We start from the raw sequence: 51,906 nt of genomic DNA, 5'->3' as shown, positions 1-51,906 counted from the left end.
CTATATTGTGTCGATACGGAGCCAATTTGGCATACCATTGGTGCATACCGTGCATCAGTACTTAACCGGTATAGTATGCCACATACCGTCTAGTTCAGTACGGTACGGCAAACCTTGCTTGCAAACATATGTTATGCTTCTTCTTTGTTCCTTATGGACAGCACTCTCTTGCTTTTGAATTTTCATTCTACTATTTTGCCCTGCAGGTTTCTTATTATCACTGAGATGCAGCTAACTGAAAATGGAGCAATCATAATTTTAAAATCAAAAGCATAAGAAACAATATCTTTCTATACCTGACAAATAAAAATCGCGATAATTGATAAGATACATGGGTCAACTCTTAATGATTAACCCCAGACAATAGATTTCTGTTGCAAGCAACATAGGAATTTCTAACCTTACGCAGCTTGTCTAGAGCTCCACTGGTATCAAATGTTTCATTACCCTGCTCATCCATGGTAACAGCAGCAAGTTTTGATAGAGTGATCCCCGAACAAAAAGGATGTCCTGGATTGCTGAAAAAAATAAAATACAGGCTTGTTAAAGAAGATTATATTAAGGATATAACTACAGCATTGAAAATAAAATACTATGAATGATATCAGTGTATTGAAGACCAGTTGTTCAAAACCTGAAAGTGTCTTCATATCTGATATGAATGTTGCTGAGAGTAACTTTAAGATTGCCGATTATAGTCGCAATAAGAGAGCCCAACCATGAATTTCCACTAGGCGTCTGCAAAACAATCAGCATAGTATTCAGCCAACAATCATGCAACATAGAAAAACACATGACAAGTCATTCCAGCATTTAAAATAATTGGTTTCTTTGGAGAGAAGGCTTGCAAAAAATAGGCAATGTCCCCAAGTATAATAGAAACATCATTCACACCTCATATAACTCCAATATTTTTCTGTGCAAATGTGCCCCAGAAGGCCAAAACTACTAACACTACAAAAATCTCAATCTGGTTCCAATCTTTTAAGACAATATCAAATTATAGAACTACTTGCAAATGTAATTTTACTGATCAAAATTCAGTACTCACAGAAACTCTCAGAGTTTACTAAAAATCATAATGATTCTTAAGAACCAACTAAACCTCAAAGACTGGACGTAAATATAAATTTTAAAATATTGCTGGTTACATGTGCTGGTAAGACAAGAGTCAGCAAATGTCGAAACAATAGACTATATTTCCTTCTGTATTCATATCGTTAACCATGATTCATGACAACCATACAAATTTTAACCCAATAATGTGTACACTATAGTTTGTTAAGACAAAAATATCAGCAATATCACTATTTAAAAAGGAAAAGGTAAATAACAAAATTCATACGGCTTCATCTTTTGATCTCCTAGTAGTCGCTTCAAGGGTTGCCAATTCTACCTCCTGTGCACATAAATAGCAACCATAAATCAAGTTAAAAGGCATTCGAAGCACATGCAGTTAAATCCTTTTAGAAAAAATCTAGCCTAATGGAGTGTATTAAAAACTCAGGGTCTCAGACCATATTCTAAGGGCTCGAAGAACCTCAACATTGTTCAAACTTCCATACAGTAATTCTAATAACAAAAAACATCAAAGAAGAAAACGAAAATAAGGAATTCCATTTAAGAAGGACCTTCAATAAAAAATACTATGTCAAAAGAAACATGCAATTTGAAAGAGCCCAGCTAATGGAGGTGAAGTTAGTTTTGAAGAAACTAATGAACTGTTCATTAATATAAGAGTGTGAACGATGTAATATTACTCAAAAGAGTGGCCTAAGAGAGAATAATTCAATGTATATCCTATCAACACAACCGTAAATACAAGGACTCAACATATCACCATTAAAGCAAAATAAAAATGGAAACAACCCTAGTAACCATGCATCAAAGAGGTTTAATACAGAATACATTACATTCCATTGGCTGAGTGGTTCATAATCCCACTTATATACTGAGGTGGTCTGATTGATAAATTTATGTGACGCAAGATAGAGGACTAATACACTACTACTACATTTAGCAAACATAGCAGAATAACTTAATAAGATGACAAAAAATATGACTGCAATAATACTGTTTTGCTCTAATACTAACAAACTTGCGAGCAAGAGTTTATGGAAATAATGCAATAATATATTATTTAAGAGCAACAATAGCACACTTAAAATACTATCATATAACAATATACATACTATGCTACATATATCTCGACAATATCAATTAGTAGAGAAAAATAAAACTGCCTATATGATATTCGAGTTTGAGCTAATAGTAAGAAATCAAGTTACCCAAAATCTCATATGTTTTAGGAACAATGATGATCCTCCCAAAGATGGAGTCCAGCTAAGAAATTTTAAGACTACATGATTTTCTTGCAAGATATCCACAAACTGATCAATCATATCAAGCAATTTCTCATATTCTCAAGCATTTACCTTTACCTACAGATGCGTAGGTTCACTCTTTTTCCCTTCCTTCTAGTAGCATTATTAAGGAAAATTTCAGCTCTTGTTTCAGTGTCACTTGGACAATGCATTGCTGACAATTTTCCTAACATAGGGAGGATATTTTGGAAAGAATAATTATAACTGTTTCACTTTGTTCCCCCTTTTAGTACGTCTGTTCAGGAACATTTGAGCTATTGCTTCAGTTTACTTGGAAAATATACAAAATGCTGACATTTCTCCTACCATGTGAAGGATAGTTTGAACTTAGTTACCAATTACCATAATCTGGGGTAGGTGAGGGAGAGGTTTTGGGTGCAGGTTCGGGAAAGTGGGTCTCTCAAGAAAAAGAAAAATATAGAATAAGGAAACATTTGCAAAGCCACCAAATAACTGAGAGAGGAGCTACAAACTAAATTACAATAACCAAGGAAGTGGCTTATGGGCTTTGCTTCACTAACAAAAACAAACCAAATGATCAACCCAAGCAGCACTTTGTAAGGTTCTATTCATAATAATAATAGTCATTATAAAATATTGTCACTATTAGCCCAAAAAAAAAATTCCACAAGCATAACCACTGCATGTGACTAAAGAAGTGTTCAAGCATTAAAATTTCCATATATCAATGGACAAAAGTAAAGATATGAATTAAAAAGAAAAAAAACATAGAGCTTTTCAAGTACCAAAACCTTACAGGTGGGACCAGCTGAACCATACCAATCCAGAGGCTATCAGTATTGACAAGGGGGCTCGTGTACACCCTGTGCTGACACATCGTACAAGTGTTGTCCCAACTCCAACAATGTACGATGTGTCAATATGAGGGTACACTGACTATAGCATATCATACCTAAAAGGTAACAGCACAAGGCCCAGTTATTGAAAATTGAGACATTGGAATTTGGAAACATCTGCCTTGACATATAAGAAACTGCTCTCTAGGTCACTAAGAACATGATCAGACAGTCACAAAAATAAAGGAAAAAATCCATAATCAGATATTATTTGGCTGACATTATTACAGATATTCGAAATTGGCTCCATCCCTCCTTAGAAATTTGACCATTCCTTATTTTATTATTAAAATCATGAAGCCACCCTCCAAACCCAATGATTGTTGTCCAAAGCAATATCCAAAGAACCCAGATCTCTCTTCCTTAATAAATTATTATATCACGATTACAAGTTTATAACCTAAAATTAAATAACAAAAAAAAAATGCTATTCAATACAAATCCTTTAAATATATTAAATATGTCATATGGTCATCATGAGTAGCAAAGAATCAGGAGCATGACAAATAAAAAAAAACCCACTGAACTTGGAAACATACACCCGTAGTACCTAAGGAACTACTAAATTAACATAAATTCTTGGAAAAAGCCATAGGCACATGACCAAATAGGACAAACATAGTTTTCTAAAAAACAAGGATAAATACAGGACGACTTTTCTTGATGACACAAAATTGAATGCATTAGGCAGCAAAAAGATGATACAAATAAGATATCCATGAGCAAGGATTTAAAGAACTGAAGCATATCAGTCTGCACCGAGATGTCAGTACAGTACCACACCATCTGATCCGTCCACACGGTACCAGCAAGATGCTGATACTGGTACTGCTACCAGTACTTTAAACCTTGTCAATAAAAGAATACTACATACCTCGATTTGTTGGAGTTTGGCTTCAAAGAGTTTTTCTATGTCTTCCTCCTAGAAAAAGATAATAACTTAAGTTCATATATTGTAATATATGGCTAGTATGTAACAGATCAAGATAAATATATTTCATCTTATATCAGATAAAAGACTTCAGAAGTCCTGCCTTGAGACTTTGTCCATCAGGAGCAGGGTGAGCAAGAACAAAAACACGGTCAATAAGAACCACCACGGGTTCTTTGCCAAGGCTTTTCCAGGGAACCTACATCCAAAATTTTAGAATTGAAATCAGGTAAGCTGAAATAAACTGAATATTTTCAGGCATGCAAAGATAACTATTTGAGCGCATAAAAGCAAATAACATTAGCATCAGATCTCAAAAAGACCAAGGAAAAAATTGCAAATGTAATAATGTGTGCACTCAAACCAAAAACATTATTTAATCAATTAAATGATGCTATTTTCAAACAATTAGAGATCCATCATAACAGGGAACAAGAAGATATGGCAATCGAGATACAATTGAAAAATGGATATCACTAATTGACTGACTTACTATAAAAATAATAGCACAAAAAATGACTGCCTTTAAGAAGCTACAAAGTTCAGTGACATTTGGCAATGTGGAACAATGTTACAGGACTAAAAATCATGATCACTCCAGGCAAACCCTGCTGGGATAACCACTGTGCAGAACCTCTAAAACCAATGCTCAAGGGGATTGAAGAGACCATAGATTACTTTGTGTAAGGGGCAGACAAGACAAGAGAAAGAGCGGAATGTCGTCTATGGGGAGGCTGCATGTACACCTCATGAAGATCACCATGGTGCATAAGCCATAAGGCATATGGCGTAGTGCTGAAAGTAAAAAACAGCAAATAGACAGCAAAACAGGGGCTAAAGTTCAGCAACATTGAAACAAGAACAATTAGAGTTTGTAATGTAAACCACTGACTTCTGAAACAAGAATAAGATGGCTGCTTAATTTGAGTCTAAAAGACTATTTATACCATGGTTATAGCAGCTCTCTAAGCCCAACCCTTGATAGCTATCTAATGATAGCCATCAAAACTCATTAAAAGTCACATGTTAGACACGACTAAATATAACTGTAGACATAATTACTAACCATAATCTAAACTAATCAAAAGAACAAATTAAAAGTAGCTAATTTAGCAAACTCCTTGGATGCTTCTGCATCAATATCCTCAGGTTGGAAAAAAGGAATTTGACTTTGATACAAAAACTTTGAATTTGACAGCTTCAACACATATGTTCGGATCAACCTTCTTCAACTCATCTTCTGCAATCCAGATACTTTCAGTAACTGGCTCACCCAACCATTTCACCAAAAATCATCTACACTGGTTGCCTCTCCTTGACATCCAACACATGTTCAATAACTTCTGGTTGCATTGTTGGTAGCTGATGAACCTGATCTGCTGCTGTAGCCTCTTTCCCATCAAATTTCTCAAAAGAATATAAATTAGAAATATTAGAGATCAGGCTGATTTGTAAATTGGGTGGCAGCCCTATCAAATAAGCATTTGAGTTGATTTTCTTTAACACTTTACATGGGACAAATTTTCTTGATGTAAGTTTGTGATAAGCAAGGACCACCGAACCAAAACTAGACCCCGTGCCTGCCGGCTGGCCGGCGGTACAGTTCAGTACGAGTCCCTACCGGTCTGTGCCGAGCCGAAACGACAAGACAGAGAAGGGGAGAGAGAAGAAAGAGAGAAAGAGATGGGGGATAGAAGGAGAGAGAGAGGAAGAAAAGGCCTCCAACGGCCGTCAGAGGCCATCCAAGCTCTTTTCGAGCTCGATAAAGGCGGAGTAAGGGAAGAAAAGAGAGGGGGAGACGCTTACCAGGTCAACGGAGGCCCTCAGAGGCCTCCAGACGGACGGCGATACCGCCGCAACCTCTTCGACGGCCGACGAGCCAGTGTCGAGGGAGGCTGAAGGCAAGCGAGGTTGGAGGAGGGCATCTACCCTCTGGTTTGAAATAGGGGTTCACTCCTGTTTCTTTTTTTTTTTGCTTTATACCAAGCGAACATTGCCGACTTCAACCAAAATTATAAGAAAAAAAAAGAAAATATGGTGAAGTTTGCAGCTGCATTGCCGACTTCATCCAATAAAAAGCAAAAAAAAATATGAAACAGAGATGAACCTCTGTTTCGAACTAGAGGAGGACGGAGGCCCTCCTCTGGCCTCGATCGCCCTCAGCCTCCCTCAGCGCTAGCTCGCCGGCGGTCAAAGAGGTCGTGGCAGCATTGTCGTCCATCCGGAGGCCTCTGAGGGCCTCCGATGACTCGGTAAGCATCTCCCCCTCTCTCTCCTTCCCTCCCTCCGCCCTTATCGAGCTTGGCAAGAGCCGCCGAAGGCCCTCTCTTCCTCTCCCTCTTCTTCGCTCCCCCCTCTCTCTTCTTCTCTTTCTTCTTCCTCTCTTCGAGATGGCTGCTGCACCGTTTTGCATGCCGGAGCTGGACCGATATCCTGTCAGTATAGTTTGGCATAGTCTAAACCGTCCGATTCGAGATGGATCGGTAAACACTAGTGATAAGTAGCTTTTGGAAACTTTTCTGACCTCACATGCACAAGTACCAAAGCACCCTCTTCAAAGTCATTGACCTATCGATATTGATTGGCACCAAAGTTTGTTGTACCGATCAGTACCATATGATACTAAATGTACCGTACGATACCAGTATCAAATAGGTACGTAATCTCATACCATACCGATACTCAGTATGCCTCACCATCTCGTATCACACTACATATTGATATTGTAATAAGATGGTACTGATATGAGGTCCATTACTGAGATAACGAACCTTGATTGGTAGTAGCAACATAAGCTTCATTGATGGATTTTAAGGCTACTCTTACTTTTTCATGGATCAGCCAAATATATTCTACAAAAGCCTCTCCATCATCACTTGATCTTCTTGTGGCAATGGCACTAAATCAAGCACATGTTGCGGTCTAAGCCCATATGCTGTGGTTCTATTAACTGAATTGTTGTAAGCAAATTCAGCATGAGGCATAACAAAATCCTAGGTCTTCACATTATTTCTCATAAGACATCTCAACATGTTACCCCAACTCCAACTAATTGCTTCTATTTGACCATCTATTTGTGGAAGGAAAGTGCTCAAATAATTTAACTAAGTCCCAGATTTCCTCAAAGTTCTCCAAAAGTGCCCCATGAACTTGACATCCCTATCAAACACAATGAAAGTTGGAACACCATCTAGCCTCACCACTTTCCTAAAAAATAACTCAGCAACATGTGGAGCATCACCAATTTTAGAACATGGAACAAAATATGCCAATTTTGAATGTTAGTCCACCGCAACAAAAAAGGAGTCAATTCCCCAAGACAAAATCCATCGGGCTTCTGGTTCAAGTAAAGGAGTATAAAACCCCGTATTCAAAGATCTTCCCTTGCCAAATTGGCAAGCTAAACACCTCTGCACCAATCTATCCACGTCTTTATACATTTTCAGCCCATAACAAGAATCAGCCACCATTGCCAATGTCTTATCTCTACCAAAATGTCCCTCAAACCCATTAACGTGAAGTTTTCTAATTATCTGCTTGCAAAAAGACCCCTCTAGAATGCATGACCGATTGTCCTTGAACAAATAACCATCATGCAACCTATACGGCAATTTTTTCAAATTTTCTAGGTGTTGTACTTCATCTACAATCTAGCAAAAATATTGATTAGTTTAATAGTGATGTTCACCTCTTCAAAGACTGTAATTTGCGCACCCATCACTGTTAGAAGATCATCTGCTCAAAGCATCCACCACTAAATTCGTCGCTCCAGTTTTATATTTTAATGAAAAATGGAACTCATCAAGAAAGGAGCACCTCACATGACATTCATTAAGCTTCTTCTTTGAATTCAAATACCGCAATGTCTGATGATCCAAATAAACCACAAACATCCAATAAGGAAAATAATGCTGCCAATGATGAATAGCCTGCACCAAAGCATAAAACTCCAAGTTAATGTTAGAATACCATCATCTAGAATCGGATAACTTCTCGCTAAAAGATTCCACTGGCCTTCCATATGGACCAAGAACAGCACCAACGAACAACTTCACAAAATCTGGCAGTGCAAAAACTGGTGCTTTCATCATCAAAGTTTTGATCTGTTCAAAAGTTCTTTGTGCAGAATTTGACACTCAAAACTGTTCTTCTTCAAGCATTCAGTTATGGGACTCATAATGAAGCTGAAATTTTTTATGAACCTCCTATAAAATGAGGCTAACCCATTGGAAACTTCGAATTTCTTTGATTGATTGAGTTGGCTACTTCATAACGACACACACTGTACTAGGGTCTGGTTTCAATCCATCTGCTGAACCAATTAATCATAGAAATAAAACTTCATTGCACAAGAAAGTGCATTTCTTCAAATTCATAAAGAGCTTCTCCCTACGGAGCAACCCTAAAACTTGGCATAGTCGGTTTGACTATAAATTAAAATGCCATCAAAATAAACTACAACAAATGATTTCAAGAAACATTTTAGTACCTCAGTCATAACCCTTGTAAATGTGCTCGATGCATTAGGAAGGTCAAACGGCATCACTACCCCTCATAAAGCCCATCTAGGGTTTCGAATGCAGTCTTCTATTCATCACTGCTTCTCAATCTGATTAGATGATAACCATTTTTTAAATCAATCTTAGAAAATATTCTCGAACCACCCAACTAATTAAGCATATCTTCTAGGCGAGCAAAGAAAAATCGGTATTGGACAATGATTTTGTTAATAGCATGGCTGTCCAAACCAAGGTTTTACATCCCAATGAGAAAGGAAGCGTCCCAATCATCCCATCCCGTTCTTGTGAGAAAACGGGACCGAGACAGGCTCAGAACACCAAAACCCATCCTGATATCCATCGGAACGCATGATCGAGACTACCGTCGGGATAAGACAAGACAGCGGGACATCCCGTTCCATGAAGAAATTGGGACACCTTTATCCCACGAGATTTAAAATCTGGGTCCACACACATCCTCCAAGAACCATCTTTTTTAGCAGCAAGACTGGACAAACACATAGGTTTTTGCTATCACACACCAACCCTTTACCAAGCAACTCCTCAACCTATCCTTGCATCTCAACTCGTTGCGTAGACGACATTCATCAAGCTAATAGATTTGGTAAAGATGTTCCTAGAACCAAATAAATGGCATGTTTTATGCTCCTCATGGGCAGTAAACCCTATGGCAAATCATCACCATCCAGCTTCTCAAAGTCTTTTAACAATTGCAAAATTTCACCAAGGATGTTTGTGTGATTCTCCAATTTGGTCACCCTTTACCAGTTTGCTAACCAAAGCATGCATAACTTCTAGTTCTCTGCTTTCAGCTTCAAAGTTTCTGCAGATAAAAATCCATTAACCTTGTTGCTCGTGGTAGAACTAGCAGCTTCTTCTTTAACTTCTTCCTTAGGATGCAAGGTATACTTCTTAGTACCTCCATAAAATGAACAAGTATTAGGCTTAGTACGATGATCCATGTCATAATCATATAACCATGATCTGCCCAAAAGAATATGACCAGAATCCATTGGCACAATATCACACCAAGCTTCATCATCCAGTTCACAACTCACAGTAAATTTGATCAAGCATCGAGATGTAACTGGTATCTCGTTTCCTTTTTAAGCCACCTAATTTTGTAGGGACGAGGATGCTTCTCCATAGGCAATTTCAGTTTTTCTGCTTCTATCTTTTGAAATAATATTCTCCATGCTCCTCCCATCGATAATTAGATTGCACACTTTGCCACCACAAAGAACACATCCTGAAAATGCTGTGTTGCAACCAATCTTCTCCTCCTTTGACCGTCATTGTCATCACCCTTCAAATCACGAAAGACTCCCCTTGAACTAGACAGACATCAACTTCTTCACTCTCATCAATATACTCATCTTAAATAAGTTCTGGAGTCTCCTTTACTACTTCAAACTCAACTAGGTTCACCCTCCCCTGCGGACAAGCATAAAGTTATGTCCCCTTTCACCACAAGCAAAACACCGAATTTTGTGACCCACTGCCCACCCTAAAAGTATGAGGTCCAAAATTGTTTTGCGCTCCATACCACAGTACATTCTTTTCCCTATCATTCCTATCAATATTTTCTATGCTTCCCCCACTAGCTTTGCTGGTTGTGACAACCCATAATCACTCTACTGGGTTGTTTGATCATTGTGAGAGCCTCTGAGTAACATTAGTATTACTTTGTAAGCTGCCACCAACCTTTAAAGCATGTTGTCGAGCATCTTCAAGATTAAATAAAGTAACGGACCACTCTCATCTCATCTCTAATAGATTGATTCAAACCAGCAAGGTAACAAGAAGTCATTTTTCATTCATCTCATTTAAACCAACCCGAGTAGAAAGGTTATTAAACTCTGAAGTATATTCCTATACTAACATAATATTTTGCTTTAGAAAGTGAAATTTCTCATACAATTCAATCGCATAATCAGCTGGCAAAAATTGCTTTCGTATCTTCGCTGTCATACATTCCCAAGTGCACAGTTTTGGTTTGCCTCGTCTTTCACATTGCTCTTCAACTCTCTTCCACCATTGAAGTGCAATGCCCTTCAATTTAAGCTTAACAAACTGCAACTTCCTATTTTCTACCATTGGTTTCCGTTCAAAATAATTCTCCAGACTAGCTTCCCAATCAAAACTAATCTTCTGCATGCATTTTCCCAAAAACTCAACAACTTCGATCTTGATTCCACCACTATTTAAATCAAGGGAATGTACTACCCTCTCTTCTAATCCACCTCATACTGCATGACTTAGGGTCCAGCATCATGAAAACGCTTTTCGTCTTCTTCATAATTAGTTTCATCCTCAAGACCACCTTCCGGCATATCTAAGGGATCGTGGTCACCTTCCGGATTCTCTATACGGGCTCCCACATGTTCCTACCACTATAGAACTTATATAGCCCATCATAGATATCTTCAATCATATGCTGCATCTCAGCCAATTCTGCTTGCTAGGCTTAATTTTCCCTTCCACAGCCTCTACCTCATGCATCCTTAGGATCGTTTTGCTCTGATACCGCTTTAACGTAGTGCTGGAAGCAAAAAACAGCGAATAGGCAGGAAAACAGGGGCTAAAATTCAGCAAGATTGAAACAGGAACAAGAACAATGGATTTTAAGGTTAGTAAACCACTAACTTATGAAGCAAAAAAAAAGATGGCTGCTTAATTTGAGTCTAAAAGAGTATTTATACCAGGGTTACAGCAGCTCCCTGATCCCAGCCCTTGATGATAAATAACCCTATGTAATCTTAGCCATCGAAACTCATTAAAAGTCACATGCTAGTCACATGACTACTTAATATAACTATAAACATAATTACTGATAATAATGTAAACTCATCAAAAGAACATATTAAAAATAAATAATTAAGCAAACTCCTTGGATGCTCCTGCATCAGCATATTTTTGATCATAAGGCTTTGTTTGTTTCCTCGATAATTTGAACCAGCATGTTTGAAAAACTTTATTTGAATGTGTACTTACTCCTTTTTAATCAGCTAAAACTATTTGGTCCCCTCCCTCCCAACAAGTTTAACCTAGTTAAAACTAGATAACTACCAAAAAGGTGATTTTCAGATTTTTTGAAATCCCAAAAGTGCCATTTATTATTGGGGCTTTATTCAAGAGCCAAAAAAGTTACCTGGCTCAATAAAACTGAATAAAGCTAAAAAATTGGACTAAAGTGGACCAAAAAAGTTGCTTGGCTCATTATTGGGGCTTTATTCAAGTTTATTTGTGTTTGTTCAGGCACCAAAGACCCTAAAGAAGTAAGATGAGCAAAAATAGTAAGGGTAAGACAATCAATAATGAACCAACAATTGGTAAAGCAATAGCCGAAGTTACAGAAATCCAATGGCACTAAAATGATATATTATGAAGTTTCCACTTTTCCTTATCCCACCATTAGATAGGATTAGCTATTTGTACCATCACTTAACTACATTCACATTTATATGCACATGCATACATAAAGAGAGGGTAAAAAAGGTATTGTTGTGGTGATCAAAGGCTTGATTTGGAATATATCACGCAAAGATTGCTATGAATAACAGTTAATTATCTCTCTTTTTTTGCCTTCTGTACTATATTGGACCAAAATAAAAGTTTATTTCCAGCTAGGCCAGTTCTAGGGTATCAACTAAGCAAATACCCGTAACTAAGACGGCCAAACATAAACTAAATGATACCCAGTTTGGTCACTTTTCAGCTGCACTATGGATAGATTCAGATGTTAAAGAAACCAAATGTTACAAACAAGATCTGCAATCTTGGTACGAGTTACCATATCTATCGGTACCTTATAATATGGTCAGTACAGTAGGGTGCGCACCCTATTCCGAAATAGCTCTTTAATCAGTTTCTCAATTTTTATCTCGGTACGTGGTCGATACAAGTCAGCACACTTTAGTACAGATCAGAACACACCTCGATACACCTCGGTACAGCTCAATACAGGTTGGTACAGCTTGATATGGGGCTTGTATCGACTCAAAGTTAAGTTTTAAACCGGTTTCCTCCTAGTACAATATGATACATCCCATACCAAGCAATACGGGACAGTATGGCAGAAGATGATTACCAAACTTGTTACACATATATTGCACATTCCATCCATCTCTTTTTTCCACTTCTTCCATTTTATGATATTTCTTTTTTTTTTTGCAGTCATTTAAAACCTCATGAAAGTTTATGAATAAAACAAAAACAAGAGACCACAATCCTTTATATGTTAAAACAAATGGTTATTATTAGCACATAAATTTATAACTATTTTGTATCTTTAAGACATCATGATACTAAATTTCTAGTGATCATAGGAACACCCTTGCATAATTACTTCTGTTATTGCTATCCTGAACAAAAGGACAAGGGCTTTGCTACAAGAAACATTCATATACTGTAGCACATCCTCACCAACAAAATGCTATATTTTCTTTGCCTTCCTAGGATTTTGTTTCAACACAAACATAGAAACACCAACATTGGCTTGTGAACTCAATGTTTTCATGAATGCATAATGGCAACATCATGTCAGTTGACTACCCCACCATTTATTAAATTTGAATGCACAAAAGAACAATAGTTTGCTACATGGATCGGCCCAGTTGGTGCCAATCTATACTAATCATCCATCAGACCATTGACCAGTTGGGTCCCTATATGCCCCTAGGATGCCATTCCTTTAAAAGGGAGTCCAACCCAATTGGTACTGTCCAACCAAGACAACAGGCGCTAGCCAACCACACCAGATACCAACCACGATGTGGTCAAAATGGCCCAACTTCCTATTCTTTTCTTCCTTTTATTGTTGTTGACATTCAAACAAGGAGGTTGAACAGAAAAAAGATAGAGAAAAGAAGACCTAACAAGGAACATCTAAAACATTTATAAAAAAATACATAAAATTGGTGCTAAAGGGAATAACAGCACCATAAACCCACCCGCAGGTCCTTAAAAACTCTCCTAATAATATAGTTACTGAAAAAAACCCTAAATAAGGCCCACCAAGATGCCATTGCACATTGCATTTCAATACAATGGCCGCCAGGTACCATTCTGACCCACTACACAGATGGGACCAGATTTATAAGCCTAGGTTGCAGTTTCCTTCCTCTTTTCCTTTGAGAAAAGTCTAATATAACCAGTAAATTGACCATATCAAAAAAAATTTGGTATAATATAGAAGAACAATGTAAGACAAGTAGAGAAATCAAACTCCCTAACACTTATAGGAACTTAGGAAGTTTAACTTTATATTGGTGCTTTTGTTAGCAATAAGCACATGTCACAATACCTTTTTTGCTTCTCCATATTGAGTAATTTCAAGACAAGCTTTTGCTGATAAGAGATTGAACCACATAAAGAGGGCTCAAGAAAATAAAATGAACTTGCAAAAAATTGAGAATAAAGATGAAATTTATAGTAATACTAAGAATCAAGATTTGCCGCACCAATCGGTACCATATCATACCGGATGTACCATACTATACCGACACTCGATACACTAAGCTCTATCGTATCAAACTACATACCGACATTATAACAGGATGGTACCTGTGTGGGGTTCAGTACTGGGATGACAAAACTTGCTAAGAAGGTTTGTAAGGAGTACTCGGAAAAAAATACGGTAGTCCAATGCACCAGGCACCTGCCACTGCAGGTTCTAGAGAAAGTCAACGTATGCAAACTTAGAAAGTCAATGTATGCAAACTTACAGCCACCCATGTGCGGAGAGGTTGTTTCTGTGTTTCAAATCCATTACACCCATATCACAATGGAGCAAGCTTACCATCGCGCCAAGACTCAACCTCAGTATTAAGAAAAAATGATGAACTTAATTAGACATTATGGTCATGCATGCGTGAGATGCTTAAATTTATGTAAACAGGCTGGGAAAGAAGAGGGGAAGACCAGAAGTTACATAGGTTTAAATTGTGAAAAAAGACGTTGGAAAAGCTTACAATTACATCAATTAGGTTTCAAGGATGGATGATGATGATTATAGTCAATGTTCTAAAAGCTTATAGGGAGTAGATGACCAGCCAAGAGCCAATTAGAGCCTAGCCACTAGATTGGCACCTAGGTAAGTGCCCAGAGTTTTAAGGCAACCCTACCAACAACAAAAATAAAATAAAAAATCTAGCAAGGATTTCTTGGAACATGTTCAAAACTTCAAATCCTTGTTTGTTTTTTCACCATGCATACAGTGCATATAATGCAGCAAAAGCAAGTGGCGTTAGTGCTGCCACTACCATGGTTAGTAACATGCCACCAGTGGATGTAGCAACAATGATAATTAAATGGCTAGCATATTAGGGCACATTGCTCTGCCCTCATACAGTAAAGAGAATTAAAAATGCAGATAACAAACATGTTTCAAAATTTACAGTATGAAAACCCTCCTAAGTCCTGATTACCGCCACTATAAGACAACCTTGAGCCCATATCTGGAAGCATGAGACCAGCCACAGCAGCAACTTCAATAACAGCATATGCCACCCATAATGGGGGCTGAAGCAACATCTCTGCTCACACTATTAATTGCCAATAAAGAGGGAAGAAAAAACCCAAAAAATTAAGAACTTCCTGATCCAGGCCTGGCTGCCCTCCACTGCCACAACTGATGTCCTTGAATCATGCTATTGCCAGCACCCTAGGTCCTACCACCACAGCTGCCACATGACCCTATTCTTCTCTATATCACCTTTGCATTAAAATTCAACGAGTCTTAATGAGCTTCTGGTTTAGGGCATTCAGGAGAAAAATTAATGGATATTCAACCTGATTGGTCACACCTAATCATGCCCAATCCACTAAGTCACAATGTCCCTAGGAAGTTGTTTTAGGCCTAGTAGGCTAGGTGGTGTTCATGTAGTGTTTAGAGACAACTTAAAAAAGCCACTAGACCTAGGTGAGACACTTGTAATGTCGCCTTGCTTAAGGCAGATAGCTACACAAAACTTCTAGAGCATTGGTTACAATGGAAGTTAGCTACCATAGCAACTTATATCGCAATATGCTAGTCACAATAATATGTTGACAAAATGGAAAGGATATTACATCCATATATGAACTAAATGCCAAAGTGCATATTTGATGACAACAGCCAAAAAGAACACCAAGTGGCATAGAGAAATCAAGACTATATTGAAAACTAGCAGTTTTAAATTGGAGAAATACTCTCTTTTAATTCCACCTATCAACCTTTATCACCAAAAGAACCTTGTTTTAAACCAAGGTTGGCTGCGCCAACACTAGAGCCCATACCTGTCGGCCGGTAGCACAAGTCGGTACGCCCCCGTGCCATTCTGTACCAAGTCCGAACTGATACAGCAGAGAGAGCAAGGGACAGAAAGAACTGGAGAGAGACACAGAGAGAGAGAGGGAGGGGAGGGGAGGGAGAGGGAGAGGGCAAGGAGGCCAGCAATGGCCACTGGAGGGGAGGGAGAAGGAGAGGGAGGGAAGAAGAGGGAGAGGGCAAGCAGGCCAGCAATGGACGCTAGAGGGCCGTGGAGGCCCTTGGATGATCGGAGGAGCAGGGGAGAGGGAGAATGGGAGAGAGGAAAAGAGAGAGCAAGGGGGAGGGAAGGAGATGAAGAAGGCAGGGAGGCCGGCGGTAGCCACTGGAGGTCTATGGAGGCCCCTAGATAATCGGAGGAGTAGCACCGCCCTCCTTCAGATTGAAACAAGGGCGAGATTTTTTATTTTTGCCAACTTATAGTGAAGTCGGCAACCCTATTCCATTAAAAAAAAAAGATTGAAATAGGGGCGACAAGCCCCTGTTTCCATCTAGAGAAGGGTGGACCTGCTCCTCATGTCATCCAAGGGCCTCTATGGCCCTCCAACGGCCACCACTAGCAACCCCCCCGCCCCTTCTTGGGTTGTCATCTTGGGCAACAATATAGGCAAGGATTCTATCACCATATCTTTCTTTATCTTTAAATCTTATATTTAAGCATTAAAAAAGTAAACTATTCATTGGCATTCCCTCTAGCTTTCTTACTTATCTGCATCTCACCACTTTCTTGCTCAACCTCACCCCACTCCCAGGTGCCCCTCCACCACTCTCTTACCCAACTTCCACCCCACCTCCACATCCCACCTCACTCTGTCGCCCACCCTCATCCCCCTCTCTCCCTCTCAACCAACTGTTCAATGTTTTATTTGTGCTACAACCTATTTTGGTTGATATGTGTTGTTTTTTTAAATTTTTATAGATTATTTTATTTATTTTCATGTACTATGGATTGTATTTTTATTTTAATCCTTTTTTTGACATATCTTTATTTATTGTTCCTTCATATTTAATTTTCTATCATGGATTGTTTATATTTTCAGCTAATTTCCTATATTCCTCTCAAACTTTATTTTCTATATTTTTAGTTGCTTTATTTCAAATTTGTCTCTCCTACAATATACATTTTACATTTTATTTCTATTTAGTATATAAGTTTTTTAGTTTCTTTACTAATTTGTAATTTTCACTTATATTATATATTTGATTGACACATTTTAGTCTCCTTTCTATTTTCACTTGGATATTTCACATATTAGCTCAGATATTTCATACACATCCTTTTTAAACTTTTAGCTATCTTGTCCTAATTTACTACACTTGTACATTTTACTTTTTCCATGTCATATTATATGTTTTCATTTATTGTTTTTAATTGATTTTCTTTGTTTTATTCTTACCATCCCTATTTTGTTTCAATTTGGTATGTTATACTTTTATTTTCATTTCTAGTTTATACTTTATATTATTACATTATGAAACTTTCTGTTTATACTTCCCCATTTCTGTTTCGATTTTAATTCATTTTTGTCTTAATTGAATATATTCTTATATTTCTATTTTACTATTTTGTTGCTTTCATCTGATCAGTTATTACAGTTATACTTTCTACTGCTACTTTAATCTATATTTTATGTTTCTATTTGTTGGTTTAGTCTATTTTCTTTTTAATATTTTCTAGTCTTTTTCTATATTTAGTATAATCTACTGATGAATAGTTCTATTATGTTTATTAAGTTTTTTCTCCAACATGCATTGCATTGCTAGATTATTAACATATTAGTAGAAAAAAATAAGTATAACAGAAATTGCTTGTCACTTTTAGGTTGCTGAAGGGATCACTGTCGGTTCTTAAAACCAGAAAAAATAACTTGTTTCTTTTTTCCTTCCTAAATTTCTGATATCAGAAATCTGTTTCATAGTTTCTTTGTTGTTTCCGTTCACATAACTAAAAGATAGAAAAGCATTTGCCAACCAGAAAAATAAAATCTTGTAAGGAAATGTGCTTTCTTAACCATTTTATTGAACTTGTTCATCTACTAAACCTTTTCATTCCTAAATTTCTGATATCAGAAATCTGTTTCATAGTTTTTGTTCTTTTTGTTTACATAATTAAAAAATAGAAAACATATTGGACAACCAGAAAAATAAAAACTCGCATGGGAATGTTTTTTCTTAACCATTGACCTTATTCACCAGCTAAACCCATAGTTTACATGTTATGCACATAAATTTCATACATATGCATGGTTTATAAAAACAATGATGCACTGAAAATGTGATAAAAATGTAACAATGTTCTAATAATGCATGTCATATAAACATGTCATTCAGCAAAGGGGTTGGGAAAAAAGAAGTTCAGAGGGGGAAAGAGGAATGGATGGAGGTGGGAAAGAGGAGAGGGGCATTGAATGAACCAATCTAGCATGAGCCCCAATCGGACTAGAAAAGAGAGACCTTTTGCAGGTTTCTCTTTCCCAAAAACAAAAAAAAGTCAAATCTCTTTGAAAAGCTATTAGCAAACTTTCACTTTTTTAAAAAACAAAACTAGGACTGTATGACCTCAGTTTTCTATATTTATTAAAAAACTGAAAAATAGAATCAGACAGGATGCCAAACAGACCCTTAACTTTCTAACTTTAGCTGATAGATTAATGCAATTTACTTAGAACTGCTATTATGTAAACTTTCATAAACAAACAGCCATCTCATAAACAAAGTTGCAAAATAAAAATATATTTCATGTATGCGGGCTATGAATTTCAGAGCATGAATAAGATAGAAAGAACATGCAACTATTAAAATACCTTTAAGGTTATAGTCCCAACAAAGCCGGCTTTGACTGTGACAGGAAGCTTCAAAGAATTCAGTGCTTCAGCTTTCAACTTCAAGTCTTTTAGAACAACATCACCTTTTTTATGAGAAAAAGTTTAATAAGAAAATTATAACATGAAAAGAAATGACCAAATAAAGAGCAAACTGCTTTAATTTTTTCCGAAAAAAGTGGTTATATGCACTAGAATAACATTTTTATATTTTAACCTATCAACAGCCACTAAGATGAAAGATAGTATAAATCAAGGTGCAGTCCAATCATGTTCTAGTTCGGCGTTAAAAGTAGCAATAAGAAACATGATAGGTGCATCATATAATACTTTAGTACATATGAGCATATAGCAGGGTCCATCCAGTGTACACCATAGCTCAAATAGGTTTCTCCAACTTTCATTCAATTAAGCAAGCAAAAATCACCACACAATAAGTCTTAAAATTGATCATGAAAAGCATAAGCATTCAAGTACATGAACATTGCAATAGCATTCCAATGAAACCAAAATACTCACCTCCTTAATTATGCAGCATCTAAGACAGAAAAATGAATATGGATTACAAGGATAAAGAGGTGAAGGAATAAACAAAGTTCGAGATGGATGACAGTGCGATATACTAAACAATCACCGAATCACAATTTTCATAAATTACTTTGGAGAATCTGGATTGACATCCTTATGAGAGGATCATCCTATGAGAGGAAAAGGATCATCCCATCAAGTTGTCAAGAATCATATCAATTTGTTTTCCCCAAGGTTTATGGTGCTGGTACCTTACCAGGATGTAAGGAACGGCATGGTACAATACTGACACATGGCATGCCTCCAAGGCAGCAACACAAAATGAGGACACTCTACATGTCAGTACAATACCATATGGGGGGCATAAAAATACTGTAGTCCTGTTTAGTCAATACACTCGTATTTAAACCCTTATTGCTAATACGTGAAGCTGTCATGTTTTCACCAATCCAATAAAACAAAGCTTTTTGCTTATCTAATGGACTCTGTATCTTATGTAAAACTATTCAGTGCGTTCTACATTGATAGTGTTCTGATTTAGCATACGATAATATACAAACTCTTGAAAAAATTTATTCTCTTCAAAATAAAAAATAAAGCCTAGTAGCTGTGAGTGTAAAGATATAGAGCTATGTATGGTAACTCGTAGTCATGAACTGCAAATGAAATCACCATTATTACCATCATGTTCTTGCTCTCTTTCTATAAAGTATGGATCAAATTCAAATGATCTTATGAAACTATGTTTCAGAAAACAAATCTAATCCTTTAGAAAAAAGACAAAAAGGAATTAAACAAGTAAACAACTACAAGAAGAAAAAAAACCTCAATTACAGTTTATAGTGAAGGAAGAGTCTCGCACATGGTTTGTGGTACTGCCCTGAACTGCACGACTCGGGGCATACCAAACCGTATCAAGGAGAAACCGGGATGGTTCCCCCCTTCCGATCGATATAGGGGTTGAACTGCTCAAACTGGGCGGTTCAAAGCGGTAGCGAGGCAAACCAGGCAGTATGCCTCGAGTCGGCCTAGTTTAGCCCAAAAATGCACCCCCTGCCCCCTGCGCCTTCATAAAAGAGGTGTGATGCATTTAAAGAGACACTGTAACACGATACTGAAGCATGCTACTGTAACAATGCAGCATAGGAGAGAAAAGAAGAAAAGAGAAAAAGAAAAAAGAACGAATGCAATATGTTGTAAACTAAATACTATACGATCTATTCAAATGAACTCTTAAAGGCCAATGCTGGAACTAAATAGAAATCAGCAACATGTTCAAAATTTATTAAATAATAATGATAAAAGTTCCATGACGGAGACAAACTTCCCAAGACCAATTATATATACTAGTTTCAACATAAAACACTAAGAAATAGGTTCATTCCAGGCTTAAAACTGAGTTCAAATGGCTAGATTTTAATGATGGGATAAGAGGCAGCATGAGGTGAGGTTATGGGTGGATCTGTTACCTTGAGTGCGGGAATATTTTGAAGAAGTTCAAGTCTCAACCTGTTCACGGGATGCAGGATTTCCACAACCACCAAGGAGAGCAGCACCACAATGATAGGCTTCAAGATGGGGAAGAGAGAACTAAGTCACAAGAGGAAAAAAGCCGAAGACGGATCCGTCCGCGAGGAAGAGGCAACGCTATCCAGGATCTATCGGGGGGTGAGGCCTTAAAGGTGGCCGAGGAGAATGAATTGCTTGGAAGATGGCGTGAGTGTAGGTAGAGGTCTTTGGAGCGACGTAGCGGCTCGAGTTGCTTGCAATCCCTGGGACGGAGCTTGGTTGCATCCCGTTTGAACCGTGAGTCCTAAAGGCGAACACCTTCATTAAGGGGGCGTACTTTAGTATAGAACCTCGGCTGTCGGATCCGTCTGCGTGGAAGAGGCAACGACGATCCCAAAAGGAGGAAGAGAAATTCAAGATAAAAGTATAGGTTAAACCTTCCAAAGTTTTCTCCTCCCTTTTTTTCTTCCCATGTCATATTTATACATAACGCCACCAGGCTGGATATGGTTGTTGGTTTGTTTTGAGTGATTGTAGGATAAGGATATATTTGAATTGGTTTGTTGGGATATGGTTGTAGGTTTGTTTTGAGTGGTTGTAGAATAAGAATGTATTTGAATTGGTTTGTTGGGATATGATTGTAGGTTTGTTTTGAGTGGTTGTAGGATAAAAATATATTTGTAGTAGTATGTTGGGGTATGGTTATTGGTTTGTTTTGATTTAGGATAACCTAGCTATCCGATCTCAATAAATTAAACTAGGATAGAATACACTCAAAATAAAATAAAATAAAATAAAATAAAAGTAGTGATTCGATGCACTGCATCAGTTCTCCCTAGGTGGGCGAATTCTCGACCCTGTCGAGAAAGCCTCCATATAGCTATGAAATAGGTCCTCCCGAAGTCGACGTAGCTCGATCTCAGAAATCCAGCTGCTATCAGTAATTGGACGCCCAAGCCATCATACTAAGTACCAGCGATGTGAACTCCGTCATGTCTCTGTCTCACGTACATCCAAAATCTCTTCTATGCCCTCTGATGTGATCTCTGTGACTGCGTGGAAGGGTAGGGTCTCGACATCGGTAGAAGGGGATGACTCACCATGATATTGGAATAGATCACTCACATTGAAAATCGGAAAAGTAGGCAATCCTGGAGGTAAGTCAATGAGATAGCCATTCTTCTCCAGCTTCTTAAGGATCTTGAATGGCCCAAATTTCTTCCTGCTTAGCTTGTTGTAACCTCCAACTGGAAATCGCTCCTTCCTGAAATAGACCAGAACACTATTCCCCTCATTAAAATCCATATCCCGACGACGTTGGTCCACGGCTGTCTTGTATTTGGTTGTGGAATCCTGCAGCTTTTTGTGAACTTGTTGTTGCACGTCTTGAACCTGTTTCAAGTAGGTTTCGGCATCTGCACTAACTCTACCAGGGTATGCAATGGGTACTCGATCAAGAAAGTGGGGTATAGGACGGCCATAGAGGGCCTCAAATGGGGATTTTCCTGTGGTTCTATTGATGGAACTATTATATGCAAACTCAACCTGTGGTAAAATTAAGTCCCATTGTGTCGGTCTCTCACCTACCAAGCATCTTAAAAGGTTGCCCAAAGATCGATTTACCACCTCAGTTTGTCCGTCAATTTGGGGGTGGTATGGACTGCTGAAATTTAATTTACTTCCAACTTTGGCCGTTAGAGTTCTCCAAAAATGACTTATAAATTTGGTATCTCTATCAGATGTGATAGACTTAAGAATGCCATGCAGACGCACAATTTCATTGAAAAATAGTTTTGCAATATGCAATGCATCAGAAGTCTTTTTGCAAGGAATGAAATGAGCCATTTTAGTGAATCGATCAACAACCACAAATATTGAGTCAACATGTCGTGCAGTTTTGGGTAGGCCAAGAATAAAATCCATAGAAATATCTTTCCAAGGGGTGAAGGAAATGGGGAGAGGAGTATATAAGCCTGTGTTTTGTGAGTGACCCTTAAAGGTTTGGCAGGTTCTACAGCGTCGTACAAATCGCTCTACATCTCTTTGCATATTCGGCCAATAGTAGCGCTCTTGAACTAACCCCAAGGTCTTATCCCGTCCGAAATGTCCCCCTAATCCGCTACTATGTGGGTCTTGAATCAAAAACTCTCTCAGTGAACCTTCGGGAATGCATAACTTGGATCACTTAAAAAGGTACTCAGACTCAACGTAGAAATCGGAGAATTGGCTAGTGCTACAAGATAAATATTTTTCTATGAGAGGTTCGAAGTAAGGATCGTCCTTGTACTGTTCTTTAATCGCCTCAAGACCCACAATTTGTAAGGAGGCAGCGACGAGAGATGGGTCCTACGGCTAAGTGTATCAGCAACCCAATTGGTTACTCCCTTTTTATGTCTCAAATGGAAGATGTATTCTTGCAGAAATGTAGTCCATTTGGCGTGTCTTTTATTGAGATTCTTTTGGAAATTCAAATAACGTAATGCTTCATGGTCCGAGTTAAGTACAAATTCCCTATGAATCAGATAGGGTCGCCAATGCTTCAAGGCTTGCACAATCGCATGGAATTCGACATCGTATGTAGAATAATATGATCGAGCATCGTTCAATTTCTCATTGAAGAAGGCCATGGGGCATTTTTCTTGGGACAACACGGCTCCTATTCCCACATGTGAGGCATCAAAATCAACTTCGAACACCTTATTAAAATCAGGTAGGGCAAGTACGGGTGCACTTGTAAGCTTGTCTTTGACCACTTTGAAGCTTTGTTCAGCCTCGGGAGTCCAGCGAAACTTACCTCCTTTCAGACAATCAATGATCGAGATAATCAAAGAACTGAAATTTCGAATGAAGCGCCTGTAAAAGGATGCAAGTCCGTGAAAGCTCCGAATCTCCGTTAAGTTCTTCGGGGTTAGCTAGTTTCGAAAACACGTCAATCTTAGCCGGATCTACCTTAATTCCCTCAGCAGATACAATGTAGCCTAGGAAGATGAGGCTATCGAATAAAAAGTGCACTTCTTGATATTTAAATATAAATGATTCTGTCTCAAGATTTGGAGCACCTATCGTAGATGGTTCAAATGGAGTTCAGAGTTTGTGCTATATATCAAAATATCATCGAAGTAAACCACTACAAATTTTCCAATAAACGGCCACAACACATGATTCATGGTGCGCATAAAGGTGCTTGGGTCGTTGGACAGCCCAAAAGGCATAACCAGCCATTCATATAACCCCTCCTTGGTTTTGAATGCTGTTTTCCACTCATCTCCAGATCGGATACGGATCTGATGACATCCGCTCTTTAGATCAACCTTGAAGAATACCTTTGCACCTTCCAACATATCTAGCATGTCATCAAGCCTAGGTATGGGAAACCTATACTTTACAGTGATCTTGTTGATGGCTCGACTATCAACGCACATTCACCATGTCCCATCTTTTTTTGGAGCAAGAAGGGCAGGCACAGCCACAGGACTCATACTCTCCCGAATGTAGCCCCTTCTTAACAAGTCAAGGACCTGTTGACGCAATTCTTCATGTTCTGCTGGGCTCATCCTATAATGGGCTAGGTGTGGGAGACTTGTTTTCGGCACCAAGTCAATGCAATGCTGGATGTCTCTCAAAGGGGGTAGACCATCAGGGAGTTCTTCTGGCATGATGTCAAAAAACTCGTCCAATAATGATTGAACAACCGACGGAATTCCAGGGGCTTCAATGGTTTCTTTTGCCATAAAGCATAAACCACAGGAGACTTTGGTAGGGTTTTGGCAAATTGGGTCTTATTCAAAATCATCACAAATTGTCTCTCAATGGGTGACAATTTTAGGGTTGAATTAGGCTTAGATATCAGTTTGGGTGTACTATTAAGTGGAATCAATCTAACTTTTTTATTGTCTTTAGTGACTACATAGGTGTTCTCCTTTCCATCATATATAGTGCTATGGTCAAATTGCCAAGGTCTACCTAAAAGCATGTGACACAATCCATGGGTGCTACATCGCACCAAACCTCGTCAGTATAGGTCTTTCCGATGGAAAACTTAACTAGACATCGTCGCGTGATAGGAACCTCATCCCCATTTTTAAACCAAGCAATCCGATAAGGTTGTACAAGCATCTCAGTTTTCAGTTGAAGCTTATCAACCATCTCTTGAGAGATGAAATTCTCCATACTTCCGCTATCAATTATAACAGAGCAGAATTTTCCCCCCATATTGCAGATAGTTCGAAAAAGACTGCATCGTCTCCAATCATCCTTGGTAGATTTAGGTGCTACAGGGACTCAATTGATTACAAGATTTGGCTCAGTAGTTTCGACAGCCTCATCTAAGACCTCACTATCCTCAACAATGTCTTCCTCTTGCACTTCTACTCCTTCATCCTGATCACTTTCATTAGCATTTTCTATCAAGTTGATCCTAGGCTGAAATTGTCTCAAAGGGCATTCAGATGATTTATGGCCTAGTTGCCTACACTTGTAACAAGTGATACTGGTTCCCGAGGGTTTGAAACCTAAAATTCCTTTGCTTTTAGTATCACCAATAGGTTTCGAAGGGAGTTGGATGTCATTTTTCAGGGCTGATTTAGTTCCTATAGCAAACTTTCCATTAGTGTTATCCTGTCGAAATGTCTGTCTCTTCAACTTAGACTCGACCTTAAGCGCGTGACTTTAGACCGCATCTATTCGCTGAAAATTGCAAAAAATCAATTCATCCTGAATTTGAGGGCGAAGTCTAGCAAGATAGCGAGCTATCCGCTGTTCTTCATCCTCCTTAAGGTCATTACGGGCCTGAAGGTTATAGAATTCCTCGGTATACTCTTGCACCGTTTTAGACCCTTGCCTAAGGTTGTGAAGCTTTTGAAATAAAATTTGTCGGTAATCGGCTGGAAAAAATTTACTCCTAAGCTTCTCTTTCATTCGTTCCCAAGTAGCAATCTTCTCTTTACCCTTTCAAATCTTATCATTTTGTACTTGCTTCCACCAAACTGGGGCATGGTCTTTCAACTTAAGAGTGACAAATTTGACTCTTTTATCCTCAGGTAGTTCTTTCCATTCAAAAAATTGTTCTATCTTGTCAATCCAATCTAACAACTCATCAGGTTCTAACCTACCTTCGAACTTACTGACATCTACTTTGATACCCTGATCCCAATGTGCAGTGTTCGTTTGACGTTGGTTCGGACGGTTTCTCCTAAGAAGACGGTTGGCTTCTATCTCAGGGTCACTCTCTGATTCAATTAATCCCCCTCCACTAGTCTGATGTTGGGTATTCAAAGACTCTAACATTTGTTGTATTTGGTTTAGTTGGGTTTGCGTGTTTCTAATGGACTCTTGTTGTCGTTCATAGGCCTCTCTCCAATCTCTAGGGTTTTCGAGGTGGTTGTTTGCCATTCTAATGTACTAACAGCTCTGTGATGGAAAGATGGGGTTTAAGAAGTCGTGGACAGCAAACAAAGGTGCCAATTAGAGGGTTCTAATTTCAGGACAGCAACAGAATTTTCTATGAATTTTCTAGACAGTAAACAAAGGCTTACAAGAAAATAAATTTTAACAACAAATATGCAATGATGATTGAATAATATGCAACCTAATAAAAGCTAAATGTAAGCTAAAGTCAATCTCTAAGATCAGAACTTGCTCTAATACCACTTGATGCATTTAAAGAGACACTATAACACAGTACTAAAGCGTGCTACTGTAACAATGCAGCATAGGAGAGAAAAAAAGAAAAGAAAAAAAGAAAAAAGAACGAATGCAATATGTTGTAAATCTAAATACTATGCGATCTATTCAAATGAACTCTTAAAAATCAATACTGGAACTAAATAGAAATCAACAACATGTTCAAAATTTATTAAATAATAATGATGAAAGTTCCATGACTGAGACAAACTTTCCAAGACCAATTATATATACTAGTTCCAACATAAAACACTAAGGAATAGGTTCATTCCAGACTTAAAACTGAGTTCAGATGGCTAGATTTTAATGATGGGGTAAGAGGCAGCATGAGGTAAGGTTATGGGTAAATTTGTTACCTTGAGTGCGGGAATATTTTGAAGAAGTTCAAGTCTTAACCTGGTTCACGGGATGTAGGATTTCCACAACCACCAAAGAGAGCAGCACCACGATGATAGGCTTCAAGATGGGAAGAGGAAACTGAGTCACAGGAGGAAAGAAGCCGAAGACGGATCCGTCCGCGAGGAAGAGGCAACGACGATCCCAAAAGGAGGAGGAGGAATTCAAGTAGAAGTATAGGTTAAACCTTCCAAAATTTTCTTCTCCCTTTCTTTCTTCTTTCCATGTCATATTTATCCATGACGCCACCAGGTTGGATATGGTTATTGGTTTGTTTTGAGTGATTGTAAGATAAAGATATATTTGAATTAATTTGTTGCGATATGGTTGTAGGTTTATTTTGAGTGGTTGTAGAATAAGGATGTATTTGAATTGGTTTGTTGGGATATGGTTGTAAGTTTGTTTTGAGTGGTTGTAGGATAAGGATATATTTGAAGTAGTTTGTTGGGGTATGGTTGTTGGTTTGTTTTGATTTAGGATAACCTAGCCATCCGATCTCAATAAATTAAACCAGGATAGAACACACTCAAAATAAAATAAAATAAAAGTAGTGATTCGATGCACTGCATCAAGTGGAAGGCTGAGAAGGCCTCCCATGCCTTCCCAACATCCCACACACTTTTTTTTTTTTAAATTGCGAAGAATTGCTACAAGGGATAGATTTTGTCAAGTCTAAGCCAAATCCAAGGGAAAAACAAGTAATGGCCCTCTCCCCTTCCTTCTTTCTCCTTTTTTTTCATTTTATGACCAAAATCAGCAAGAAAATAACAAAATAAGAGAATACACCAAAATTTTTGATTGGCATATGGGTATTTTGAGTCAACTCATGTAATCATTGAAAATATCGAATTCATATCATATTCTATGTGTATTTTCCACAAAATTGTTTAGGGAGGACTCCTACAACCTTCGGCGTCTGGCCAGCTATGCTAAGCAAAGACCACATGAGACCAAGTTTTTTTTTTTTAGCCATCGACTATAACTACTCTTTGGATGTTTTGTAATCAGTACTTGGTTGTGTCAAATATATACTTTTCTTGAATGCATTTGCAACCGAGTAGTGGTTGCACTTTGGAGGATCATCCAAAAGTCTTATGTGGCTGGCAACCTAGATCCTCTCGTAAACGGTCTCCTATAGTGGTTGTGAGCATAATTAGTCTACCTTAACCCTTATCCACAGCAAATAAAGGAACCATATCATATAGAAGTGCCCGAGTGATCTTGTATACATCCATTACAAATGCATTTGAGACTAAAATGCATTGAAGAGGAAGTAGAGTTGGAGTGCAGTGATCTACTTCATAATAACTTTGTATGATAGGAGGATCTGGTGATTGGTTGGCCTGAGGGCTAGCAACAATAGCCAAAGCTAGATGAATCAGGATTGCCTCCTCGATCGGCTAAAATCGTAGCCAAGGAGGCCAGGGTGGATGTAGAACAATACACAAAACGACACATGCCATGCTCACATCTAACTGACTAGCCATAGAGGTCAAGGAGTCGATTATCAAGGGGCTCCATGTCTAAGACATCCTCCTAGCGATTTGATTGATGGCTGTTGAAAAGAGGCAGCTACGACACCCGATGCAGTCAAGGCGGATATAATAAAATTTATAAGATCCGAAGATTTTAGAGCCACCTTAGCATTTAAAAATTGAAATTTAGCCCAACATCTAAAAACTTGAATTTGTACTAAAGTTGAAAGATCTACTTTTTATTCTTAAAGAAATTGAACTTTTGAGGATCTTTATTGAATTCTTTTTTCTTTTTTTTTCTTTTTTTTTGAGGGGGTGGGGGAGGGGGTATGACATTCCTCATGTACATGTAATGTCCTAAGAAAATGAAAATAGAAATAAAAATAAAATGCTAAGAGATTATTTACTTATGGCTCCGTTGTCTGTCTATCTTTACTAGTTGAGTCATAAGCCATTCTACTAGACTTGCTAGTCAACCTACCTTGGAACCAACCAAGTGGCCCCACCTATTTAACCGCATTCCTTGCCTATAAATAGGGGCTAAGGAGAAAAACTTGGTGGGGAGAAAGAGTCCTTGGACCATTCGAGGAAGGAGGAAGAGTAGGAAGAAGAAGAAGAAGAGAATTTGGATAAGTAATCCTTTCTTTATGCCTTTGAATTTAAGATTTGGCTAGTGTTTTCTAATCCACATGACCTAATGTGTTGTTTTCAAATCCTAAATGCATTATCTTTTCCAAAATATGTGATTTCCCTTTTGAGAAACCATCCTACATCTTGAATTTAAGTCCTATTTCCTATTTTTGAAGCTATATCTCTTTTATATAGTCAAATTAAATATAATTATTGCTTTAAACTATAAAACCATAGTCAGTTTTTGAAATTGGTTTGTTAAGTGGCTTTTCAACCAAACAATCTAATGAAACATCCACAAATTCGCTAGTTATTTAATTTCATTAGGTTTATGTAGACTTGCTTAAGAAGTGATGAGATACATAAGCTGATAACTAATAGTGATACATTTATATTTAAGATAATAACATCCAATTTGAAGTGTTCATATAACCAAGATTTTAAATCCCTTGGAACGGAGGTGTCTGGGTATCTCCATGGAACGAGACGTCCTGCTATCCCATCCCGATAGCCATCCCGATAGATATCCTCCATCTCTCTCCTTTTTTTTCTTTCTTTATTTTTTCCTTTACTTCCTTCTTTTCTTTCTTTTTCTTCTACCTCCCTTTCTTTCCTTTTTTTTCCCTTTCTTTTTGTCATCCCTTCCTTTCTTTCTTTTTTTCTTTTTTTTCTTTTTTCTCTTTCCTTCTTCCTTCTTTCCTTTCTTTTTCTTCTCCCCCCTTCTTTCTTTTGTTTTTATTCTTCTTTCCTTTCACTTTTTCCTTTTTTTCATCTTCCTTTCTTTCTTTCCTCTTTCTTCTTCTTTCTTTGTATGGATGGATTTCGAAGTCCTGATCCCGTCCTAGTCCTGTTTTCTCACAGGAACAGGATGGGATGGCCCATACACTCCCCATCCCGTCAGGACGTAAAATCTTATATATAACTATGATAACTTTTTGTTAAAAATATAGTGACACCATTTAAAATGTTCAAATAATTTTATATTGAAAATATAAGGACACTTCACTTGAAGTGTCCGAAGAACCTTTGGGAGCACTCCACTTAAAGAGAAACTAAGAGTCCCTTCCATGACGCTCTACAAAAGAGTGCCAAGTATCAGACGGTATTTGTTAACATTAGTAGGACACTTTTAAAGTGGAGTCTGATCATGTTGTATCATGCCATATTCAAGTGTCCAATTGTATCAACACTTACAGACAACTTAAAAATGGAGTGTCCAAGAAACACAGCTTCCAAATATGACATTTTTTTCATAATTCAAAAGGATTTTATAAACATTACAGTTAAATTTCCACAAATAAAAACATCGATTCCAACTAAACTTTCAAAAATAATAATTAGAATTCTTTGCAAAAAGATAATGTTATAGGATATATATGAGTTCAGAAATATCCACTCAAAATCTTATATGCTTTCATAATTTATACAAATAAAAAGAATTCCAACTTTCAAAAATAATAATTCAAATTCTTTGCAAGGAACAATATTTTTAAAGTATATCACAAGTTTAAATTTGAAGATGATTGTAGAGTTCACATGCTCAGTAAACCTCAAACAAGAATCAAAACAAGCAAGCACATGCATGTATGAACGTATGTAACATATATGTATTTATATATGCATCTGTATGCATGTATATTTATATGTCATGCCCCCATGCCTAGAGTTTTTGGAGGCTGCCATGTCTGACATTTGAGGATACTCGAAGTCTTGAACACTCGGCTTGGCATGGTGTCAAATGCCTGTGTAACACTGCCCAAATGATATATTTGGACCTCTAGCAAGGTGATATATTCAGCCTTATTCAAATTGCTGGTAAGGATTTCTATGGACCTCTAGCTCCATAGTATATCTAGCCTCATCAAACTATCAACAAGTATAGATATGAAAGCATAACCAAGTGGTCTTCGAGGACCTCACGGATTTATGTGGCCTCCCTATCATAGCAATAAGCATCAATGTAGCCTCACTTGCATTAGCCATGAGGCTTTAAAATTTATACATCAACATTGAGGATTTTTATGGACATGAGGTTACAAGTACACTTTTATAAGAAAAAATGAAACAACGTGAAATATGAGTCTTTTATGAAATATAAAATTATGCTTTGCACATTTGATTAAGAGAAATTATTTGACTTACAGTCTTGTACATTATTTGGACCCTTTTCTAATCTTGTCCTTTGATCCATTATAACATCTTATTTCACATTGAATTTTTTCATGATAAAATGGTTTTTCAATGAGCTTATACTCAAGTTTTCTATTGATAACTTGACCAAGTGTTTCTTTTATGGTCATTTTTTTTTTTAGTGAACACTTAAAATCTTTGACCATGATAAAAAGGTTTACTTGTTGAGCTATGTAGCTCAATCCACTTATTTATGATATTTTCAAAGCGAGTGGTGAAACATATATTGGCCCAATTAAAACATAAGGCTGTAACATATTTTGGAGTTGTTTTTGGATCAAGTGATTTTTTAGGAGGCATCAAAAAAAACAATTTTTCAATGTTTTGTACTTTTGTTAGTGTCATTTAAGGTTCACAATGCTAGTTTTCATATCCATACCCATATCCAACTGGTGTAGTGTGGGTAGGGTCGAGTTATTGGTATCGACACTTGATACGAGGGGCATACCAAGTATCGGAAGGGTACCCATACAAGTAGATACACCTGGTACAGACCAATATGCTCTAGTACTACAATCATGTTGCATTCAAAGTATAGCATACAAAAGGACATATTATGTTTCTAAGTGGACTTTATTTGAGAGTTATAGATTATAGTACATTTGTAGTGATGCTTTTTTCCGATCATAAGGGTTTCTTTTTTAACTTGTTTAGAAATTATCATCTCTTTACACTATAGAAGAAACAGGACCATGTTCAACTCATAAAACCCAGCAGTTATGAAATATGCAAAAGATCCTTTTGGCCTTGAAAATAGTTCCATGTACTTCAAGATATAATATCCACTTTGCAAGCAGGGGAAAAAAAAGAACCGCTGATCAGCAATGGGCAATGAACATCGAACCAAAGGCCTTTCGATGCTTGTTTGTCTTACTGGAGTATAAAGGCATAAGCATTTGTATTAAAACGAGGATAAAGAATACAAAGATTAAGTTTTAAAAAATATGCAAAAGAACAAAATACCAGTAGAGGTCCATATAGAGGAATTAGGATAAAAGGTGGATACAGTCTGCAGGTTAGCATGTTGGGATGACACAGAACATCCACATATATAAAATAACATTGATGTTGCATATAATAAGAAAGATGCATAGGAAGAAAAGAAAAGTGTAGCAACTACTGCAATAAATAATGTACAGACCTTTCCATACGCTTATTCTAAGAGCTTCAATTGAAAGTCCCTCAACATATTCTCCCAAATATTTTCGAAGCAAATACAACACCTATCATGAGAGAGATATCAGTTATCAAATTTCCCCATCAAAGGACACTATAATATTATCTTGCACCACATCTAACAGCATATAGACAGAATATTGAAACCACTCAAAGTTTCAATGCCATACACAGAAGATGGGGGTGTGCATGTGTGTGCGTGTGTGCACGCGCGCGCGCGTGTGTGTGTGTGAGAGAGAGAGAGAGAGGGAGAAGGAGAAACAAAAGAGGGAAAAAGCAGAGAGAGAAATCAGCCGGAAAACAAATGGCATCTATGACAATCAACTCATGTACCAGACATTCAGAGGAAAGAAAAACTTCATTGGATTTTTTCTTCTCCGAATGCAAAATCAAATTATGTTGAAGATCTAAAAACACACACGGTTAAGCAACCACTCACACTGGTCGCTTGAGCATTCAATAGTGATATGCATGATGCTAGAATAGGGTATAGTATTGAAAGAAGTTTGTCTAATAATGACCCCTAACATGATTAAAATGAACTTTAAAATATTGTAACATCCATGTGCATGTACCAAAATTGTTTTAGACCACTTATGTGGTTAAGGAGTCCTGCCTAGGCACAAAGGCCACCACACTACAAAAACAACTAAGGCGAATGTCAACTCTAAATAAGATAGTCATCCAAGCATCCATAGTCTACTTAGAACTTATCCAGGTTATACAATGCTCCAAGGCATAACTAAATTGGTTGTACTTGATGCTGAAACACAGTGTGGGCCATGCAAGTCGGTAACTCAAATCATTACCAAGTACCAGAGATCTTGAAATACATGTAGACTAATTCAAGCAATCCATATAGTTTAATACCCTAGTTCTAAAGACAATTTTGTTCTATTACCTAAAATTTTTCATTTAATGATAATTTTGATTCATAGGAAATAAGTCTCCAAGACATGGAGTTAAGGCCAGAAAATGTGGAATTTGGTTTGCATAACAAGTAGCAGAATCTCATCTCACTGGATCACCATTCCCTTAAAAGAAAATAATTTTGGTTCCATTTTTAGATGGAAGGAATAATCATCTGTTCCTAAGGAAATGAACTAAATTTTTGTTATGACTTAACTGGAAGTGTTTATGATACAAAGTAAATTAACTAGTAGTTTAAGTTGGATGTTTATCATGAATGGAGTGTCTGAGACTTTTTTTAATAATACATGTTAAATTCAAGGTTTCAGTGGCACAAATATCCCCAGATAATGGATCCACTCCAAAAGCCATCACTTTCCATTAATAATGCAGCTAAAAACTACTATTTGCACAAACTTAGATTGAATTTATTCAGGAACAAAATATTAGTTGTTACAGCAACCATTTTCAGCCATTATAACAGAAAAATAACACATAATAATTAACACAATATCTAAGGCATACCACAACAGGCCATTCTTAAAGAACAAAAGATCAGCTGTACTTAAGAAGGGGCCTAAAGGCCCAAAGAGACAAATACCAATCTGCATATCATGTGGCAATGATTAACTTGAAAATCAAATCATAATTAATAAGGCATTTTTGGTATAGCTTAATCAGATATGCCAGTTTTTCCATAAACCAAATCCTAACAAATTCTCTACATTCTCCTTTGGCCATAATTGGAAGAACATAAGGCACCTCTAGTAGAAAGGATCATGAACTCTACCATTTTTGTCACATCAAAAATATTGCTTTTTCTTGATATTTTTTCTCTTTTTCTAGGTTTTGAGATATGATGAAGAAGTTGATATTTTCTTCTCTCTGTCTTCTACTAATTTGTGATGATCTCATGAATCACAAATATCATGAGAGGATATAATTTAGAGGTCTTCTTTAGTGAGGATAGAGATGTTGAGCCGTACAAATACTAATAACCCATGTATTGGCCCCTTTAGAGAAATGGAATCAGGTTAGGTTTATTTTCCACTATCAAGTCCCTAATACAAGTTGTGTGTTATTTTTATTCATACCATCTTGCCAACTCAGGTTGGTGGGGAGAACAATTCCTGACTTGATGGGGGCAAATGTGATCGTTGTTTCTTAGCATTCTCATAGAATAAGGAGGTAGGACTGCTTTGGTATTCACCCCCTTCCACACTCAATCTGGCCATCTTCTAAATGACCTCCTTGATGGCCATATCTTGGGCATCATAGCTAACGTCATATAGTTCAACACTGTCATGCTCTCAAGCTTTGCTTTAACCAGTAAAGATATATATCGTATTCTTCATTTAGAGTATGCAACTATGTTCCAAACAGTAATTTTCATGAATCAAAAGAAATATCTGCTCTAGACCGGACGGCAGACAGGATGGAACACCACATGCTTCCTGTCACGCTATGACAGACGTAAACTGCAAGGGCAGATTATATGCTCTATATGCAATGCGAAGAAATCCAAAACTACTTCCTTAGGCTATCATCACTACACTCCAGTATCCCGGATACAAGGGTTTATCCAGAACCAAGCATACTACTGACAATAATCAAAAAGCAAACGCTAAGCAAAATACCAATCAAAACATGGCATATAACATCCGAAACTCCGAAGAAGCATATCATCCATTGAATGGAGAAACCTATTCATAGAATTCATGAAAGCAGAAGATAAACAAAATTTTTTCCGCCTCCTGCTTTCATCTACGAAAATATCCCAATTTAGTGACCAAAACAGAAGCAAAAGATAGGACGAGGATCTTACGTGGGCCTCAAACATCTGGCCTCCGCTACAGGATCGAATCGAAGCGAAACGTCACGCTCTGAGGAGGACTTCCGCACCCCCGCAGCCGATCATGTCACGGACCAACGATCGATCGGCAAAGAAGAGGGCGGCGATGAGAGGGGCTCGGATTCCGCGAAGGGAAAGGAGGGGGGAAAATAGGGAGAAGGAGACAAGAAAAATTAGTCGACGAAGGAGAGATGCCGGACCCTTCGGTGCACGGAGGAACGGCCTTGGGAAAGAGGCAGACGGATTCCGATTTATATCTGACTATGAACCCGCTTTGGGTCGGGTTGATATATCTGAGCCGGTCCAGCTATGTTGTCGACAGACCATAACTCGGAAGTTTCGCCGACCAACCAACGAAACGGCTCGGACGGCTTGTCCGCCGGGCCGGCTGGGCCCATTCTGTCCTCTCCGATCCACCGTCCAGTCACGCATCAGCCGGCCTTGAGACACCAATTCACCCTCTTACAGAAAACCCACTGCCGGCTTTTTTTTGCTTTTTGCCAACCATGGATTCATCTACACCACGGGCGGCAAGGGATTTCGATCCTCGAAATGTTGATAGGTTATCGTTTTTGGAGGATGGTTTCGTTTGATGGTAAAACGATGATCACATTTTAAATAAACAAATCTCCCAAATGACGAAGCGCTGGTCAGCCACTTATTTTTATTCTTAAAAATGTAATGTGAAAATTGAATAAAGGTTATCATTTTTATCTACTAATCAAAAATCCGCACGTTGCATGAAGCTAAATATATAAAAATAATTTTTTAGATCTGATCAGATTAAAAAAATTTATAATTAAATAACAAAATAATATACATTCAAATTCTTAAAATCACTTCATATTCTCAACTACCTATATAAATAGGTTTTAATTAAAAAATATAATAATATCATACATGAATAACATAATTTAATATGAAGAGTTGTTCTTTCCAGATAGCACAACAAAATTCATTTGAAAAATTGAGTTGGTAATACTCTAATACTTCTTCACAGAATATTATTTTATATATATATATATATATATGTGTGTATATACAAATATATACATATGTACGTGTGTATACGTATACATATATGTATACACATATGTATATATATATGTGTGTATACGCATATATATATATTATGTATATATACATATACATGTATATACATATATTTATACATACATATACCTATACATATATATATATATAGGTATATGGTTACTGATAATAATATGACATAATAATAATATTATTATTATAATACACAATTATGTTATATTTATAGTACTAATATTATAATACTTATATTATTTAGTTCTATATTATATTATATTGTATTGCATTATATATTATTGTTGCCACTCAAAACCTAATTTGATGGGTTAACGAGCTAATGAGTAATGCGGCTCTACTCGATCGGGTTGGAGAGGTATTGTAATATATAAGGCCTAATTTGCAACCAACAAAATAATCAGAAGGTCGTCAGAATGTGTCCAACTAAAGATCCTTCAATACTTAAGCTAGGCAGAGTTTCAAAAAAAATAGAAGAGATAAAAAAATATGGTAAAATGAATGCATGGTGTAAAGATTTTTCATACCTAAAGGTCCTCATGCTTGAGATTTATAAAGGAGAAACTACCAATTTGCGTGGTTAGGATTGTACAATTTACAAGCTTTTTCCTTATCTACCAATTTAGGGTGCTAAGACCACATCGAGTTGTAACCGATTGTGTTGTTATCATGCTAATAATTTGGAGATTTGATTGGTCATTGATTCTATAAGACATATGTCGATATCTAGTTAGAGAGCTGAGTTGGCAAGCGAAATTTCAAAGGATAACAAATCTGAGCCACATTACTCGCCCCTCATTTTCAAGCCCGAGTTAAGCAAAAAAATCCAAGCCATATCATTTGCCTCCCATTTTTGAGTCCGAGTTATATTTACTCAACTCAGGCAAAGAAACTAGCTAAGCCATTCATTACGTGAGCCAACTTTGCCAAAATCGAGTTTTTAGATCAAACTCGAATACTTCTAGAAATCTCATTTAATGACTTGTGTGATTTATATGATGTTAGTTCCTTTCTTGAAATGTCATGCATACAGGCAAAATTCCATCGACTCCTCTTCCTTTCCTTTCTCTAGCATTCTTCTATTCGTTGCCTTTTCTAGCATGCCTCTGTAGGTTGGTTCTTTCTTTCTTCCATTTTCACCTCATCTAGCTATCATGGTTGCCTTGCCCAATAGTGATCCTTCCACCAATTTGTCAACCCATGCAACTTCATCTAAACATTTCAATGGCCCCGGCAATGCTGAATTGACACCCTCTTTTGATCCCAACAATAAAGAGTGTGTTCTAGACCAAGACAACCTAGATCGATTTTGGATTGACTACCATGTTGCAACTGTCTTCTTTCTTAAGTTGTTTGTGGTTGAAGAGAGGGTGAATGGTTGCTACCATGCACAGGTCAACCTTTATAAGAAGACTTTGAAGGCTACTTTGAGGCTTCCTCTCCCTCCTTTCATAGTTCTTCTCGATAGATTTTGATTAATGCTTGTCTAGTTAGTCCCCAATGGGCATGGTATATAATCATCACCTTTTTATCTCTCTTTGCTCTACACGATATTCAGCCTATGATAGAGATGTTCCATGCATGTTATATAATACTCAAGGAGGATCATACTAAATGGGGTTGGTGGTATATCTTAACTTTGAAGGGTTTCCAACTAATCTAGGGTAGTCCTTCTCTAGTGCATGCAAGAAGGGTGACTTCTTTTTTGTTTTATATGAGCAGCCCTAAGGGTTTAATACCTTCTAAGGTACTCCAAAGAAAAAATCTAAAGTAAGTCCACATCCTCTCCGACATCGAGTAGTGGATTTTGGAATCTTTGTGCAATATCAAGACTTCTTGTTGATCCAAGGATTGATTTTGACGATGCCAATATGCTTGAGTACATTTGATACCAACACAAGGTTGAGAGAATTGTGGTAAGGTTTCTTATGATGCTCAAAGGTTGAACATAAAATAAAGAAGAAGTCCTTTTTTTTCTGGTAAAGAAAGAAGAAGTCCTTTCTAAAATAGCTAAGCTCAAGTTTTCCAAAGAATTCTAACAAGTGCTAGAAGAGAAGAGTAGATCCCTAAACAACCCCAAGCTAAAATAGAAAGCATTCAATCTTTTAAAAGTTCAGGAGTCAATCCCAGCATGTCTAGAGATGATTGGCATTTTCTATGAGTTAACCCCAGCAAACCATGAGTCGACCTTAGAACAATCTCAAGGTGTAGGTAGAGAGCTATAAACTTAGGATATTTTATGAGTTAACCTCAGATCTTGATGAATCAACCCCAATAGGGTAAGAGCTGATCCTAACGATACATGAGTTGACCCCAAAATGATCTTAGGGTGAAGGTAGAAGCCAATGAAAAAATGGCTTAATCTTAAGTTGACCCCAGCACTTCATGAGCCAGTCCTAGCTTGGTATGAGTCGACTCCTGCTTCATCTAAGTCAGCCTCTGAAATGGCTATAATTAAAAGATAGAGAGCTATCTTGAGACACAGTGCTTCATGAGTTGATGCTTGACTGAGATGAGTCGATTTCTTTACATCTGATAATCCAACAACTAGTTTTTCAAAAAATATCTAATGGACAGAAATTATTTTTAATGGCTAGTTTGAGTTTTTCAATGATCATATTATCTCTTCTAGCTAATTTTGGATACTTTAAAAAAAAAATTTCATTTGAGAACTAAGAAGAAGCAAGAAATAAGCCAAAAAAAGGGAGCACTTAATAGAGCATTCAAGTCCAACCTTCTAGCTTTCAATTCACCTAACAAGAGAGGTTTAGTGCATTCATTGAGTGAGCTACTAGCTGAGCTATCATCAAAGTAATCTTTTAAGCCTCTAGCAAGAAATTAAGGAGGAAGTCAAAGCATTCAACAAACTTCTTCATCTATTTCCATGAGCTTCAAAGAATTTTTATTTTTGAGTTTAAATTCATCTATTATGTCATAATAAGTTTTTTAGGGATAGAAAATTAGGGATTAAGATTAGTCCAAGTCTAAAATTGGATATGTGTAATTGATCAAGTCTTGGAGACTTAGTTGGGAAAGTTTTGGTTAGTGAGCCTGAGCAAAACCAACTGAATTGGATTATAAGCCTGGCTCGAACAATCAGATTGTAATCAAAGAGTAAAATTAGTTGAAGATCCCAAGCAGGAGGTCATAAGGAGTAAACATAGGTGCTAAGTTTAGCACCGAACCGCTATACAATTATTGTATTTGTATTTGTATGGTTGTTTTGCCTTTATATTGTGCTATATATATTTATATTTAGCTAAGTACATTATAACCATACTTGCAATTGGTAATTAAAGCATATTTTTTATTTTAATTTTGAGAAACCAAATTTATCTTCCTTCTCTCTCTTGGGTTGCTATTCTGAGTAACAAGTAGTAACAGAGTAAGGTACTCTGCCTAATTGATCTAATAGTCAAGAGTTAACAATCATGATCACCCCGATTGGATCCTCTCTTACTAAAGGTCAATCAGCCAATAAACCCTCATTATTCAATGGTAGAATGAAGCATTCATTTAAGCACTTAATTATGATATATGGAGTATTATAATCAATGACCTTTACAAATCCACTATTCTTATTAATGGTGTGCCCTCTTCTAAGTAGGAAAAGAATTGGGATGAGCTTGATAAAAGCATAGCCCAACTAAATACTAAAGCTATAAATATTTTGTATTATTCTCTCCAAGCTAATAAATTCAATAGAATATCTACTTTTATTTCTATTAAAAGAATTTAGGATAGATTAGAAATTATCAATGAAGATACTAATCTAGTTAAAAAATCTAAAATAAATATACTTATACATAAATATGAATTATTTGAAATAAAACAACATGAATATATGATTAAAATATTTACTAGATTTACTGATATTACTAATGGTTAAAAAAATCATGAGAATTCCTATATTAATAATTGAACTTATCCAAAAAAAAAATTCTTAGATTATTACTAAGGAGTTGGGAAGCTAAGGTGACAACAATTCAAAAGGTGAAAGACTTAAATAAGCTGATCTTGAAAGAGCTCATTGGCTTGCTCATAAGTCATGAGTTGAGCATGCATCAAAATACAAAAGAAGAATCAAAGAAGAAGAAAGCCATAGCCCTTAGATTAGTGGCCAATGAGGACAATGAGAGTGATGAGTTGGATGAATTTGACAATGAACATAAGATGGCGATGATGATAAGAAAATTTAGAAGATCTATGAGAAGAAAAAAATACAAAGATTGAAGAAGAAGGGCATGATCAAACGAGAAGCAAGCAAGGAGAACGATAAGGAGTAGCTGGCCCTATGCTGTGAATGTAAGAAGCCTGATCACTTCAAAACTGACTACTACTCAAGAAAGCACCCAAAAAATATAAAAAGAAGGTCATGGTTGCAACTTGGAATGATAGTGAGGATTCAAGCTCTCAGAAAGATGTAGAAAAGAAAGTGGCTAATCTATACTTCAGAGCACATGAAAATGAGGTATATTTTGAAAACTCACCTGAATTTATTTTTAATGAATTGCAAGATGCTTTTTATGAATTAATAAAAAATTTGAAAAGTTAGGACATAAAAAAAAAAAGAGCTTAATAGAGAAAATCAAATTTTTGCTTAAAAAAATGAAAGATTTCAAAATGAAAGATGATTTGATCAAAAAAAATATAAAACTAAAAGTGAAGTAAATCAACTTATCATAGAAAAAATCTACCGACCGAGATCAATCCTCCACAGGAGTGTGCCCAAGATGATGTGGTGAGGTCACACTAGTTGTGAACCCAGACACCACCTATACGGCCAAGCTGCATAGGTAAAATCTGTGCCTGATATTCATGACTAACAATTTCGATATGGAGGAGTGAGATGAAGGAACCAGATCTAGGGATTCAGGGTTAGATCTTGAAATTTTTTCAAGATCAGACAGCGAAAGACTAAAATAAATCAAAATTTATCTTATAAAACCAGAGAATCCCTAAATCTAAGATCTTATTACATGATTATTACATGGCATTAAATCAGAAATTAAAATATAAGAGCAAGAACTACATGTTGATCATATCAACATATTTTATACTACATCTAATGTATATAAAATATAATAGATCAGATCTATTACCTTGCAAGTTAGACGTTCTAACTTTGCTGATCCAGATTTGAGGATGATGTTGCGAGCCGCACATGCATCCGACCTCTAGGAGTCATCCACACGAGCTCACGAATCACGATCAGAAGTCTTGGTCCAAAAAATCAGCACAGTATGCTAGTACTGCGCTGATCCTTCTTCGATGGTCGATCAGATGCCTCCTTCTTCTTGATTAGGACTCTTCCAAAGATGAGAAGTAGAAGAAGGAGTTTTAGATCTAAGACACTCTCAAAAAACTCAAGATGGAGGAAGGAAAGAGGTGAACACAGCAATTCTAGAAGAAGACCCTCTTCTTCTTCTCTTTGCTCTCACCTAGACACCTAGTCTTGTGTCTATTGTATCTCCACACCCCAACCTTCTTTCTCCCTAATTTTTGCACTCTCCAACTGTCTCTCTTTTCCCTATTTTGCATGAAAATTTCATGAAGAAATTCATTTTAATAGAGAGATATGATAGAGTCCTTGTCTAGGTCAAATACCTAGTCAAAGATTGTCCAAACATAGCAAGACAAGGGGCGCCCAACTCTTGGGTGCCCCCTCTTTCTTTTTGTGTGTGGACCACCAGCAAAAGGTGCATATTATGTGCTATAAAAGTCATGAAAATTTTAGAAAAAATCTGAGTAAAATAAGTGCCATGAAGAAAGAGTTTTAGTTTCCTAAAACTCTATCTCATAGAATTTGAAATCCAAACTAATTCCTACTTTGACTTGATCCACAACCATTTTTCATGTAAGAAAGAAAGAGAAAAAAGTTTTAGACATATGTGAAGACCTGAGAGAGAAATTTTATCGCACAAAATAAGAGAGAGTGGGCGTGGGGGCTAAATTGGTGCAAGGTGGAATCCTAGTCTTATTAGGATTCAATATATGTCTTGTTCCAATCTGGTTTCTCAGACCAAATCAAACCAAAATCAAATCAACCCAATTAAAATAGATCTTAACCTAATTAAGAACTTAATTTAATCAGATTAAATTAGATTTAAATCTGATTTAATTTTTTAATCGAATTAGAAATTAGGTTGACCCAAGTCCTAATTGAAGTAGGACTAGTTTTTCCTTGCACTTGGCTTATCCAATAAATCAATTGAATTTGATCCAATCAAATCCAAACTAAATCTAATTAAATCATATTCAATTAGACTTAATCTCAACCCATTGACTCAATCAAATTAAGTCAATTAGCAATCGAATTGCTAATCGATTCTCCTACAACACTTGCACTAGGTTAAATGTCAATCGTATTGATCGTTTAATCCTAGAACGGTTCTTAATCATTGATCAACCATCCGATCGGATCGTGAACTCTAATATGTATGATCTAATAGGTCCAAATCTAAATCAGTAGTATAAAAATAAATTTTTATACCAATCGAGGTAACCATCTAGCAATGGTACCCGACGGTCGGATAGATCGAATGTGTAGAACAACATCCTTAGAACTCATGTGGATATAGTTTCCAAATAATTCATCCCCTTGATCAAAATACTCATAGGACACCTTAGAGTTCAACTGTCAACTCTGATCAGGTTGTCTATATTGTATTTCAAAATATCAAATACATATGATGGATTACCCTTGTCAATATTTTGCTAAATTGAAATACAGCGACTCATTCTTCTCCAACTCTTGGAGTGGTCAATCCCATCTTGATCACACTCCGACTTCGTAAGTACTTGACTGTGCCCTGAAGTCTTCCATCACTGTATTAGAAATTTAGTTAGTCTAGTACCAAAGCACAGTGAGTTGCTTGCAAGTCACTGAGGCGATCTCAGGTCTAAGGGATACTTATACTTATATCCCATCAGAGACATTCTCGACAGCAGAATGCTCTGGAGTTGATCACGTTCAATGATCATGTACCCTTACATCTCATCTGTGTGCCATACCAGTATCACCACACTCCTTGGTTAAGAGAACAACCAACCCATATGGCCTACAGCGACCTATGCTCGATAGAAGCTATCGTTCTTATTAATAGCCTATCATTTGGTTGTGAACAGTTTTAAGGACTAATCGATAAATTCTCTCTTTATCAAATCTAAATAGTCTTAAAGACTTCATCACAACAACGGAGTTCATTAAAAGACAAAAACTTGTGATGAAAATACCAAAAATATATTTTATTTATTAACAAATCAATTACAATACAAGGTTGCTCAACTGTCAATAACTTGATGATTGACTTTTGGAACATATTTTTCAACAACTCTCACTTGTCCTAAAGCCACTCGGCATAATATCTAATACCCATCTTCGACTTGTGATTGTCGAACTCCTTTATTGCCCGAGCTTTAGTGAAGGGATTGGTCAGGTTCTTCTTTCTGTCGATCTTCTGAAGGTCGACGTCACCTCGATCCATGATCTCCTGGATCAGGTGGAAGCGGTGCAAAATGTGCTTCGTCCGCTGGTGTGCTTTGGATTCCTTCGCCTGAGCTATGGCACCAGTACTATCACAGTAGAGTAGGATCGGACCATCGAGGGAGGATGCTACTTCAAGCTCGGTGATAAATTTTTTCAGCCACACAGCTTCCTTCGCGATATCCGATGCTGCGATGTACTCCGCCTCACTAACAGAGTCTGCCACAGTATGTTACTTGAAACTCTTCCAAAGATGACTCCACCATTCAGAGTAAAGATATAACCTGACACGCTTTTGCTGTCATCATGGTCAGATTGAAAGCTGGAGTCTATGAACCTCATAAGTTTCAGATCTGACTCGTCATAAACTAACCATTAGTCCTTAGTATTTCTCAAATACTTAAGGATGGCTTTAACCACTTTTTAGTGATTTTCTCTATGATCAGATTGGTATCTACTCACTACTCTTAGTGAGTATGCCACTGTTGGAAATAGTGTCCCAAAGCCAATCGTCAGCCTGTTGATGGTTGTGCTCCTTTTGTATTAGTACATGAATTATAAATAAATAAAAATTATTTTGACATTTTTTCATCACAAATGTTTCATCTTCTAATGAACTCCTGTGTTGTGGTGAAGTCCTTAAGACTATTTAGACTCGACAAAGGAGGATTTGTCGCTTAGTCCTTAAACCTGTTCGCGACCAAATGATACGTTGTTACCAAAGATGACAACGTTTATCGAGCATAGGTCGTTGTGTGCCATATGGGTTGGTTGTCCTCATAATCAAGGAGTGTGAAGACACTGGTATGGCATACAGGTGAGATATAATGGTACATCTGCACTGAACGTGACCGACTCCGGAGCTATTTCTGCTGTCAAGATTTGCTCTGATGGGATATGGGTATAAATGTCCCTCCGATCTGAGACTGCTATGATGACTTACAAGCAACTCACTTCACTTAGGCACTGGACTACCTGAATTTCTAATTCAGTGACGGAAGGCTGTTGGGTGTAGTCAAGTACTTGACTTGTCGGTGCGTGTGTCAAGATGGGATTGACCACTCCAGTTTAGGAGTTGTGTACAGTCGTCTTTCAATTTAGCAAAATCTTGGCCAGGGTTGTCCTAGTGAGGAGTCACAGGACTAATTGAGTTGAGCACGATTCGGATGATCTCATCAGGGTTGACAGTTTAATCCTGAGTCGTCCTAAACACAGAGGTCAAAAGGGATGAATTATACGGTAACCATATTCACGTAGGTTCTGAATGTTGTGATTGCGACTATTCGACCTATTCGATCGTCGGATACCATTGCTAGATGGTCACTTTGATTAGTACAGGAATTGATTCCTGTGCTACCGGCTTAGGTTCGAACCTGCGGGGTCACACACATTAGAGGTTCCTTTCTGATCTGATGACTGATTATGAGTCTTATGTGTCTGAGACTCTATGATTGAGAATTAGGATTCTCTGATCATGAGTTCCACACATTTTGGGTACCGGGGTCAAAATTTTGAGTTTCAAATTTTGAATTTGAAATTTGAACTCTTCGATCAAGATTTCATATTGATGGACTTTGATACCCGATTGCCCATCGAATTTGGACTCAATAATTATGAGAGGTTTTATTAATGATTTGATCGCTAATTAACTCAATTTGATTGAGTAATTATTTTTGGATCAAGTCCAATTGAATTGGATTCAGTTGGGTTTGACCCGATTAGGTTAAGAGTTGACCTAATCGTCGAGATGGTTTGGTCTCTGATTTGATCAGGGGTTGGGCTTAGTCAATTTTTGATTTGATTAAGATTTTATTGAGCCTAATTAAGCCTAATTAAGTTGGATTTAATTTAGTCTAATTATCCTTAACCTATTTTGATTAGGTTGGTTCAATTAAGATCAAACCACCATTCGAATTTGAATCCCTGCACCACCTTAAATCTCTACGCCCATTTGAATTCATGAGAAGAAACTTCTCGTGAATTTTTTCTCATGCAAAGCCCTTCTCACGCCCATTTTTGTGAACTATATGGATGGATAAAGCTGATTAGTTAACCATTCAAATTCAAAGCGTGTTTAAATTTGAATGGATAACTTATCTCTTTTGCCTTCAAGCTTATCCATCTTGTGCGCCACATAATTCACACGAGAAAAAGTTTCTCGTGAAACTTTTCCATGCACAAAGAGTCCACGCACTCCTCTTCTCATGCCACAAGTGGATAGGGATGAGTTGGTTTTAGTTTGAATTCAAATTTGATTTGAATTCAAATGTGTAACCACTTGTCTTTATCCTCTCACGCGGATAAGACACGTTTTGAATTGTTTTAAAAGAGATAGGGAGCTGGGGCGTGTGTAGAAAAATTTTGAGAAAGAAAGTGGGGCGTGAGGAAGCCTTGTGCATGAGGTGAAGGTCCAAAACCTTCTGAGAGAAAAAGAAAGAAAAGAAAGAAAATTGGGTGCAGGGTTTTTGGTGTGTACCCTAGGATTTCTACCTAGGGTTCGGAAAGTGAGATTTGTGTGCCACGAGTGTCGTGAGTCCACCAAATTTTAGAAAAAGATCCATCAGTCTCTCAACCAATTGTACAAATGATCTGAAGTATCTGAAGAGTCGGTACACATCGATCGAAGTAGTTCGATCAACATCAGCCATCAAAAGGATGAAATCACGAACTAGCATTCATGAGGAACCGATCAGATAGGAGCTTTGTGTGGATGATCCGCAGAGGTCAGACACTAGTGTGGCTGTAACGTAATGATCAGAGCCTCCTGACGGTGATCAGATTGCGGTGATCGACTACCCGCAAAAAGGTGATGTGTTCTGAACACAGTACAGTAAAAAGTTTACTGTTTCAAATTTGAATTTTAAATTTAAATGCATGCTGTTGTATCATATTTAGATCCTAGTGTAGGGTTAATTAGTATTAATTAATGAGATTAATTAATAATTCTGCTGTAAAATAGTAATTTTGAAAAAGTTTTAAAATTATCATTTTGCCCCTGCACTGAATTTTTGCTTCAAATGATATCAGAGCAAGGTTCTAGAATATGATATACATATGCATGCGTAGATTAAGGTGTAATGTATAAGTTTAAATTTAAAATTTAAAATTTAAAATTTGTTAGAAGTTTCAAATTTGAAATTCAAAATTTAAAATTTGAATTTTAAATTTAAAATTTGAAATTTAATTTTGAAATTCAAAATTTGAAATTTGGTTGAAATCTCAAATTTGAAATTTGAAATTTGAAATTTGAAATTTAAAATTTGAAATTCAAAATTCAAAATTTAAAATTCAAAGATTGAAAATTCGAAATTTAAAATTTGGTTGAATTCTCAAATTTGAAATTTGAAATTTGAAATTCAAAATTTAAATTTTGAAATTGATATATTTAGATATACTTGATCCAAGTAGCAAGTAATCTAATTGGGTTGGTTGCCATGGCCGTCCGGTCATAGGAGAAAAGTAGGGTTTAAAGGCCCTCTCTTCCCATTCGATGGGGTCTCCTATGATGGTAGGGATGCCGATGCAATTATATCCCATGCCGATGAAGCAGCGAAAGGACTTAATTATAAAATTTATCATGAATGTGTTAGATTAGATCTAAAAAAAAATTCATGATTTATTTTGAGTTATTTTCTATTATGAAATGGGCAATAGGATTGCTGTTTATGAATTGTGCTGATCCATTTATGAAATGAGTCAACGCATTTGGTGAACAGAAAATAAAATCTTTCAAATTTTGAAAATTATTTTCGAAATGCCAAACCCTGACCCATCAGTCCAAGTACTTAATTAAAAGAATTAAGTATTGTCTAGTAGGTCTAGAATTGTGAATTAAGACCTAAGATAATTGTATAAACTTGTGGGTCAATGGGTTAGATAATTTAGGTCCATAATTGGGTTAGACCTAAGGTTAGCTTAAAAAAATGGACTAAATGGAGTAATTGGTCAAATCTGTTGCCCAGCTATGCAACCCAAGAGGGGGGGTGAATTGGGTTTCTAAAAATTTTAAGCTTAACTTATGACTTATGAGAAATGTTTGACAAAGCTAAATAAATATGGAGAGTAAAATTAATTCAAGACTAATGGCTAAGAGCAAGAATGCAAGAGAATAATGAAGAGTTAAAGAAGAGCAATTAGACACACCACAAACAAAAGGATTTATAGTGGTTCGGTGCCAACCTTGCACCTACATCCACTCCTCAAGCTCCTACTTGAAAATTTCAATCCACTAATCTTGTATTCAACCTGAATACAAACATCGAAAACTCCGACTCTAGCTATCCCAAGCTAGACCACTTATTTTTCGGATACAAGCCAACCCAATACACTCCGATTCTAGGTTCGGATCAACCTTTCCTTATTTTGGAACCCTTCCAAAACAAAAACAATCACTCAAACCGAGTATAACAATCAATAGCAGAAATAAGTACAAAGAAAGCTCCTTTAATGAGCGAATATGACTTTAAATATACTTTACTCAAAGAGAAGAAGACCCTTTTGGATTTCCTCAAGGTGGTTGGAAACTTGAGTGTGCACTTGAGGAGTTGGTGAGCTTGGATTAAAGGCTTCTTGAATGCTTTGAGTGAGCTCTTGCTTAGGGCTGAAAAGTTTGCTTGAAATTTCTTTTTCAAAATCTCTCTTCTTTTTTCTTGAATCCTCTTCTTGATTCCTACCTTTTTGTCCCTTTTATAGCTTTAAAAAATAGTGGAAATCATTCTAGACTGAAAAAGAGTCGTTAGACCACATTAAATGAGCATTAAAAGCACTTAAAATGGGTTAAAAACTAGTCGTTGCGAAAAAATCCCATCACAGGGGTCGACTCATGGTCGACTCATGCCTGGGGGTCGACTCATGGGTCGACCTCTGTGGAAAAACATCAGAGAATCGAACGGGATGCAAAGTTCTGTAAAATTGGCTTAAAACCCACAGAGATCGACTCATGGGTCGACTCATGCCTTAGGGGTCAACTCACAGGGTGTGCCAAGTCTGTGCCGGCCAGAAATTTCAGCATGCCAGTCATCTCATGTGCCATGGGTCGACTCATGGGTCGACTCATGATTTTCAAACATGCATATCTTTCAAAATACAAGTCCAAAAATAATAAAATTTTTACCAATGGATCACAAATCTTTTGTTCTATCATTTGATGCTTTCAAATCAGGTTTTGATAAAATTATAATTTTGCCCCTGAAGAGCAATAAGTCTTTTTCAAGTGAAAATCATTAGTACTCCTTCAACTGCTTTGTAATCATCAAAATCAATCTAAGGAGTAACAATCTCCTCCTTTTTGATGATGATAAAATACTTGAACAAAAGCATATATATGAATCAATGAGCATGAATTTTAAGGAATGAAATGCATTATAGGTAGTTTGAAGATAAATAGAAAATTTACTATCAACTTATAAGTGCATTTGCTTGAAAAGAAGATTGATTCTTTTGGCATGTGATACATGTGCCTATTTGCATAAACAATTTGCCTATTGCTTAATGATTTGAAAATTTGCTCATTTGATTATGTGATTCTGGTATCAGAGCAAAAAATTTATTTTTGTTATCAGAGCAAAGCAGAATTTATCTTAGGATTTGAAAATTACGTGTTTGAAAATATCTCATTTGCTTGTTTTTCAATTTTCTTAACATCTTGAAAATTCACTCGTTCTCATTTGATTATTTAATTTTGGTATCAGAGCATGTTTAAAAATTAAGTGTATCAATGCATGTCTAAGAATTAATTTTAAAGTATATCAGAGCATGTCAAATTTTAAGTGTATCAGAGCATGTCTAAGAATTAATTTTAAAGTATATCAGAGCATGTCAAATTTTAAGTGTATCAGAGCATGTCTAGAAGTAATTTTAAAGTTTGATACTTTTCTTTAATTTCTCCCAATCCACTCATTTTATTTTTAAGTCTTTTATCAATCTTGCTTTTGATATTTTTTTTTAATTTCTCTCCTTTTTGACATCATCAAACATTGTTAACTCCCCCTCTTTTTTTGAATACATTTTCTCTCTCTCTTTTTATTTCTTCAAACTTCTTGTGCTAATTATTAATTTTACTGACATTAATGTTTACTCCCCCTGAATACAGCAATCATAAAATAAAATATGCCATTGAGTACCATAGATATGAAATAGCAACATACATTAAAAGTCAAAGAGTAGATATATAATCAAAAGGTGATTGGTACCATAGCTGTTCCAATACATATTCCATAATATAAAAGTCAACCAGTTAATATCATTACATGGCCCAAAAGATAGATCCTAGAAAGAACAACAGACAAGGCTAGCTACAAGGATCTAGTAGAGCTCATGACTAGATGGATCAGAATAAGATGTATCAGAGATGGGGTAGGGAGATGATGGATCACGACCAAGGACTTGTCCTCTACCCCGTCTGCCTCTGCGACGAGTGGAGGTGCTGGCACGAGTAGGTGGGCGAGATGATCCTGAAGGCTGAGAAGCCATAGACTGGACTGCAAGAGAGAGCCTGATGGTGTCAAGAAGGTTCAGAGCTCTCGAAACAGACTGAAGCAGTGCAGTGAACTGTGTAGAAGCATGCTCACTAGAGCCTCTGATCTCTCTCCTCAAGAAATCAAATCCACCCTCCAATACACCTCTAAGTCTGCCTGCCTCCGCAGTTAGGTCTGTGACCTCAATAGTGCACTCCTGTGGCTGTGGATGGGCCAGAGCTAACACTTGCCCTGCAAGTCAAGTACTCTCTCAGTCAGTCTCAAAATGTAATCCTCGAGCTGCTGAATCCGAACAGACTGATCTGAGATCATCTGAAATACAGTAGAGATATGGGGATCAAGGTCTGATCAGATGCATCTAATGATGTGGATCCCAGTGCAAAGCTGAAGTGCTCCACTGATGAGAAAGCAAGGAAGCCACACGCTGAGAAATCAGCTCAATCTGATCATCAGCCAATCTGAACTCTGAGGGAGGTGCTCTGCTGTCTGGCTGCTGACTGGTGTGTGCCTCCTGGTGGACTCTGAAGGGCCAGCCTCTGGATCTGAAACAAACTGGATGTCTGGAGATGCTGCCCTGAAGTCATGGAGAGGTGATGAGGGACCTTCTTCCTCAGCTCTGTCCTCAACTCTGTCCTCAGCTCTTCTCAGCTCTTCTTCTGTACCTTTGATCCAACCACCATCAATCCTAGTGAATCCCATGCGGTGCAGAGTGTGTTGGTTGATGGTGTCAGAGTGAGAGAGCCTAGCAGATGCCTCCCCCTCAAAACTAACTCCAAACCTCCTGAATACCAGTGTGAGGGCCATACCAAAAGGCAGATGTGCCTTGGATCTATTCAGTGTTTCTCTCATGGCCTCAATCATTAAAGCAGGGAGGTTTAAGGGGGTTTGGGTGATCACATGAAACATTATGCATATGTCTCGGCCTGAAAGGAGGTCATGTCTACCACTTCTCGGGAAGAAAAGCTTTGTTACTAATTGATGTAGAATTCTCATTTCAATTGACAGGATCTTGGCTTCTAATTTATTTAGGCTTCCCGAGTAAGTTCCTCCTAAAATCACATTGATCCCTTCTTCCTTCACTGGGAGTTCCATGTTTGAATATCCCTCACAGGACAAATGAAGAATCTCTCCCAAAATAATAGGATCTAAGCAGATATCAATTCCTTAACAGAAGATGTTACTGTTCCATTGCCATAGTGCAAATTCAGATAAAACTCTCTAACCAAATCTACATATGTAACTTCTTTAAGAGAACAGTAAAATCCCAACCTTGGTTTTTGATCTTTGAACCAAAGGAGAAACCTTCTTTTTCAAAGAATCTGAAGTCCACATTCTTGCCGGTTTCTACCTTTCTGTCAGAGAGTGGAATTTTGCTAGGGCTGAGAGGAGACTGAGAGGAACCTGGTGCAGATGCTGAAGCAGGAATGGGAGCAGAGGAGGTCTGAGAAGCTTGCCTTTTCCTGCGCACGCCTTCTTCCAGCTCACGGACTAATTTTCTTCTTTGAGGGAGTTTCATTTTTGGGCCATTCTCACCACAAGAGCAGGCAAGGAGACTCGAAAGATCAAATGGGTGAGGAGAAGGAGGGTTATTAGAGGTGGAAAGGGATTTTTGGTGGAGAGAAATCCCGATTTGGAGAAGAATGGTGGAAGCTAGGGCATGCTCCAACCGCTTCAATCAAGGGAGAAAAATGCGAAAAGCTCCTTTCCCA

General features: G+C 37.2%; 1 protein-coding gene across 1 annotated transcript; it reads right to left on the bottom strand.

Moving 5' to 3' along the window:
- Window positions 1-343: 343 nt before the first annotated feature.
- On the bottom strand, window positions 344-35,380 carry LOC140859662 (intermembrane lipid transfer protein VPS13-like). The gene is made up of 8 exons (XM_073261841.1): window positions 35,144-35,380; window positions 32,375-32,456; window positions 18,806-18,909; window positions 4,276-4,371; window positions 4,116-4,163; window positions 1,346-1,399; window positions 635-738; window positions 344-518 (listed from the first exon to the last, which is right to left on the bottom strand). Exons 1-8 carry the CDS (start codon window positions 35,156-35,158, stop codon window positions 344-346), a joined length of 678 nt encoding a protein of 225 aa, XP_073117942.1. The 5' UTR covers window positions 35,159-35,380.
- Window positions 35,381-51,906: the final 16,526 nt, after the last annotated feature.

This window comes from Elaeis guineensis, chromosome 1, assembly GCF_000442705.2.
Source record: "Elaeis guineensis isolate ETL-2024a chromosome 1, EG11, whole genome shotgun sequence".
Lineage (NCBI taxonomy): Eukaryota > Viridiplantae > Streptophyta > Magnoliopsida > Arecales > Arecaceae > Elaeis > Elaeis guineensis.
The sequence above is the reverse complement of the archived record's forward strand: the minus strand, read 5'-3'. Positions and strand labels throughout refer to the sequence as shown.

Bases quoted from the DNA above. Each gene is read 5' to 3' on its own strand.
- LOC140859662 (XM_073261841.1), bottom strand. The intron at 1,400-4,115 runs GTATGTAGTATT...TTATGTGCACAG, and splicing joins CCAAACTCCAACAAATCGAG to GAGGTAGAATTGGCAACCCT. The intron at 739-1,345 runs GTATGAATTTTG...ATTGTTTTGCAG, and splicing joins GGAGATCAAAAGATGAAGCC to ACGCCTAGTGGAAATTCATG.